Source organism: Diceros bicornis, chromosome 31, assembly GCF_020826845.1.
Source record: "Diceros bicornis minor isolate mBicDic1 chromosome 31, mDicBic1.mat.cur, whole genome shotgun sequence".
Taxonomy (NCBI): domain Eukaryota; kingdom Metazoa; phylum Chordata; class Mammalia; order Perissodactyla; family Rhinocerotidae; genus Diceros; species Diceros bicornis.
Genome location: NC_080770.1, coordinates 9,416,281 through 9,485,452, shown reverse-complemented (window position 1 = coordinate 9,485,452; position 69,172 = coordinate 9,416,281). Strand labels below are relative to the sequence as shown.

Here is a 69,172-nt window from a genome sequence, read left to right as displayed (position 1 = left end):
TAGACCCTGATCAGCAGCAGCAAGAAGGGCTGAACTTTCCAGTGTGCCTACATAATTTTCTCTGCCATCAGCAGTCCATTGCTGCATCTATTTGTACTACCTTGCCTAATTTTGATAGTAAAGGGACATGAGAATTTGTGAGGGCATAGTGTGTAGGGCCTCTGAGACCTCAGAAATTGAATCTGTGTCACTCTTCCAGGTATACTACCTAGACCAGGAGATTGAGAGATATCCTGAAGGGATTATGGAGGACAGAGATGATGAGTAACACTGCAACCTTTGAGATGAGCTATAATGGTGGGATGTGTGTCAAGATCTTCTAATCAATGCCATCCCAATCAGAATCCATGACATTCTTCACAGAACTAGAACAAAGAATCCTAAAATTTATATGGAACAACAAAATACACTGAATAGCCAAAGCAATCTTGAGAAAAACGTACAAAACTGGAGGTATCACGATCCCTGACTTCAAAATATACTACAAAGCTATAGTGATCAAAACAGCATGGTACTGGCACAAAAACAGACACACAGATCAATGGAACAGATTGAAAGCCCAGAAACAAAACTACATATCTATGGACTGCTAATCTTCAACAAAGTAGCCAATAACATACAAGAGAAAGGAAAGTCTCTTCAATAAATGGTGTGGGGAAAACTGGACAGCCACATGCAAAAGAATGAAAGTGGACCATGTGCTATCGCCATTCACAAAAATTAACTCAAAATGGATCAAAGACCTGAAGGTGAGACCTGAAACTATAAAACTCATAGAAGAAAATATAGGCAACACACTATTTGACATTGGTTTTAAAGGAATCTTTTCGGATGACATGCCTACCCAGACTAGGGAAACTAAAGAAAAAATAAACAAGTGGGACTTTATCAGATTAAAGAGCTTTTATAAGACAAATGAAACCAGAATCAAGATGAACAAACAACCAACCAGCTGGGAGAGAATATTTGCAAAACATACATCTGACAAGGGGTTGATCTCCATAATATATAAAGAACTCACACAATTGAACAACAAAAAAACAAACAACCCGATCAAAAAATGGGCAGAGGAAATGAACAGACACTTCTCCAAGGAAGATATACAGATGGCCAATAGGCACATGAAAAGATGCTCAACATCACTAATCATCAGGGAAATGCAAATCAAAACAACACTAAGATACCACCTCACGCCCGTTAGAATGGCTATAATCACCAAGACAAAAAACAACAAATGTTGGAGAGGATGTGGAGAAACAAGAACCCTCACACACAGCTGGTGGGAATGCAAATTGGTGCAGCCTCTATGGAAAACGGTATGGAGATTCCTCAAAGAATTAAAAATAGAGATGCCCTATGATCCAGCCATCCCACTACTGGGAATCTATCCAATGCACCTGAAATCAACAATCCAAAGAGGCTTATGCACCCCTATGTTCATTGCAGCATTATTCACCATAGCCAAGAAGTGGAAGCAACCTAAGTGTCCCTCGACTGACGATTGGATTAAGAAAATGTGGTATATATATACAATGGAATACTACTCAGCCATAAAAAAAGACAAAATCGTCCCATTTGCAACAACATGGATGGGCCTGGAGCGTATTATGTTAAGTGAAATAAGCCAGAAAGAGAAAGACAAACACTGTATGATCTCACTCATATGTGGAATATAAACCAACACATGGACAGAGAAAACTGGACTGTGGTTACCCGGGCAGTGGGGGTGGGGGTGGGCACAAGGGGTGAAGGGAGTCATATATGGGGTGATGGACAAACAAAAATGTACAACCCAAAATTTCACAATGTTAGAAACCATTAAAACATCAATAAAAAAAAAACTGTTGGATGGATTCCACTAAATTTGGAATTTATTTTAGGGATGGTCTGCCTTAAAATATAAACCATTCGTAGGCACAAAATTTTCTTTGGTAGACCATCGAATTACATCAAAGGCATGGGCAGTCTGTCCCTAGAGCAGTAGGATCTTAAGCCCAAAAGGAAGCCAAGGACAGAGAAAACAATTTGATTTCAAGTGTAAGTTATACAGTCATGCATCGCTTAATGATTGGGATACGTTCTGATAAATCTGGCGTTAGGCTAGTTCATCATAGTGCAAACATCACAGAGTGTACTTACACAAACCTAGTTGATATAGGCTACTACACACCTGGGCTATATGGTACTAATCTGATGGGACCATCATTGTATTTGTGGCCCTTTGTTGACTGAAACATTGTTGTGCAGCACATGACTATAATCTCAAATTGAAGGGCAGAAAAGCAAATGCTCTGAATGTCAAGTGTTGGAATTTGGAATTCAGTTGCTTTTCACAGGGCAAATCCTGGTTGGGAGCTCCAGGTTAAGTAACATCGAGGACTGATTTATTAAAGACTGGTTCATGACTTTCTTGAGCAATGCTGGGAAAGCCAGCAAATGTCTTTATAAAAGTGAGTGGAAAATGTAAAAATGAAAGTGCTGGTATGTAGTAAAAAAGAAACATAGGGTCTCAGAAAATTATTGCTGAGGAAAAGAAGAAAATCATCTGGCGTTCCTGAAAACTAGAAGTCTTTTTTGCTTACATTAGGTGATACTTTGACTTAAGCCAGACGACTCTATATTTAATGCAAAGAGAAAGAATATAACTTACAATGATACATGGAATTCTAGAACTGTGTCAACCGAGTGTATCTAAAAGGCCTGGTGTATTTAGCAATGTTATATATTATATTTTTATTTGGAACAAGAAAATATTTTTAGGTAATAACTGATATTATTTATATTTTCTCCAGCCCCAAACATACACAAAAACACACACTCTACTCTTCATTTAATTTCTTCACTTATGCACTAGGGCAATCATACATCCTGGTTTGCCCAGGATGGACCCAGCTTGCATCTGTTATATTGGCATAATTATTCAGAGAATCCTCTTTCATTACCAAAAGTGCCTCAGTTTCACTTTTATGATTGCACCTAAGGCCTTTCTTTTCCTGCCAAGTATCCGGAAATGAATCATTAAACCTAGTCACGAGTTGTCACATCATAGGAGGGAAATTGTCTGAATGAAGCAAGCAATTTGTTTACTTTCGGTTCAAAAGTCTTTGTCCAAGTGTAAGAAAGCTTTAGGAAGACATCTTATTTAGCTCGTCCTGTCCTCCTCCCAACCCTAGCACTAGCTAAAGATCTTCTGAGATGGAGAAGGAGCGTCTGAGAGGAAACAACAAGAGAGTAGGAACTGACAAAGAACTTCGGTCAGGATATATGCGCCACCATCCAAACTGGAGAGAATAAACTCTCCCACTCAGTAGGAAACCAGGGGTATAAGGAAGTGCAGTTACACAGAGAATTTGAAAACTTACTAAAAGTCTCTATTTTATTATCACCAGGCATCAGCAACATGAAACAATGTAAAACATTTTGTTGGTCTAAGTTCTACACAATTGATCTGATTACTGTTAAGTTTTAGTAATATCTCTATAGGCTTCAAATTGGCACATTTTGGTTACTTATCATTTAAGAAACATTGTATTCTACCTGGACATTGATTTGGATAACTCCCAGTTATACAGTTGGTCCCGGGCATCTGTGGACCCGACTACACACATTCGTTTCAAGAATAAGTTCATGAGGATTCAGAATCATAAAAGCTCACTTCGGGCACTGTTTTATATCCAATCCCTGTGGTACAACATATCCCTGCCTTTAAATAGTGGATTCAAAATCAACAATGAAAGCATAATGATTGGAAAAATAACGAACCTGGACTTAAATTACTTCAATTATGTCATTTTATGTGGCCACTTGGAGTTTTATCTGTGTTTAAAGTTTAAAACGCTAAAACATAAAGCAAACCGTGAGATGTAAATTTTTGTTTGGCAAGTGAACATTTCATTTTACATATGAAATACTTTACTCAATTTGAACAACATTTTTAAATTGAAATTTATGGTTTTTTAGTGATTAATTTTTTTAAACTGAAGAATAAATTAAGAAAACAAAATGTTATATCATGGTACAATTTAGTACCTCCCTATATTATAACTTTCACTGATGTTTCCATTTTTATTTTTTTATTTGCTTACTGGACAATTATTTACATAAAATATTATTATACCAGGCTGTTAACCAAAGGATCAAAGTTCAAACTACAAGGTAGAATAAAAACTATTGAGTAAATTTTGCTTTGTAATATGTATTTTATTTTATTCTATTGTTTTGCTGGTGTGGTTATCTGTATGAAGTTCAATAAAATATTTTCTGTCTATTTATTCTTCTATTATTTGTTTCATTTCATGATTATTACTGAAAATGATTTTGTTCTATAGAGGACGAAGGGCTTAAAATATGACCTAAATGGACATTTCTATGGGTGACAAGTATGCTAGGTTCTGCCCTTCTGGGGAAGGGACCTGTGCACCACTCCCAATAGGAACTTTGGTCAGTTGACAGCACTCTAGTCTAGATGCTTACCTGCCACAAAGGTAAGTAAGCAGCAGAGCAAAGATGGCTACATGCAGGAAAGGGCGTGATGACAGACCTCAGCCTCCCAAGGCCTCAAATACAACAGCTAAAGCTAAGACCTAATGGCTTGAAGGAGTTTCAGAGACTTGAGGAGGGTGCATCCTATGGAAAGTGATATGAACTGCACCTTTGGGAAATGAACCCAACACAGGTTCCTCAGCAAGATGCCAGATGGACAGTCACAGACCACGACAGGAAGAGTTCACCTGGGGGCAGAGACAAGCATAGGGGCAGGGGGTAGAGCTAGGCCAGACTTCACTCTCCTCTCATGTCACTTAGGCAAGAGAAAGAGAAGAAAGTACTCGGAAATGGCTCAATGTAAACCTGAAATGACTGAGTGTACCAATGCTGTCTGACATCAGGCAGAACTGGGACTCTAAATAGAGATGAAGTTATATCTTTTATAAGTTACATTTTTGCACAGCCGATTACTTGGCTTTAAAGGAAATTCAACCTGCATCTCCTACATTGGTGAGTAAAATCCAAACACCGCAAAATGGAAATGGTTCTCAGATTTGCCGACAGGATTGCACTGATCGCATACATGGAAACAGGCAATACTCCGGTTTTCTCTCCTGTGGATGCCTCCTCCAGAGGTTGAATTTCTCAAGGAGTCTTTTTTTTGTTTTTGCTGTTGAATCCCCTGAAACTAACAGTACCCAGAAAATTGCAGGTGTAGTGGAAACTGTTGTGCGCTGCTTACACATGTGGTGTGCTGCCTGCTCCCCGCTGTCTTCAGAACTAAATAGCAAATTCGCCCAACTCCGAAGAGCATTGATGGCTGAAAGCTCCTAACTGAGTCCCTCTCTGGGAGAGCCACCCCCTTGTCCTTGGCAGCCTGCAGCCACAGACTGATAAATGGAGAGATGTAAAGGACTGGCCCTCTTGCCTCAATGCAGGACAACTCTGTAGGGTCATCGAAGCTCCACCTCCCCATAAGCAGGCTCAGGACTTTGCTGTGACTATGTGACAGGTCAACTTCTCCCTCTACCCAATCCTGCTTCCTCCACTTCCCCCAGAAAATTTCCTGTCCCAAAAACCTCCATCTCAGAGTCTGTTTCCCAGGGAGCATGATCTGCAGGAGTAGATTCTCTACAATGCTGAATTGAACAGAAACCACAAAAACTGTAAATCCCAAAACACACATTTCCTAAGGAATGACCTAAAAGTGAAACCTAACAAGTGCTACCCATGTGTCTCACTACATATGAAGTTTTTCTAAGGAATCCCAGCCACAAATCTGGAGAGAGGGATCAGCTTTTGTGCATCAGAGCGTGTTCTGGGTCCACTAGAAGAAAAGGAGCAAGGATCTAAGAGCATAAGCTGTACTTCGGTCATGTACTATTTCTGCCCATCCAACTCCTTCACTTCCTAATCCACAATAATCGTATGATTCTGGAGAACCAGCCCATCAGGTTATTTGGAAGCTGATGTCCTGAAACCCTAAATCCAGCTGTACTCTTTTCTAATCCAGGATTTGACATCACTTAAACAAGAAAATTCCTCATTTTGCTTGAGCTATTTTCTTGAGTTTTCCATCCCTTGCAACTAAGAGAGTCATAACACAGGTCTACTTGTGGCTCTGGGAATAGCTAGAGAGAAGAGACTTCAAGAAGTCTCTAACAGGTTATTTCCCCATATTTGGAGGATGACAGATCAAACATGCCACATATACTTCTTTCCACAGTTTTCTTAATATTATACATCTGCTGGGGTCCTCATGTTCGGCATCAGGGTATACGTTCTTGATAGACAAGCATCCATGAGCCTCCCTCACGCCCCACTTCCTGAGCCCAGCCTTGCAGAGTAGTAGTCCTGAGTGTGAGCCCCCAACAGGCAGTTTCATCAACGACCTATAAGCAGTTATTAGAGCACTGTTTTCCTGTTGTCCTGCGAAGTCCCAGGGTTTTGGGGGAGGTGCCTCAGGGTTGCCCTGGACACCCCCCCCCCGACCCACAGGGTATAGAGGTATCCAAGAGCAGAACCCTCAGCATCCGCATATGAGCGAGACATACTGAAACTTCTTGCTCTACTCCTCTGAGCCAAGATGGTGGTGAAGCCTGTTCCTGCTACAGTGTGCCAGGCTGGGCTCCCTGAGACACCAAAGCTGCACTCCTGATAGGTTTCAGCATTTGAGCAAGCTCTGCCACAGCCAGGGGTTGGTGGCTAATTTGCACCAAAGAGGTTCTGACATTGCATGGCTCCCTAGTTCCTCCCCAAGCTGAGTTCTCCCCCTACCTCATCCCTACCTTCCATAAACAAGACATACCTTGTTGCTTCAGCTCTATGAGCAGATACTGGATGCAGGTAATCACAACTCAGTGTCTACACCCTGCAGAGACCTTCCATCCCAAAGGTAAAGATCATAAATCAGCTTCAAAAGTTTATCCTACTCGCTAATATCTATTACTGCTCATGTAATAGCCAAGGCCTGATATTAGGACTATATGCAATTGACTCTGCCTCTGCTGGTGAGCCCCATGGATGATGTGGATGACTCAGCCCTTTGCCCCTGCCCAAATCGTCCTTTTCATTATGCATCTTCAGCCTTAAGTAACCTCTTCCCCTTGGGGTTCATTGTAAACCAGCTCTTGATTTCAGTTTCCTTATTTCACCAGTGGAGGCAATAGTGCCATAAATACTTACACAGTTAAAGCAACAGATAAAGCTGGTTGGGTGCGGCAGCTGTTTAAGGGGCCACAGAGTCTGTAACAGAGATAATGAACACACGGAGCCACAGGGTGAGTGAAGGTCCTAAAGCATCTAAAATAGCGCCTGGAACAGCATGAACACTCCAGGAATGTTGCTATTCCTGGTGTCATTATTATTTTATTCCCATCAACTGTTGGCAAAGCATGTCCGAGAGGGCATCCAAGTTAGCAGATGCCACTCCGACTGCCTGCATGAAGCTCTGGGCCCTGCTTCATCCACAGCTGCTCCATTTTTACCCTTTTATACACCAGGGGGCTCAGTGATATTATACCTAAAGAGACGGTTCTGCTGCTAACGAAAAGTGTGGAAGCCACTGCTCTGGAAAATCAATTGAACCCACAGGTTCCTTGTCTTTCTGACTCAGAACTTCTCACTGCCACCTGATCACTGCTCGCGGGTTCAGGCAAAGGTGGGGGAAGCCATCCTTCATCAAGATGAAAAGACAAGGGCGCTCTGGCCTCAAATGATTTTTTCAAAAGTCCTTCTTTTGGAACGGAACTAGAAATACTCAAAATCACTCATTTACAAAGCATCCCCCACATTGCTGTAAACTCAGATATGCTTTAACTTTGAAGTTGAACTTTAAGCAATCTTTTCGAAAACAAACATAAAAATTAATCTTTTTACATTTAACCTAGCAAACTGAATAGTCCAAGCTACAAAAAAATATTTTTTTAAAAAAACATAATCCAGGAAAAAAGACACTTCCTCTGTACCAAGAAGCAGCCTGGGATCATAAATAATTGCCTTCTCATTAAAGAGTCTGCCTGGCTGATGGTCACCTTCAAAAGCACTGGGAACAAAAACTTGGACAGAACAGAACTTTAGTGGCTCAAAGAGCCTTCTTAGAGTTTGTATAACCATTTTTCGTTCTGCTAAAGGGATAAAAGAAATTTCAGTAGGAACAGTGTGGAGGTCAAAATGGTCTACGATCATCAGAATGCAGAGTATCCAATGCCCTCTGCCCTTATGTTGCACTTGACTATGTGTGATAAAAGCACCCAAGTCCTACAGATCCATCCTTCTTTTCAAATCTTATTTTTCAGACCAAGCTCCCCTCCTATGTGACTGCACTTCTCTCCCCAAGTATTCCAGAGGACATCGACATGGAACCTCTCTGGTCCTCTTGCTTGCTAAGGACTCCCTCTGCTAGTTCCTGAGCCTCTTCTCTCCATGGCTGTAGTCCTCTTGCGTATTACAAACCATGCACACTGGTTTTTCTTTTACTCCTGTTCTCAGTACAAGGCTTGAGGATAACACAAGGTGATTATAAGCCTAAGACAAAAACTTAAAAGTAGGAACCAGGGAGCAGTTTATTTCTACTCCTAGTGTCACAAGGGCCTCTCCTCTGTCCGTTTCTCCCCTCAGTCTCTGGCCCACTGCCCCAGTGATGGGGTTCATTCCCCTTCATTCAGTTGGCATCCCTGCCTGATGTGTTTTTTCACTCCCTATCTTCCACTCCTGGTCAGCAGAACCAGATCACTTTACGGTCATAACAATCTGCAGAGGTTATTCAGTGTTTCCTGAAGTCAGCCTTCTATCATTAAGCAAAGCATCTGGATTGTGTGCAGGACCTGCAGGCTCACGTGTCCCTAACACTGGGCCTCCCTCTCACTAGGGAACAGAGCACGCTCAAGTTCTCTGACTTTCCAAGTGACATGCCAAGTGAATCAATACCACCACTGCCCCCACCCGCCGATGGCCAAAAAGTGAAAAAGAATAAGCACTAAAAAATAAGCATACAAACAAGAGACCAGTATTTAACATCTCAGGAACATTTGCATTCAGATTACTTTCCCTCAGGATCCCCCCAGCAACAGTGGGTACGTACCTTGTATCTACAATAAACAGGCTCACAAGTGGTCCCACTCAAAGCAGAGATTTCACTTTTTACCCTAGAATGCAGAAGCTGCTACAGGTTTTTAATAACACTGTAAGAAACCCTCCTCTCCTCATCTGCAAAGTGTGGGATGTGCATTCCAGAGCTCATGGCTTGATGGACAGCTTGGAACCAGAAAGAGACTGCTGTCCAGCAGGTGATCTCTGCCCCGTGCTCCATCGTGCCTTGTGTCCTCTCAAATGACTCAGAACTTCTCACTGCCATCCCTGACCACCGCTTATGGGTTCAGGCAAAGGTGGGGGCAGCAAGGATGTAGCACTGGGTAAACACTAAAAAATGTTTGTTGGATGAATGAGTAAACATAAGCCCTGATACACTCCTAAGGGTCTCTGCCTCCCTGGGTGCAAGCCATAAAAAGCCAGGGGAGTGTCTTTCTGTCCCAAACTTAAGCAAGAGATGGATGTCATTTGTTTGGAGGTTACTATAAAACACTCCCTGGCATGCAGGAGCTGTTTGTCAATCAAACAACACCCAGTTTGTTTGATTAACGATTAATATGGCCTATGAGTTCAAAGTCATCTTCAGATCAAAAGGTTCACTAATACATGGCTGAGTTAACACAAAGTTAAACAGAATCTACTTTATAAATTCCTGGTACTTGGGTTCTACCTTAAAGGAAGTCTCAACCTAGACCAGGTAATGAATAAAGAGACTGAAGGAAGAAGTATTGAGAACTCAAGTGATTTTGGGGGGTGGGGGAGATGACTGGGGGCATCAGGGGCCGTGGCTTTTTCCTAGTCATGATTGACAGAAACGAGAGCATGCTCTACATCACAGCAACTAGAACTGTCACAGAAAGCAAAGACAGGGACCAGTGGGGAAGGGCAGGTGGAAGACAAAGACACACTCCCAGACCTCAGCGTCTAGGAAATAGGGGGAGGCAGTCAAGTTTGGAATGCTAAGAAAAGAACAGAGGGGAAAACAATTGACGAGTTTCATTGCGGATCTGTTTTCTCCAAATAGGAGAAAGGCTGGTGGGAGATCCTAACCGATCTTACGTGAAAGGTTTTGGGGATCCCATCCTGCTCTCTTCCACATTCTTCACATTTCCTAGGCATTTCAAGAGCCCTTGTCTAGTTTTCTTGGGTGGCTGCGGCTCTCAACTGACACTAACAATCCCGTCACAATCTTAGATCTTCTATCATGTCAACAGTCTTCAAAACACAGAAATCACTCCTCCCACTCCGTCATTCACACAGAAGTCCACTGATTAAATTATTTTAAGTATTCATCTGGAATCAGTGAAAATAGAAATTTTCTGGTACTTATAAGGTAGAAAAGCAAGATAAAATGGTCTTACTGATTATACTCAAAATTGGGGCTTTTGAAACAATAACGAAGAAAGCTGATGAAGAATTTAAAAAAGAGAATATTTCTTGGGAATGGTGTTCCTAGATTAAGGCATGGGTGGCCCTGAGTAGCGAGTTACAGGTTTCCATAAAGTCCTCCCCGCCTGAACTGCACTGTGGATCTAAAAGGGCATAACTGAGGTAAATGGAAACAAGCCAGAGACAGTTTAGTTCAATAAAAAGAACTTCTGAGAAGAGTTCTTCATTACTGGGAATGTTCCAGCAGAGGTTTCCAGGATGTTTCAGGTGGCATTCGAGCATCACAGACTAGGGTCAGCCTAACAAACAGGCAAGGCCCCATCCTACAAAGAGAGGAAAATGAAATAAGCGTATGAAATGCCTAGTACGGTGCCTGGCGCCTAGTAGGTGCACAACAAATATTAGGTTCTTCCCACCCTGAGAGTCCATGGGTCTGTGATCACATTTGTGGATGTATTTCTGGAGGGGTAATTGGATGCGTTCTACATTTTTCCAGAAGCTCACAAGTTTCTTACATGGGGCCATTGAGAGAGGAATGCAAGGGCAGGAGAGAGGTAGGTTCTCTTTGCTGCTGTCAGCAGCTCTTCCTCTGCTTAGAGTCTTTGGCAGTGTCAGGCAGTCACTGGTTTGGGCCTCATGCTGTCCACTACCGCCGAAATCACTGCCCCGGCAGCCTTCGCTCCTTCCATTAGGGCATGCTCCACCTGCAATGCAGATCAGTTCACAGGACACTCAGTGACGATGCCAGGCTTGCTCCCTGCCCTCCCCCCACTTCACCTCTTCCCTTCAGGAACTGGCCTGCCTGGAGTCTTCTCCTAGAAGAAGAAGCAACCTGTGCTATCCTATATTTCCAGAGACCCCAGAACTGCAAGAGACCTAGAGAAGCCAGGAAGGCCTGAGACGGACATCAGAGGCAGATGCATTCCCCTTGCCCTGGGAAGCATCCAGGGTTCCTGGTCCCTTTCTTCCCTCCGAGCCATTCAGCCCAGAGTCTGCCTCCAATGTGGACTCAGAGCAAAGGATTTCAGAGCCGCACAGCCACTGAGGCCCTCATTCTACGTATGGGGAATCTGAGAGCCAGGCAGGAGAACTCACTTGGACAAAGTCACACAGTGAATTAGTCCCCGCAAATGCTCATGGGTTGGGTAATCCCTCGTACCACAGCCCACCAAGCCCCTAGCACTGGAGCAAGGCCTCACAAGAAGGGAATGAGGCTAGGAGAAGATGCAGAGTACAAGGAGAAAGATGCAGAAAGTGAAGGGGGTGAGAGTGGGTGGAGGCCTGCCAACACTCACTGAGAGATGAGATAGTGATAGTAGAGAGATCAGTACTGGGATTTGAGCCAGTATCTTAAGAAAACATAAGACGCATGAAAAGAACATGGAAAAATTATGTCCCACCTTTCATCCTTGATTTTTTCCAACTATTAAAAATACGAAAATAAATACTTCCTCTGCTTATGAGGTTTGAGTAACTATCAAATATTAACAAAAGCAGTTCAAATTGTTACAGATACTTAGACTTTCAAAGGTCTTTCACATGTACTGCACTACATTTAATTTATCGCTGCCGTACATCATGGGAGGTCACAAACCCAAATGCAGTACAGGCCAGGCAGGTAATGTGGGTGAAGCTGGTAGGTGGCACACCTACCCCCACACACCTATCTAAAAGGGGAGCCACTACTTGGCCCCACAGTGTATCCACAAGTGGGAATGCGGGCCCAATGGCCTGATCAATCGGTTGTTCAAGAGAGGCTGGGAATCCAGATCTTTTTATATAAAATTTCTATATTTTTAGGGGGTGGGGGGAGTCAAGATGGCGGCATAGGCAGACTCTGAACTCACCTCCTCCCGTGGACACAGCCAATTTACAACTACTCGTGGAAAAATTACCCCTGAGACAGAACTGAAAACTGGATAAGAGGAACTCCTGCAACAACGGACAATCCTAACTGAGGTAGAAGAGGCAGAGACTACCTTCTGGAGAGGAAAAACGCCGCCTTCACGAGCCGCCAGCTGCCCACAGGTACACAGCCATCCCTGGAGGCGCGGGGCCCTGAGCCGGGGAGCGCCCCCGCTGGGGGCATTTTGTGGACCCGGCACAATCGAGATGAGTGGCATAATATCTGACTTTGCCTGCTACTAAAGCATTGGGGAGAACCCCCAGAAAACCCGGTTCACAAAGAAACTAAAACTGGCTCTTAAAGGGCCCGCGCACAAACTCACCCGTTTCAGAAAGCATCCTAAAATCACCAGAAAGAAAAGTGCACAGTGCTTTGGTGACAAGAGACTCACCTAATAGGCCCTGAGTGCATCTCGGTGAGGGGTGAGACCTCTCCAGGGACTGGGACATTGGCGGCGGCCATTGTTGTGGCCTGGTGTGAGCGTGCTGACACAGACGCCATTGGAGTTCTCCCTGAGGCCTGCTAGCCCAGGGTCTGCCCCACCCACTAGAGCACCGATTTAATCCAGCTCAGCCAGGGCAGGCAGCCCACCCTAGGGACTGGCCCCACCCAACAACAAGCCCTCAGGCAACTTGTGGGCATGCATAGATTGGTGACTGGATTCTCTGCAGCCTGGCAACTGAGCCGACTTGAGCTGGGCAGGGTGTGCAAAAGGAGCGGGTGGAGAGTGTGGGGCGGTGGCAGAGTGTGTGGGGCTCCCGCCGTGGAGAGACTGGGTCCGCTTGGGGAGGTCAGGGTGCTCACACGGGGCAGGACTGTGTTGACGGTGTGTGTGGACCTGTGGGCAGCAGGGCTTGTCAGCTGCAGAAGACTTGTGCTTCTCAAAGACCCACATAGGGGGTTTGCCCCACCTTCCAAAGCCTGAAACAATTGGGTGCTCCTGTGCCTGAGGCCAGCCCCACCCAGCTGCAATCCTCAGAGAGCTGACAAGAGACCTAATAGGCTGGAGGCTTACAGCAATTGTAAGGCCCTGAGCCTAACAACCTGCCACGCTGGGGGCCTACTCACTTAAAAGAAATACTGCAACACAAATGTGGTATTAGAACTTGCAGCCAACTGTGCTGGGGCTCCCCACACCTGATAAAGAGACTGAAGGGCCCACAACAACTACAAGCAGCTGAGCATTACAACAGCTGGCCAGGAGCATAACTCAGCCTCCCTGGGCGCCTACAGGGAGAGCAAACAGGCCACAACAGAAGGACACACGTAGCCCACATAGGGGTCAACCCTGGAACATTGAGAACTGAGGGAAGCACACAGGAAGCCTCCTAAGCCATCACTTACATAAGGTCACCTATCCAAGAGCAGGAGATGTAGCTGACCTACCTAATACATAGACACAAGCACAGGGAAAGACGCAAAATGAGGAGGCAAAAGAATACATTCCAAGTAAGGGAACAGTACAAAACCCCAGAAAAGGAACTAAGTGAAACAGAAATGAGCAACATACCCGACAGAGAGTTCAAACTAAGAGTGTTAAGGATGCTCACTGATCTGGGGAGAACAATAGATGAACTCAGTGAGAAGGTCAACAAAGAAATGGAAGATATAAAAAAGAACCAATCAGAAATGAAGAATACAGTACTGGAAATGAAAAATTCATTAGAGGGACTCAAAAGCAGAGTAGAGGATACAGAAGAACGGATCTGTGAGCTGGACGAAAGACTAGAAGAAATTACCCAAGGTGAACAGGTAAAAGTGAAAAGAATTAAAAAGAGTGAGGACAGTCTAAGGGACCTCTGGGACAACATCAAGCGCACTAACATCCGTGTTATAGGTGTCCCGGAAGGAGAAGAGCGAGACAAGGGGGCAGAGAATGTATTTCAAGAAATAATAGATGAAAACTTCCCTAACCTAAGGAAGGAAACAGACATCCAGGTACAGGAATCACAGAGAGCCCCAAACAAGATAAACCCAAAGAGGCCCACACCAAGACACATCATAATCAAAATGTCCAGAATTAAAGATAAAGAGAGAATCCTAAAAGCCGCAAGAGAAAGTCAAGTTACATACAAAGGAAACCCCATAAGGCTATCAGCTGACTTCTCAGCAGAAACCTTACAGGCTAGAAGAGAGTGGCATGATATATTTAAAGTGCTAAAAGGAAAAAACTTACAGCCAAGAATACTCTACCCAGCAAGGTTATCATTCAAACTGGAAGGAGATTTTCCCAGATAAGCAAAAATTAAAGGAGTTTGTCACCAAGAAGCCAGTGCTACAAGAAACGTTAAAGGGACTGATTTAAGGGGAAAAGAGAAGACCACAAATAGGAAAAATTATCTAAAATTTCTATACTTTTAAATGTTGGCAGGTAACTCAGATTTAAAAAAAAAAAATACTATTCATCCAAGCAAAACGTGTCTGTGGCGAGATGTGGCCCAAAGGCTGCTAGTTGGGAACTTGAGCAATAAAGTATCTATTTCAGTCTATCCTCATTTTGAAAAGGAGCAAATGGTCTCAGAAATAAAATGACCTGGCCAAGGAGACCACGCTAGTAAATTACGGAGGCAGGACTCCACCTAGTGGTTTTACTGTTAAGCCTTTTGCCTTTTCTACTCCTTCATGGGATAACAGAGGTGAAAATACCTCCTGAATGGTAAATCCTGCAGAAACAGAAGTCCCCACTAGTACAACAAATGATATGAAAACACTGATTGCTGTTCTGATCACCAACGAGATGACAAGCCCAAGAAAGCTCAGCGGGAAGCCGTTGTCAGAGCCAATGGCACCATACCTGCTGGCTCCTAGGCACGCCATATCGGAGGTTGTTGACAAAGTGCTCACAGTTCCCTTCAATCAGGCTGTACTGCACTATCTTGTTGATCATCTGTTTTGTACGCTGGATGATCTTGTCCACGGGCAGGGGCAGGTAGGTCCCATCCAGCTTGTTGTTGATCTTCCAGGAGCAGCCATGCAACACGTCCTCCAGGCGACTGTATTTCACGACTGCCCGGTTGCTGAAGACAGAAGTGATGCTGCCGGCCTCAAATTCCTCACCTAGCGACCAAAGACAAGCAAAAGTTGGAAAACTGCAAGAGGTAGTGGGGCAGAGGACTGGCTCACTCCAAGATGCTGGGTAAACTATTTCCCTTTGGGGCCTCCGTTTCACCATCTAGAGAAGGCACAGCAGAGGATGGGGAGTCGGGGTAAATGAACTGCAAAGAACCAACTTTCCCAAGAAGGCTTCTGCCCTGCACTGCACTGCACTCCCCGCCTTCAACCCCCACAGCAATCTCTTTCTTATAACACTCTAGAGGCTCCTTACGGTACGGCCCTGGACTCCATCCCGTGTTGTACTGACCTGACCAAGTCCTAGGACTTGAGTCTTGCTTTCCTAACCAGACTTCAGTAATCTTCACAAACGTATGACGAGCACCCTGTGTCAGCATCAGCTCCTGGGGAAGGGGCTATCATGCGGTTCTAAGACATGCCTCCCTCTGGAGCCACTGCAGGGGCACAGGTGAGGCCAAGCAGACAGGGTACCCACTCCCACCCACCAGCTTCCCCCAGAGCCACTTTGCCTTTCTCTCTACTCAAACATTGGGATTCTCATTAAGGGTTTGAAAACAGGATTCCATAGCTTTGAAAAAAGAAATGTTTGAGAGCTGCTATATTATCATACTCAGTCCTTAGAGGAGACAGAGGCTCAGAGAGGGCCAGCAACCTGCCCAAGGCCAGGTGGGTGGTAATTTAAAACCAGGACTTTTTCTGCTACAATCCTAAGGATATACGAATATGTGTACCCTCCCCCTCTGCAAGTTGTGCCTGAGCAAGAAATGTTCCCTGTTCCTTTCTTACATATTTGAAAAAAACCTGCTGGTTTTACAAAAGCTGGCAGCAGGCAATTCAGCTTTCCAGAACAGAGACAGCAGAATTCATCTTTAGAGAAAGATCTGCTGGGGAGGGTGGGGTCATAACTGTTAACAGAACTCTTTGGTTATACAAGAGGGACGCTCGGATTTAGTCTGGAAAGGAGAGGTGGCAGCGAGGTAATGTGAAGCAATTTTTCCATTCCTCGTGAAGGCTCTGAGTCGGGAAGTGGGGAAGGGTGTGAATGGATGGGGCAGGGAACAGGTGATAGGAGAAGGAAGGTCCCAGCAAGGTGAGAGGCTAGGCCAACAGAGGAGGACAAGACACTGGGATGAGAGCTGTGAACAAGGTGTAGCCACAAGCCCTGGGTACCAATGCCCTTCCGTAATTTAATCTTGAATGGGCAGAACTTGCACAGGATAGAAAATCCAAAAGGCATCAGAGAATATGCAGTGGAGCCCCCTCCCTCCCTTCTCCCAGCCCCTCCAGGTCCCATCTCCTGGGGCAACCACTGTGGCCAGTGGTGCTGGATGCCCAGTTTTAAGTTGTTTCCCATTCTACGCTGCAGTCTTCTATCATCAACAAATCTTAGTGGACATCAAATATCTGGTAAAATTTAATGAGCCACCACTTTCATCGCAGCCATGTGTTAATGCTGCCTTGAGAAATGAAAGGGGAACTGTGTCCATGCTGAGGGTAGAGTAGCCTGGGGCAGCTTGGAAGAGCAGGGAGATAAGGTGACGGTGGAGATAACAAAGGTGATCAGGAAGCCGGAAGCAGAATTTGGGGACAATAGGAAACAAATGACAATCAGAACATGTAAGCATCCCCAACCCGTCCCAGGGAATCCTCAGAAGTATGAGGAAGGATACTGAGCTGCTCTCAATACAAATGGAGACTCACATTCTTAAATCTGCATTTTAAAAGAAAGGATGGTCTAGGCAGTCAAGGAACCTGTGGACACTCTAACTTGCATCTTTCTAAGGGTTGGACACTCAGTGGTTTTTGGGGACAGAGACCAAGCTCTATCACACAGTAAATTAGGGTCCAGTGACACCCTGGAGTATTTTATGCTAAAGGGCAGCAGCTGAGGAACACAATAATTAACTGTACTTCTTTTTACTTTGCTAACTTCAATATCAATATTTCAGTAGAGTATCCACTCTTACTCGGGGGAGCCAGATGGACCACACAGTCATCTTCCACATAGATGGCCCAGTGCTCATAGCCAATTCGAAAAATCTCAATCAGGTCTCCAGGTCTGGGTTTTGGTTTACCCTATAATGGAAAAAAATATATAAAATAAAGAAATTGCACATGCCCGGGGAACTCCAGACACCCTATTTGGGGATCAGCTACAGCTCAGCCTAAAGACACTGCGTTTCATCACCTTACGGAAACCCAGGCTGCAGAAACTCTCTTCACACAAAAAGACTAAAGGGCGCCTCCCCACCCTGCTATCCCCTTCATTATTAAAGCCATCCAGGCTAACTGTGCCACTTACCACCATATTGCCTCTCACTCTGAATGCACCCTCTGAATATGCTCTGTGATAAGTGATGGAACTCCTTTAAGCCTTTCCTCTTCCTCCATGAGCACCACGTTAAGCTTTCTCAATAGAGGGCTCGGGAGGGACATTAAAAGAGGAAAGGGCTCTCCTGCAGTTTCTGGCTCCGGGTGGGGGAACGATGGTCAGCAGTGTGGGCATGAGGACATCTGGTGGAGCTCTGCCTGAGCCCAGAGCCCTCTGTCCCCATCAACCTTGCAGCCTAGGCCTGGCAATAACCTTTCTACGGCCCCCTCAACAGAGAAATCAGTGTCCAAATTCCTCCTGCCCCTGCTGGCGTCCTGATTCCCTCTGTGGGTCCTCCAATGGCCCCCCTGTGGCCCAGAGGGTCCCCCCTCCTCTGCATGCCCACCCCACTAGTTGCTGATAGCCAGCTCCCCGCCTACACTCTAAAGGGGTGCACTTGGGGGCCGGCCCAGTGGCACAGCGGTTAAGTGTGCCCGCTCCGCTGTGGTGACCCAAGGGTTCGCTGGTTCAGATCCCAGGCGCGCACCAACACACCGCTCATCAAGCCCTGCTGTGGCGGCGTCCCGTATAAAGTAGAGGAAGATGGGCACGATGTTAGCCCAGGGCCGATCTTCCTTGGCAAAAAGAGGAGAATTGGCATCGGGTGTTAGCTCAGGGCTGGTCTTTCTCACAAAAAAAAAAAGCGTGTTGCCCTTGCCCTGCAACTGCTACCAGCTCCATCCTAGCCAAACCAAACTTCTCTGCTCCCCAGTGGGTGGACTATACTCTACAGCATGATCTGAACCCCTTCAAGTCTGCCCTTGGTAAGCAATCTCCCTCAGGCCTGGGAGACAATGCTGAGTTTCTTCGTGTCTTATAGTTACTCTTCCATCGTAGTTTAATAATTCTTTATACTAAACTTCCCCTGTTTAACCTGCCATGTGGTTTCTATCTCTTGATTGAACCAGACTGCTGATACACTATCTCTTCAAAGAGCCCTGGGGGAGCGAGATTGTTCATCTAAGAGACATTGTGTGTGTGCGTGTGCACACAATACAGTTTTGTGCACTTAAAAATTTCTTAAGAGAATAGATCTCGTATTAAGTGTTCTTACCACAATAAAAAAAAAAAAGAAACCCCAGAGCTTCTGCCACCGCAAACCCAAACTAAAAAAAGAAAAAACTGAACTCTTATACCCCACATCCCATCTACTCCAGTAATGTGTACCCCTCCCAGACTATTCCTAAGTTTGTCCAGGAGTGGTCCAGGGGAGAAGCTCTGCTCATGGATTCCTCTCTGAGAAGGCATGCTAGGAAGTCAGAGCCAGCAGAGAGATATGAACCACCCCACCCATCCAACAACTTTACAATAACATTGTTTCTCATCCCAACAATTTGCCCACTTAGTCTAATTTCCTCAAGGCTGTATCTCTCCTCCTTCTTCCCAGCCCTATTTCCCTGGCTAAGGACAGCCATATGCCAGGGCAAAAATTCACAGAAGTAAAGGTTTTTCATCTATGTCTTTTAAAGCTTTTCTGAGAAATAATTTACATCCCATAAAATTCATGTGTTTTAGGTGTCTAATTCAATGACTTTAGGTAAATTTACAGAGTTTGTGCAACCATCACCACAATCCAATTTTAGAACATGTGCATTATCCCAAAAAGATTCCTCACTTCCATTTCCCACCCACAGCCCCATGCAACCTGTCCCCATTAGCAGTCTTTCTTTCCCTACCCTCTTCCCCTAGCTCCAGGCAACCACTAATCTGCTTTCTGTCTCTATAGATGTGCCTTTCTGGACATTTCATATAAATGGAATCATATATATGGTCTCTTGTGTCTGGCTTCTTTCACTTGGCATAATGTTTTTGAGATTCATCCATGTTGTAGCATATGTCAGTACTTCATTATATGGATACCCCACATTTTGCTTAAACTGCTTTGTTCTTTTTCAATATTATTTTGGCTATTCTGGGTCTTTTGACTTTCCCCTATAAATTTTAAGACCACCTTGTCAATTTATACCCAATAAAAATGTCTGCTAGCATTTCAAGAGGGATTTTGTTTAATTTATAGATCAATTTGGTAAAGCTTGCCATCTTAAAATTAGAATTTTCCAACCCATAAACATGCAATGTCTGGGGCCAGCCCGGTGGCACAAGCAGTTAAGTGCGCGCACTCTGCTGCAGCGGCCCGGGGTTCGCCGGTTCAGATCCCGGGCGCGCACCGACGCACCACTTGGCAAGCCATGCTGTGGCGGTGTCCCATATAAAGTGGAGGAAGATGGGCACGGATGTTAGCCCAGGGCCAGTCTTCCTCAGCAAAAAAAAGAGGAGGATTGGCAGATGTTAGCACAGGGCTGATCTCCTCACAAAAAAAAAAAAAAAAAACATGCAACGTCTTTTCATTTGTTTAAATCTTCTTGAATTTCCCTTGCAATGTTTTGTACTCTTGCTTTCTTGTTAAACTTATACCTAAGTATTTTTATGCTGTTATGAATGGAATTGATTTCTTAATTTCATTTTCAGGTGGTTCATTTCTAAGATATAGAAATACAATTGATTTTTGTACATTAATCTTGTATCCTGCAACCTTGCTGAACATATTTACTAATGCTAATAGTTTTTAAATAGTTTTAAATAATAATAGTTTTAATAATTTGGTTTTGGTTTTGGTTTTTGGTGAGGAAGATTGCCCCTGAGCTAACATCTGTGGCCAATCTTCTTTTTGCTTGAGGAAAATTGTCCCTGAGCTGACATCTGTGCTAATCTTCCTCTATTTTGTATGTGGGACACGCCACAGCATGGCTTGATCAGAGGTATGTGGGATCCAAACCCACAAACTCCGGGCCACTGAAATGGAGCACGTGAACTTAACCACTACACCACCGAACCAGCCCCTAGTTTTAATAGTTTTATAAATAATTGTTAATTTATATATAATGTTTTAACTTTTTAAATAATAGTTTATAAATAATTAAATAGTTTTAAAGCGTGTGTTTGTGGATTCCTGCGGATTTTCTACATACATTGAGTAGATGTGATGAGAATGGACATCTTTGCCTTACTCCTAATTTAGTCTTTCACCATCAAATATGATAGTTGTAGGTTTTTCGCGGGTGTACTTTTTCAGGTTGAAGATGTTCCCTCTCATTGCTAATTTTTTAAGAGAATTTTTATCATGTATGGCTGTTAGATTTTGTCAAATGCTTTTCTGGGTATGTGGAGATGATCATATTATTTTTGTCCCTTACTCTGTTAATATGGTATATTACATTAATTGATTTGGGGATGTGACACCAAACTTGCATTCCTGGGGTAAATCTCACTTGGTCATGGTGTATAATCCTTTTTGTATGTTGCTGAATTCAGTTTGTTAGTATTTCCTTGAAGATTTTTACATGTTATTCACAAGAGTCTGTAGTTTTTTCCTTTGTCTGATTTTAGTATCAGGGTTATATTGCCTCAGAGAATAAGTTAGGAAGCATTCCCTCCTCTATTTTCAGGAACAGTTTATGAAGGATTGGTAATTTTTCTTCTTTAAATATACAGTAGAGGGGCCGGCCCGGTGGCGCAAGCGGTTAAGTGCGCGCGCTCCGCTGCGGCGGCCCGGGGTTCGCTGGTTCGGATCCCGGGCGCGCACCGACGCACTGCTTGGTAAGCCATGCTGTGGCGGCGTCCCATATAAAGTGGAGGAAGATAGGCACAGATGTTAGCCCAGGGCCGTCTTCCTCAGCAAAAAAAAAAAGAGGAGGATTGGCGGATGTTAGCTCAGGGCTGATCTCCTCACAAAAAAAAAAAAAAAAAAAAGATTTCTAAATATACAGTAGAATTCTCAGGTGAAGCCATCTGGGCCTGAGCTTTTCCTCATGTAAAGGTTTTTATTTACTAATTCAATTTACTTGTTGTAGGTCTATTCAGATTTTCTAGTTATTCTTGATCCAGTTTTATAATTTGTGTCTTTCTAGAAATTTGTTCATTTCATCTAGGTTTTCTAATTTGTTAGCATAAAGTTCTTCATAGGATTTCTTTATTATCCTTTAATTTCTATAAGATTAGTAGTGAGCCCCCTCTTTCATTCCTGATTTTGGTAATTTGAATTCTCTCTCTTTTTTTTCTTGGTCAATGTAGCTAAGGGTTTGTCGATTTTGTTGATCTTTTCAAAGAACCAACATTTGGCTTCATGATTTTCTCTATTGATTTCTGTTTTCTAGTTCATTGATTTGTGTTCCAGTATTTATCATTTCCTTCCTTCTGCTTGCTTTGGGTCTAGTTTGATTTCCTTTTTCTAGTTTCTTAAAGTAGGAGCACAGATTATTAATTTGAAATCTTCCTTCTTTTTTAATATAGTCATTTACAGCTATACATTTTCCTCTAACCACTGCTTTAACTGCACCTCATAAAATTTGACATGTTATGTTTTCATTTTCATTCAACTCATAGTATCTTCTAATTTCTCCATTTCCTCTTTCACCCATGGGTTATTTAGAAGTATGCTGCTTAATTTCCAAATACTTGTAGATTACCCAAATTTCATTCTGTTATTAATTTCTAATTTAACTTCACGTGAACAAAGGAAATATTGTGTATGATTTCAATCCCTTTAAATTTGCTGACACTTGCTTTTTGGACTAAAATATGGTCTATCCTGGGGAATATTCATGTATGCTGAAGAAGAATATGTATTCTGCTACTGTTGAGTGGAGTATTCTGCAAATGTCAGTTAGGTCAAGTTGGTTAATACAGTTGTTCAAATCTTCTATCTGTTCACCGATTTTCTGTCTAGTTGTTCTATCCAGTATTGAGAGGGGAGTATTTAACTCCCCAAACTATTATTTCTGAATTGCCTACTTCTCCCTTCAATTCTAACAGTTTTTGCTTCATGAATTGTAGGGTTGTGTTGTTAAGTTCATATATGTTTATAATTGTTATATCTTACTGATGAATTAACATTTTTATCATTATAAAATGTTTCTCTTTGTTTCTAACAATATTTCTCTTCTTAAAGTCTATTCTGTGTGATATTAGTACAACCATTCCAGCTATGGCTACTGTTTGCATATTTTTACATACCTTTTTTTTTTTCCTGGTGTTTTTTTTGTTGTTTTTTTTTTTTGTTATTGTTGTTTTATGAGGAAGATCAGCCCTGAGCTAACATCCATGCTAATCCTCCTCTTTTTGCTGAGGAAGACCTGCTCTGAGCTAACATCTATTGCCAATCCTCCTCCTTTTTTTCCCCCCCCAAAGCCTCAGTAGATAGTTGTAGGTCATAGTTGCACATCCTTCTAGCTGCTGTATGTGAGATGCGGCCTCAGCATGGCCGGAGAAGCGGCGCCTAGGTCCACACCCGGGATCCAAACCCAGGCCACCAGTAGCGGAGCACACGCAGTTAACCGCTAAGCCACGGGGCCGGTCCTGCATCTTTTTACATCCTTTAATTACAACCGATTTATGACTTTGAATCTCAGGTGTGCCTCTTGTGGGTGGCACATAACTGGATCTTGTATTATCAAGTCAGAAGATCTCAGCCTTTCTTGGAGTGTTTAACTGATTCACATTTCTTCCTGTTGATTCAAGTTACTGTCTGGTGTCATATCTTTGATCCAATATAGCTGTTTCACCACCCTCCCTTGCACTCTTATTGTCATATTTATTATACCCTTGCATGTTAGAAGACCAACAATAGAATTTTATAATTATTGCTTCATTCAATTGTCTTTTAAATCAGTTAGAATAAAAGACAAAAATATAGTTTTATGCTCTTTTATCACAATAATCTATGTAATTACCTTTTCTGTGCTTTGTATTTCTTCATGCGGATTACAGTTATTATCTGGTGTGACTTCCTTTCAGCCTGAAGAAGTTTCTTTGCTATTTCTTTTAAGGCAAGCCTTCTAGCAACATATGCTGTCAGTTTTCATTTATGCAAGACTGCCTTTATTTCACCTTCATTTTTTTTTTTATTGATGTTTTAATGGTTTCTAACATTGTGAAATTTTGGGTTGTACATTTTTGTTTGTCCATCACCCCATATATGACTCCCTTCACCCCTTGTGCCCACCCCCCACCCCCGCTTCCCGGGTAACCACAGTCCAGTTTTCTCTGTCCATGTGTTGGTTTATATTCCACGTATGAGTGAGATCATACAGTGTTTGTCTTTCTCTTTCTGGCTTATTTCACTTAACATAATACGCTCCAGGCCCATCCATGTTGTTGCAAATGGGACGATTTTGTCTTTTTTTATGGCTGAGTAGTATTCCATTGTATATATATACCACATTTTCTTAATCCAGTCGTCAGTCGAGGGACACTTAGGTTGCTTCCACTTCTTGGCTATGGTGAATAACGCTGCAATGAACATAGGGGTGCATTGTCTTCCATCCTTTCACTCTGAGCCTGTGCTTGTCTTTAGTGCTAAGATGTGTTTCCTGAAGGCAGCATATTGTTGGGTCTTGCTTTTTAATCCATCCTGCCACTCTGTATCTTTTGATTGGAGAGTTCAATCCATTTACATTTAGGGTAATTATTGAAATATGAGGGTTGAATGTTGCTGTTTTGTCACTTATTTTCTGGTTCTTTTGCATTTCCTTTGTTTCTTGTCCCATTTGTTTTGGACTGCCAATTCAGTTTGGTTGTTCTGTCTTATGATTCTTCTAGTTTTCTCTTTGTTTATCATATGTGGTTTTAATTTGATTATTTGTTTAGTGGTTACCTTGAGGTTTGGGCGAAAAATCTTCTGTATGAGATAGTCCATTATCTGATAGCCTCCTATTTCCTTATACTAAGTCAATTCAGTCACTTTCCTCTTCCCCTTCTAAGTTGCTCTTGTTATACCTTATTCTATCTTGTGTTGTGGCTGTGTGTTTACAGTGATGAGGTTAAATTTATTTTTGGTGAATTTCTTCCTTTGATCTTTGAGTTTAGTATTTAAGTGGTTGCTAACCTATTCCGGTAAAGATCTACTATTTCTCTGATTTTGTCTACCTACTTTTCTCCTTACTCCAAGCTTTGTGTTCCCTTTCTCTTCTTGTTTTCAGGCCTGAGGGCCTTCTTGAGTATTTCTTGTAGTGGGGGTCTCATGGCCATGAACTCCCTTAGCTTTTGTTTATCTGGGAGAGTTACTATTTCTCCATCATATTTGAAGGATATTTTTGCTGGATAGAGTATTCTTGGCTGAAAGTTTTTGTCTTTTAGTATTTTGAATATATCATTCCAGTCTCTTCTAGCCTGAAAAGTTTCTGTTGAGAAATCCGCTGAGAGCCTGATGGGAGTTCCTTTGTACGTTATTTTTTGTTTTTGTCTAGCTGCCCTTAATATTGTTTCTTTGTCGTTGACCCTGGCTAGCCTTACCACTAGGTGTCGTGGTGAAGGCCTTTGTCTGTTAATATATATAGGCGTCCTGTTGGCTTCGCTTACTGGTATTTCCTGCTCCTTCCCCAGATTTGGGAAATTTTCAGCTATTATTTCCTTGAATAGGCTCTCTGTTCCTCTTTCCCTCTCCTCTCCCTCAGGAATACCTATAATTCTTATGTTACATTTTCTAATAGAGTCCGATATTTCTCGGAGTCTTTCTTCATTTCTTTTTAGTCTTAGTTCTCTCTCTTCTTCCATCTGGAGTATATCTGTATTCCTATCCTCTAAAGTACTAATTCTTTCCTCCATATTGTCAGCTCTGTTCTTTAAAGATTCCAGATTCTCCTTTATCTCCTCCATTGTGTTCTTCATCTCCATCAGCACTGATAGGTTTTTCTTTATGATTTCAATCTCTTTTGTGAAGAAACTCCTAATCTCATTGAATTGTTTGTCTGTGTTGTCTCGTATTTCGTTGAGTGTTTTTATGATAGCTATTTTGAAATCTCTGTCATTTAGTTTATGGATTTCTGTGTCTTCGGGGTTGATTTCTGGGTGCTTGTCATTTTGTTTCTGGTCTGGTGATTTCATATTTTTTGCATTGTGGTTCCTGTGTTGGTTTTGATTTTCCTCATCCTGGAAGTCTCTGGTTGCAATTTCCACCTGCCGCCACTGTCTGGTGGTAAAGGGCTGTGTAGTCTAAGCCCCCTGCGCTCTGCCCCAGTTTTTCTGCTGCGATCCACAGTTTTGTTTTGTTTTGTTTTGTTTTTTCCCCCACTGCGATCCACGGGTCCAGTCCAGTTTGTTCAGGTCTGCCTCGGATCGCTAGATCTGGTCGAGCTGCAGACTCCGGGTTGCGGGGAGGGGGGAGCTCTCTCTTTTGCCCTCTGGGTCCCTGACGTGGGAGGCTTCTCGTTTGCCCCTCTTTATCCGCTCTCTGGGGTGCTCAGATGTTGATGTTAGCCCTGTGGCTCCTCTGAGCCCTCTGTGCCGGAGTTTCCCACTGGCTGAGAGAGCCCGAAGAGCTACAGTTTCCCGCCGAGGGCCGCCCCTCCCCCCTCTCTGGGAGCCGCGCGGACCGGATCGCTGATCTGATGGGGAGGGAGCGGAGTTCTCCTTACCTCTCCCCACTTCCTCCGGGGGCCCAGCACGTTCCGCTCTCAGATGTGCGGCAGTGTGGATCCCTCCGCTCTAGCTTTTCACTGTCTGGGATTCCGTTGTTGGTCTGTGGCTGTTGCTTTTGTTGTATCTTGTGGGGGAAGAATTCACGGGAAAGCTCACTCCGCCATGATGCTCTATTTCACCTTCATTTTTGAAAGGTAGTTTATTGGATATAGGATTTTTGGTTGACAGTTTTTCTTCCTTCAGCACTTTTCACATGTCATCCCACTGCTTTATGGCCTCCATTGTTTCTGATGAAAAGTCAGCTATTAACTTTATCATGGTTCCCTTGTACATGATGAGTCTTTTTTCTCTTGCTGCTTTCAAGATTTTCTCCTCGTGTCTGGCTTTCCACAGTTTGGATTCTGACTCCCCCAGGGCTGGTGGCTGTTGCCATTTGTTTGGTTTTTTAGTGACTTGCTTGGACTAATTCTGTGACATCTGTTTCCCTCACAGCATGCAACCACTGATGTATCTGCTTAGGTCGTTTTTGGTTTTGGGGGTTTTTTTGTTTTCCTTGCTCTTATTTTTAAGCCTGGCTTCCTGCGTCAGCATAGCTTAATGGTCAGCCAGTGATTGGTAAGAAGTTGAGCCATACCTTGAACCAGTAGGGTTCACCCTTTGCCTACAGAGCTCTGTGTGGTTTGGAGAAATCATTCAAGGTTCTAAAGTTTACAAGTCTGTTCTAGCATTTACTTGCTGCATTCACAAGGCCTCAAGTTCTTCCAGGAACTAGAGACTCATGCAGGCCCCTCCAGTCTCTGCTGAATGTGTGTGCAGCCTTGTGCACCCCTTCTAGACCACTGGGTTCATGTGGCAGCCCTTTAAGATCCTCTTTAGCTGTCTCATTACCTGGATTTGCATGTTAAATTTCTAGCTGGTCTGTTAGTCTATTGCTTGTCTCAACCAATATTGCAACCTCAGGCTAATTGTAATTTTGGCCTTCCATGATTCTCGTCGCTGAGGTTACTATTGTTTTCCACAACATCCCTGGGCATGGAATTTTCCATATTCTGCTCCAAAGAAAGTCAGCTGCCCTCTGCTGCCACTGCCAGTCCTCCTGGCAGGCCCTACCCACCCGGGTACAACTTCCCCACATGAGAGCTGGGAGGTGCTAGTGGTGGTGAAACACTACAGACTTCCACCATTCTGAGATTTCAAGATTTTGTAGGCTTTATTGAATTAACATTCTTCAATTTATTGTATGCCTTTGGTCCATTCCAGAGTCTTTAAACTGTTGTCTTTGACAATTTTGTCCAGCTTTATCTTTGCTTTTTGGGGAGATTTTCTGAGATCCTCATTTAGCCATCCAGAAGTCCTGCCCACTCGAGAGAATGAGTTTTTATGACCGTGAAGCAGACCACCTACACTACAATATTACGTGGAAGGAACTGAGGCCAAGAGAGACAAAGTGCTTTGCCCAAGGTCTCACAGCAAGTCAGTGGCAGAGCTACAACCAGAACCAGGTTTCCACCCCCAAGACCACACCAACTCTGTCTTCTTCTGCCTTAAAGAGAAAATACAATGGCAATCAAGTACCCACTAGAGGGCGTGCCACACCGGGCTTCTCATCCAAAAAGAGGAGTTATATCGTAGGAGACTTAAAACTGGACTTCATTTTCTTTTACCATAGGCCCAGGGAAAGAGATGTGGATGTCCCTCCCTAAAATATAGAGGGTGGTAGTATATCAAGGAGGGTGGGAGCTAAGGGTTGAGAAGACAGCTTGTAAACGATGGCACAGATCAGAAGTGATGTGATGATGGTAGATGGTTATGCGGGACCAGGAGTAGTAGGGGGTGCAGATAAGAGAGCAAGCAAAGGGAGGGAAGAATAGAGAGAGGAGGGGATCATTCTCATCCTATGAAGTAGATTAAAAAGAAACAATTAGCAAATTAATAGGATCCTCTTTGTGATTCAAGCACTAAGAAGAATACAGCATTTTAAGCAAATGCCTCTGTCTTGATAAATGGCAAAAAAGGGACGACAGCCATGTTTTAAAATGTCCCTAAGGAAGTTTGAATTTCAAATATTTTGAAACTCATTTTTAAAACCTAAGTCTAGTTCAATATTTACATGTACTGACACAGGTAAACAGTTAAATTACCTTTCATTTAAATTTAGGAATATAGAGATCTTTGATTCACAGATTTTCTAGTTGTTTTTCTCTTCTGAACATATGTAAGTGAGAGGGGAAGAGAACTTATTAAATCTAATGTCTTTACAGAGATAAATGCACCAAGTGAGGCTGTTTGTGCTCTTCGCTACATATGACACAGGAAAGCCCACACTCACTGACACAGTAGCCTAGAGATCATTAATATCTAAGTCCTGACACTAGGCAGGAAAAAAAGAAAGGACTAGGGACAAAGGAGGAACAATAACAATGAGTTCCTGCAGCTGCAGGAACTCAAATCAATCAAACTGTATTTCAGGCTATTTCTGACATTGATCAGGGCGGAGAGGGTGGTGGTGATGGTGATGTCACAGGGCAGGTTTTGCTGAGTCAGTCCCGAGGGACACCCAGATGAGACTTCACGTTACACTTGAACCAACCTCTGACTCCTCACTCTATTGAGCACAAACTCCAACACCTGCAAGTCCCGACCAATGACACTTAGCCTCCAGACAGAGTATCTCACGGAAGGCAGGCCTCTCAGAGTCTGCCGAGCCAGGTAGATAATCACATATGTGCATGCAGTCCCCCTATGGATCCACTCCCCACCAACCAAAGAGTCAATCACATCTCACTCCACCCAGCTGGGTCATTCCCACCAATGACAACAACCATCCGTCAATCAATATCCTTGCTGTTATTTACTGGAATAACTGCCAGTGGGAGGACAGGACGTTTCATTGTGATGCTAGTCCAAGCCAGAAAAAAATCGAAAGAAGTCCATGTGCTGGTCATTGAGGGTGTTGAACAAGCTTGTGGTACAGGAAGCAGAAAGCTCTGGGATTGAGGGAGCGAGGAACAGGAGGCAATTTTAGAATTTTAAAGAGTTGTCTTTTGTTCTTTAGTACTCTTCACCTGAAATGTTGCCACTGGATGATGGAGTAGTGCTTTGAAAAACTGAATTGGATTCACAACAGACTTAATAGTCACCTTGAGTCACCCACTGTCTTGCTAAATTTCCTCTGACTGTAAATTGATTATATTGAGCCTTGGGTCCCAACCTTGGCTGCACATGCAAATGACCTGGGGAGCTTTAAAAAATTAAGACTGATCTGGAGTATGGCCTGGGAGCCAGTTTTAAGGGCTCCCAGGTAACTCTAATGGCAGCCAAGGTTGCAGCCATAATGGAGGCTTTTCCAAGATCCCATTCTTCCTTTTTCCTTTACCCTCTCCCCAGCATTCCATGAACCTCAAGGAACCGGTCTGTATCCTCCAGGGCAAACTCCAGTCCCAACTGATGCTCCAATCTCCAATTCCAGATTAAAGTTTCTCTGCCCTTTTTCTCTTTGTAATAAGATGTTACTTCAAAACCTTCCATTGTCTGCTGTTTATTTCCTTTGCACAGTCAGGCAGCCCAGCTCTGGCCCTTCTCCCAAAAACAGGCACCCACTTAGAAAAACTGGTCTTTCACAAGGCCCCTGGATAATAAGAATTCCAGAAAGTCTTACTAATCTGATAGGTATGGTGCAGGGAAGCAGGTGGAGGGTTTGTTCCTGCCCGTGACATGTGGCAGGGAGGCAGGAGCAAAATCACAAAGAGCACTCCTTTGAACTCCTGGGAGTAAAAATGTGAAGCCCCTAAACTGTTTCTAGGACACAGTGACTATTGGGTCAATCCCTGATGAGGCGTAGAGCAGATATGGCAATCTAGGAGCAGAAGAAAAATCATCAAGACACAGGAATTAGGAATTTCACTTTTGGCTCTGATCCTAACCCAGATGATATCTCAGAAATAAAACCCAGAGCCTCAAATGTTGACATGACACAAGAGAGAGAATACAAGTTAGAATACTAGACAGCTACAGAGTCATAGAAAGAAGACAGGGTTTGTTGTTAGGAGACCTGGTTCAAGTCCCAACTCTGCCACTTGCTAGCTGTTCAACACATCTTTAGTAGAACTTCTGAGACAGCAGGGATATTGTTCTTTACAATTTCAATGTCAAAAGGTCATTATATGCCCTAACGGAATGAATCACTCCTAATTATTCTGTTATGAATCTGTCACCATGAATCTATTTCTAATCCTTTGGAGTGAATATGATGGTTTTATTCACCCCCAGAAATTCTCCCTTTATGTACTCAATAAACAAATATTTATCAAGCACCTGCTATTTTAAGTATTGGGAATATAGCAGTGAATAAGGTTGACAGGTATTCTGCCCTCTGGTTGGAAGAAGACAGATAATCAATAAGCAAAATGACTATATGATATGATAAGCACTATTAAGGCAATAGATGGGGTGATATGATGGAGAGTATGCTGCTGGGTTGGGAAAGACTACTTTAGATAGTATGTATACATTGTAGCCATGGTAGATGCTTTGGATTCTTCTGATAATAGCCCTCTCATTTTCTTTTGGGTAATTTCGCCCTTCCCCTCATCCATGTGATTCTAATGGGGATGCCAATCATGGCACCCTTGTCAACCTGGACCAATTGAAGTCTTTCCCTTGGATTTTTACATATAAAGCAAGGGAAGAGATGCTCTCTCTATTTTCTCTGGGGTTGCTAAGCTGGGCCTCCCTTCCCCAAACCCCGTGGAGGAAGCTGTTTGATGTAGAGGCAAATGAGGCCATCAACCTGGAAGAGGCCAACAGGAGAAGTGGGCAGACAGAGAGAGTCTCCCGATGATGTCAGGGCCCAGATCCTGGTCCCAGTCTCTAAAGAACCCAGAGCTGCCCAGGTTCCTATAGTGAGTCCTCCCTGAGCCTCAGTTATCCCAGTAACCTTCCAACAAAAATATGTCTTTTGACTTATAGTAGTTAAAGCTGGTTTTCTATTAATTATGACAAAAATTGTTTGTTCACGTACTCGTTTCTTCAACAAATATTTACTGCATGTGTACTATTTGCCAAGTACTGTTATAGACAACTGGGATCAGTCAACAAAGAAGAAACGTGCCTCCTCTCATATATTTTAGATTCTAATGAGAGGAAACAGACAAACAAATGAACAAGAATTCATCAGGTCGTAAAAAAGTGCTATCACCCAACTAAAACAGTGGTGTGGCGGAGGGTGACTGTGAAGTGACTCTGGGTCACATGGTCAGGAGAGAGCTCTAGGAAGAAGGCAGACTTAGGCTGAGAACTTAGAATCAAGAAGAAGAAAATTATGTGAAGATCTGGAGGATCATTCCAGGCAGGGGGCAGCACAAAGACGCTTGAGTGGGAGAGTTTAGTGTGGCTGAAGGACACTGAGTGGGGATGAAGCTATAGAAGAAGAAAGGGACCATATCATGGTGGAGGTGGAGGCCTTTCTGGCGTAAGTCAGATAGGAAATGAGAAGTGAGAAGCTGGAGATAATGAGGGCAGACAACTCTTTCAAGATGCTGGTTGTGAAAGGGAGGAGAGGCATAAAGTGGGAAATGCAGAGAAGCAAGGGGTTAAAGGAGGGCATTTTCAAGCCAGGAAAGACAACAGTGAGCATAAGTGAGTCCATCTTGTTATGCTAAATGGCCCCAGCTCCTCCTCTGTGTGACTACTCGCTGCTCTGCACATACTCCAAAAAAATTCACATGCTCTCCTGATTTATGGTCTCCACTTAAGTGTGTACTCCCTGATAGCTTGATAAATTAAAACTTTGTTTTTTATGAGTTTCTCTCCAGGAAGAGGGTGACCACAGGCAGGAAACACACCTACAAGGTATCCATCACAGCTGACAGAAGAATGGAACAATGTGATGCCTGGAGCCTGTAATGCCTGGAGACCAACCTCCCTGGATCTCCTAATCACTGCCCATTTTTGCTATGTAACTGCTTCAAGGTAATGTAATCCTTGAAGATGGTTTTTTTTTTTTTTGAGACAGTAGTCTGCCATCTTCCCAGTTTTGCCAGCTAATCGAATTAAAACTTCCTTCCTTGATCCCTAACTCATTGTAATTAATTGGCTCAGATTGCAGTAAGCAGAGCGAGCCCATTGCTTGGCATCAGCAGCATGTGTAAATTCTAGGGGTGGGGCTCCAGCAGAGGGGAGATGTCAGAGATGGCAGACAAAGAGGATTAATCAGCAACAAAGGGGTCTAGGAAAAGTAGGAGAGGCCAAGATCAAGAGCACTGAAGAGGAGTCAATCTTCGGATAGAGAGGTCAGAGTGGGCCTTTCCCAAGAGAAGATGTGTATTAGTCTGCTGGGCCTGCCATACAAAATACTACAGACTGGGTGCCTTAATAGAAATTTATTTTCTCACAGTTCTGGATGCTGGAGGTCCAAGATAAAGGAGTCTGCTCAGTAGGTTTCATTCTGAGGCCTCCTCTTGGCTTGTAGGCAGCCGCCATCTCACTGTATGCTCATGTGACTATTTCTTCGTGTGTGGAGAGAGAGAGAGCAAGCTCTCTGGTGTCTCTTCCTATAAGGGCAATAATCCAATTCTGTTGAATCAGGGCTCCACCCTTATGATCTCAATTAAACTTAATTACTACTTACTCCAAATACAGACATACTGGGGATTCGGGCTTCAACATATCAATTGGGGGTGGGGAGGAACACACATACACTCAGTCCATAACAACACAAAAGGGGTGGATTTGAAAAACCAGGAAGAGCAGTCTTAGCAATCTGGTAAGTGCAAAGGGCCTGAGGAAGGAAAGACTGGGGTTCATCAGATGTACAGAAAGGAGGCTGGGATGGCTGGTACAGAGTGAGCAGGGGGAGGGGATGATACGAGGTGAATTTGGAAATGATATACGGATGCAGAGAATACAAATAAAAAAGGAGAGAATGTGGGCAGGCTGAGGGGGGATCTGTGTCCATGGCCAGCAATCTCTAAGGCCTCTTTTGAGGAAAAGAGCTGGCATTCCTCATGCACTGGGACCTCAAGATGCATTTATTTCATCTGTACTATCTTGGCATTAATTCGCCTCTGTAACACAAAGCAGTAAGTAATTCTATGTACTTTAAAGGGTACGTACATGGCTTGGTGAAAGCAGCAGCAGGAGGAATCAAATGATAGAAGGAATGCATCCAGAACCTCAAAACAGCATGGGAGAACAGGCAACATTAGAGAGGTGAAAAGTAAATGAGTTCATCAAAGATACACGCACAGACCTGGATCAGGTTAAGATGAAAAAGAACAGCTCGAAGTGAGACATCATGGCAGGTTTTTGTCTAACTCTCTAAAGCAGGGAAAAGCGAAGGAAACCATGTATTAATGTTATACAAAGTTTCATAGGGGCAGTTGGTGATGATCAAGCTTATCACATTGTAATGTAAATTCTTATCTTCTTCCTATTTCCCCAAATTTTCTGTGAGGACCTTGAGGGCAAGGACAAGAACATCCTCCCAGATCTCTGCTGGACAAAAATCTGTAGAGAAACAATGCCATATACTTCTTATTCTGCTGTATTAAGTGAAATTCGGTACCTGAGAGTTACTGTAAATATTCAATAAGAACATGATTACCCTTCCACCTTGTTCCCAACACAGACACAGATTAAAAGAAGTTAATCTTGTTGATTTGTTGTTTTCTTGTTTAACCCGGGGGATGACTCAAAGTTCACAAGGATTTATGAGCTTGTTTTGCAGAAGAAAAAGAATGCCTTTAAGGAAATTATGACCACCAGATAACCAGCCCCCAGCTACTGCTGACGCCCAGAAGTCTGATTGCCCAAGGGCTTATCTGGAGTGAAAGAAACGTAGATTTCCCCTTGTTTCTCTGAAACTCCTCCTCCCAAGCCCCTTGGCTCTATAAAGACCCCCTGCTTTCTTCTTTCATTGAGGTGGATTTGAGAGAACCTACCCTCCCTCCTTCTCCTTTTGGCCAATTTGAATAAAACTTTCTCCATCTTCAAGCACTGGTGTCTCAGTGACTAGCTTGTTGCACATCAGGCACATGAATTTGAGATTAAGAGGTTCGGGTATCATGAGTAAAATCTTATTCATCTCTTACTATATTTTTGCCAGTAACATTAAGTCCTACAGACCTGCTTTTTGCTTATAACGTCATCAAATGTGATTCCAGAGCCTAATCTTAAAATGCAAGTCTTTTTTGTTGTTGTTGTTCTTTTGTGTGTGTGTGTGTGAGGAGGACCAACCCAGAACTAACATCCAATGCCAATCCTCCTCTTTTTTGCTGAGGAAGACTGGCCCTGGGCTAACATCTGTGCCCATCTTCCTCTACTTTATATGGGACGCCGCCACAGCATGGCTTAACAAGCGGTGAGTCGGTGCACGCCGGGGATCTGAACCAGCGAACCCCGGGCCGCCACAGCAGAGCGCACACACTTAACCACTTGCGCCACCGGGCCGGCCCCTTAAAGTGCAAGTCTTTATAAATTTCTGTTTAAAAGGAGTCTCCTAGGGGCCGGCCCGGTGGCGCAAGCGGTTAAGTGCGCGTGCTCCGCTGCGGCGGCCCGGGGTTCGCTGGTTCGGATCCCGGGCGCGCACCGACGCACCGCTTGGTAAGCCATGCTGTGGCGGCGTCCCATATAAAGTGGAGGAAGATAGGCACGGATGTTGGCCCAGGGCCGTCTTCCTCAGCAAAAAAAAAAAAAAAAGAGGAGGATTGGTGGATGTTAGCTCAGGGCTGATCTCCTCACAAAAAAAAAAAAAAAAAAAGGAGTCTCCTAAAGTGTTGAAAGCAATGGCCACCCGGCAGCTACAGAGACAGCAGTAACTTTCTGCATCATGAAGCTTGCTAAAGAATTTGACTTGATAAAGTATTAAATTGAAAACATTTACAAGAATATCATCCTTGTTACATTGTGCATCATGGAGGCTCCCTGAATATTCGTAAGTGTTACCAACTTGTTCTGTTCTCTGTCAATATAAATCAGTCAGGATATCATTTTAACAAAACTGTCTGGAAACATTCTAGAAATTACTGTAGAGTCCTGTGAAAATGCCCTTCAAGGAAAAGCTGAAATTGTTATCGGTGTTTGGGCTTGATAATTCATTGGCCGGTAATAATGTTGTAATCATTGACACCTCCATATTCCTGAACAATACAGTTGAGACCAACTCAGTTGGCACGTTACTCTTCTATCATGTAATGAGAAATAAAAACCTTTGACTGTCAGGATTATTGTTTTACTAAAGAGATCAAGAGACTTGCCTCCTTTAAATGAGTACAAGGCAGAAAGTCACAGTGAACCCAGCAGTAACTGGGATCGTCAAGTTCTCCAGCAGACCCTGAGCACCTAGAATCATACCGCACTAAAACCACTCCTAGAAGACACCTTCAACAACACTGAGTCCAATCTCTTCATTTCAGTATCTGGGGATGGGGGCGGGATGGGAAGAGGGAGGAATTTACAAAGGGGAGCAAAGAAAGTTTGGGGAGTGATGGAGATGTGCATTGTCTTGATTGTGGGGTGGCTTCACAGGTGTAGACATATGTCGAAACATATCCAATTGTGTAAACATGTGCAGTTCATTGTATGTTAGTTAACAGGTATGTCAGCTATACCTCAATAAAGCTCAATAAACAGCACAATAAAGCTGTTTTTAAAAAATTAAAAAGGCATAACCAACAACCTAAGTCAGCATGCAGTTCAACCTGCCACACAGTCTCAATAAAGTAACACACAGCATGTACACAGAGAAGAAGTCGCCACGCTAAGAATTCTCCTGATACCCACCTCAGCTGCCTGCTTTGTCAATTTGCCTGCACTCCCAGGCTTCGGAGTTGAATTCGACTCTGCCCTCTTCTGGTTGGGTGTTGTCTCCAACTTAACTATGAGCTTCTCCCTAAGTGAATTTTGTGGTCATATAGTTAGCAAATAACACTATTTCACAATTATTTGAAATTCTGTATTCCTTCATACTTGTGATTTTAAGATATCTTTCAGTTTTGAGATTCTAGGAAGCAATTCCCCTGAAGCTTGTCCCTATGATGCCATTAGCTGTCATACAAAACAGTTGCTGTTTACTGCTTTCCAGACAATTGTTTAAAATGCTAATGATAGCAATGAGTAGCTTTCGGAGGGGTTTGGGGGGCTTTTGTTTTTGCTAATAATCTTTTCTAAATGTTTATCAAAGTGATACTTGCACATAGCTTTAAAAAAATGGTAACTATGCAGAAATAGAAGTATAATGATGTACACCTGAAATTTATACAATGTTATAAATCAATGTTACTGCAATAAACAAAACAAAACAAAAAATGGTAACAGTACGTAATAGCCTATAATGAAATGCAAGCTTCCCACTCCAGTAGGCCAGAGGCAAGCCCCCTGAACACTTGAGCTGCTTCTTCTAATAATTAGCTCCATATTTCTGAGAAATCTTGTTGAGTCACAAAACTGTAACTGTAAGTAATGTGAAATAAATCAGTCTACTTTGTCCCTTGAAACAAAATGTTACAGGAGAGGGCTGAAACTAAAGATAAGAATATGCTTTTGGGGTAGTATAGTAAAGTGAAATATATTGAAGCCAAAAAGACCTACGTTTGAATCCTGGTTCTGATACTGGCTGCCCAACCTTGAGCTAGTAAATTAATCTGTCTGAACCTCAGTTTGATTGTCTATAAAATAGAGACTATATTTGTCTCACAGAGTTGTTAAGAGGGGTAAATGAGAAAGCATCTGTACACACCTTTTACATTACTAACCCCAAATGACATTTTCTTTACCTTTCTCCACTTTTTAAGTTTCTCCAAAAGTATAGTGGGAGAGGGGGTACTCCTGGTTTTCACTATAGCTCTTCTCAAAACTTGCAGCCCCCCAGAATTTTACAAAGAGGCAAACATCACATTTTTAATGAAAGTGAATTGGGGAAATTTGCAAACAGGTTGCATCATGCATTAGTTAGTGAGGCCAAGTGGCAATATTGTAAGCGTCCCTCTAAAGCAATTCAATTCTCAGGGGTCTGGAGAAGCCCCATGGCTAGAAATTGCTTCAAGGCAGCCTCCTGCCAGTGAGTCCCAGGCCTGGTCCCAATCTGTTATTACCAGGAGCACACCAGCCTTCTGCTCACTGGTCAGTGGTTCGCACAGAAACCACCTCAGGGTTTGTTTTACAGAAATACCATCAAAGTCAGTTCTTCAAAAGGCTTTTACCAGCCAAAGACCCAGTCCTTCCGTACAAAGAATCTTACCCCTGCTGGACGCTTCTGCTCTGTTCCAACACGCCCTGCTGCGGCTGCTTGGGCAAGAGCTGGACCAAGGCTTGAGATCCCACGGATTCTTCTAATTCAAGAAAAAAAATTCTATTTAAACCACAATTGCCTTCTACGGGGGTGAAACCTGTGAAACAAGAGTTGGAGCCATCACCTTGACAGCTAAGCAAAGGTGGGCTCAGAGCTCTAGTCTAGAACCCTGCGTGGTTCCTGGTTAGCCCTCAACACATTTTTGGATGAATGAAGGGAATTGTGGGACTATGCTGGAGAGGGCTCAGTTCCTCTGGAAAAGAGAAACTTTGGAATTCTCGGGGACAGGATGAAGTCAGAGTTGCCTCTAACCCAGATGGCAGACAGAAACCTTGGGTCTAAGCCTGAGGGCAGAAGCTTCTACGGAGCTAGAGCGTTCTTAACTCTACCTGCCGGGTAGCTGCCACCTCTGTCTCGCTTCCACCTGAAATACAGTAGGATAGATACCCGAGAGTCACTGAGTGCCTGGTTCGCTTTGATTAAATTAATAATAAACGATCAATCCGAAATATGCACTCATTACGGTTAACAGGCATATCGCACAATCAACAAGTATCTAGGAGAAGGAGCCTTGAAGGCAACTATGGTGATTTTTCTGGGGGTCCTATGGCCCGCTGGGACGTGGAGAACGACGTCGGAGGACTTCCAAGCAGCTCGGTGGGGAGGGTCCCCATTCCTGGGGCACAGCTGAATGGCCAGAAGCAGGTTGATTGTCTTTTGGTCCCACACCTGCAGTTCTCGAAGCGGGTTTGGAGCGGGACCGGGGGAACTTAGAGACGCGGAGCCCGCACTCCCCCGCGGCGGCGGGGCTCAGGCCCATCTCGCCGCTGAGGCCCCGCCGGTCCCGCGAGGGGCGACGCGCCCGGCCAGTGCCCAGTCAGCGCGGCCGGAGTTAGCAGACTGCGGGCTCCAGGGCACCGGGGGCAGCGCAGTGAGGAACCGCGGAAAGAGAGGGCGGAGGGCCGAGGAGGCGGCAACGGAGCGCGCAGCAAACGGCGGGGCGCGCGGCCAGAGGCGCGCGGGGCGACGGGTGCGCGCGGGAAGGGCCACCCGCGCGGGCTCGGCGAGCACGTCCCCAAACCCAGAGGGGGCAAGTCGGGGCGCTTGAGGCCCAGGAATCTGAGGGACTTTGAGAGGAAAGGCAGGGAAAGGCGGCGTAGATTATTCGTGGGATGGAAGGTAAGACGGAACAGCATGTGCAAAGGCTCAGAGGCGGCACCTGATGTGGCTGGAAAAGCTGAATGTCATGAAGTAGACGGAGGAGCGACATATAGAGAGAGCGGTTGAAGGCCTTGGGAGGCACGTTCGGGAGTTAAAATCTTGAAGGATTCAGTTTTTATTTAAAATATATATTATACAATTAATTATATGTAATATGCATCTACATATAATATGTAATATATACAAAAGAATACGTGGGATACATGTAGTTATGACACATGATAATAAAATTACCTCCCATGAATACACCATCCTACTTAAGAACAAGAACATACCTAGCACAGATGCTCATCACACCTGTGTGTTCTCTTTTCCCATCTCCCTGCCTCTCTGCCAGAGGTACCTCTCTCCTGAGTTTTGTTTCTATCATGTCCTTGCTTTTTAAAAGTTTTTTAAAATCACGTCTTTGTATCCCTAATATATAGTTTCGTGTTACTTATTTGAAGCTTTATAAAAACGGTATCATGCCGTATGTGATCTTCTGCAACTTGCTTCTTTCAAAATTGTTTCTGTACTGCATACATATTGCTGTATAGATCTGTAATTCGTTTTCCCTGCTGTAAAATATTCCCTTATGTGAATATACTATTTATTTACTGATCGGGTGATAAAACCACTTGGTTTTTTCTAATTTGGAATTAGAAACTATTGAAAAGAACCCAATTGTGTCCTAGTGTATGCATGCAAGAGATTCTATAGGATTTAATACCTAGGAAGGTATGCAAAAGTTCAGCTTAACTATAGAACACTAAAATGTTTTCCCAATTGCTGGTACCAATTTCGCTTCTACCCGCAATGGGTAAGAATTCTTGTTGATTTACATCTTCACCAACACTTAGCTGTGTCATACTTAATTTTTCTGTGTGCGTGGATGTAAAATAGTATTTCACTGAAGTTTTAATTTGCATTTCACTGGTCACTAATAAGGTTGAGAACTTTGTATATATTTATTAGCCATTTCCTCTTTTAAAAAGTGCCTTCTCCAGCTGGTCCCCGTGGTGCAAGCAGTTAAGTGCATGCGGTGGGCTACAGCGGCCCTGGGTTCCCCGGGTTCAGGGCTGGTCTTCCTCACAAAAAAAAAGTGCCTTTTCGTGTCTTTTGCCCATTTTTCTTTGGAGTTGTCTTCTTAGTGATTTGTGGGAGCTGTTTATATATTCTTGGTACTCATCTTTAGTCAGCTATATTTGTTTACACGTATTTTCTTCCCATTCATGGCTTGTCTTTTCACTTTCTGCATGATGCCTTTTGTTGAAGAGAGTTATTAACTTTAATGAAGTAGAATTTCAGTCATTTTTTTTGTGGTTAGTTCTCTGTATCTTTTCATGAAGTTCTTTCTTGCCCTGAAGTGTGAAAAATATTCTCCTATATTTTCTTGTAAGAGTTTTTAAATTGTGTCTTTTTCGTTTGATCTATCTGGGATTGATTTTTGTGTATGTGTCAGGCAGAGATCCAATTTCATTTTCTCCCGTGTGAATAATTATTTATCTCAGCATCACTTATTGATAGTTTCTCTTTCCCCCAGTGATGAGCAAGGCCTCCTCTGTCACTTGTCAGGCTTTCACGAATGAGCAGGAATATCATTGGCTCTGTTCTATTCCACTGGTAAATGTATCTCTTTGTGCTACTGTCACATGATCTTAATTACTATAGCTTTATGATAAGTCTTTTCATATGGATATCTTGAGATTCCCCCCTCCTTACTCTTCCTCAGGAGTTTGACTACTCTTGAGCTTTGTCCTTCCATTTATATTTCAGAATTAGCTTGTCAAGTTGCTCAAAATACTCTATTGGCATCTTGATTGAAATTGCATTGAATCCAAAAATCAACTCAGCAATGTTGACATCTTTGCAAAATTGAGTCTTCCAATCCATTACACATTATCTCTGTCTGTTTGTTAGGTCTTCTTTAATGTCTTTCAATGAAGTTTTATATTCTTCATAAAGGTCTGATCTGAGGTATGTTACATTTTTCCCTCTATTTGTTTGAAGTTTACACTCTATTCTCGTATTTATCACCCTCAAAATTTTACCATGCGTGCTGGAAGTCTAAAAGTCAGATCCTAAACACCCCTATGAAACAATGCAAGGACCTTAGAACACTTTCACTCCAATCTTCCCCTCCCATGCTATTTTAGTTCTGCCCTTTTTTTTTTAACCCTGAATTCACATTATTGTTATTATCATCATTTTTGTAATATACAGACATTAATTTAGATTGGCCTGTATGTTGCCACTCTCTTTGCTCATCATTCCGTCTTGCAGCACTAACCTTCCCTCTGAGGTCATCTTTCTTCTTCCTAAAGTATAGCCCTTTGAAGCTCCTACAGTGAAGATCTGCTGGTGATTACCTCCTGGCTCTCATGTGCCCAGATGAGGACCTCAGAGTTTCCAGTGGTATCAGGTAAAGGAGAGGAGGAGGAGGAGGAGGAAGAGATGTTCAGGCGTCCAGGCTGGGCTGGAGGGCTGGGCAAAGAAGGACTCCTACTTGTGCAAGACCCAAAGGGAGACCCAATGCCTCTCAGGGGGTCCTCAGTGGCCAAGTGTGTTGGAGTAAAAGAACTTTGCCTGCACACTCTCCCTACCAAGACCACATACACAGAGGCCCCCAGCACTAGGGTTAGAACTGCACAGAGCCAGAGGGAGTCCCTGACTGCCCCATGGCTTGTCTAGTGTCTGTCAATCCTCTTCCTCCTCCCTGCCCCCAACTGCAGTAGTTCCCGCCTCCTCTTCCACTCCTGGGCACTGTGGTGGGAGGGTGCCCAAAGGAGCAAATTGGGCTCACTCACTTCCAGCTCATTAAGCCATGCATCTCCCCCCAGGCAAATAGGAGATGAGATGAAAAGCTGTATCCTGGGGGCCGGTCCAGTGGTATAGTGGTTAAGTTCACGTGCTCCACTTTAGCTGCCCAGGGTTCACAGATTCAGATCCCAGACATGGACCTATGCACCACTCATCAAACCATGCTGTGGCAGAGTCCCACATATAAAGTAGAGGAAGATGGGCACAGTTGTTAGCCCAGGGCCAATCTTCCTCAGCAAAAAGAGGAGGATTGGCAACAGATGTTAGCTCAGGGCTAATCTTCCTCACACACACACACCAAAAAAAGCCGTACACTGATTGAGTTGTGGCTTTGGGTTTGGGGTTGTTTGGTTGTTTTGTTTTGTTTTACTTATTATTATGCAAATTCTCACACAAAAATGGATCCCCATTTACCTTTAACTGAGCTTCTCTAGTTGTCAGTATATGAGCAATCTGGCATCATCTATATCCCCCACTCCCTTCCTCTACACCTGGATTATTTTGAAGCACATGCCAGATGACACATCATTTCATCTGTAAATATTTTAGTATGTATCTCTAAAAGATAAAGAATATTTTAAAAATAAAGATGACTTCAATACTGTTAACACATTTAAAAATATTTTAGCAGTTTATAATGTCGTCAAATAGTGAATCAACGTTCATGTCTCTGATTCCTTATACTTTTTTTTAACTGTTTTTTTGTTTGAACCAAAATCCAAATAGAGTCCATAAGTTACGATTGGTGATGTGGTTCTTAATTTCTTTTAATTAAAGCAGGAGGCAGCAAACTACATCCCACGAACTACCACCCACTGTCTGTTTTTATGTGGCCCAAGAGCTAGGATTGGGTTTATACATTGTTCGATGGTTTTAAAAATAAAAGAATAATATTTGCGTGATGGGGAAATTATATGAAATTCAACTTTCAGTTTCATGAAGTTTTATTTGAACATAACCACATCCTTCATTTACATATTGTCTAAGGCGACTTTCAGAGCACAAGGGCAGGGTTGACTAGTTGCTGTGGCATCTAAGACTTCATGACCTCCAAAGCCTAAAATATTTACCATCTGGTCCTTTACAGAAAAAGTTTGTGAATCTCTGATCTATAGGTTTCTCCTCCACCTTTTTTTTTTTTCTTGAATTTTTTAATTGAAGATACTGGGTCATTTGTCCTGTAAAGTCTCCCAGGGTCTGAGTTTTGCTGCTGTTCTTCAATGTGCTCATTTGTGCTCTGTATTCCTATAAACTGGTAGTTAAGTCTAGAGAGTCAATCAAATTCAGATTCGATGACTTTTTCTTCAAGAGGATTTCATTAGTAGCGATGTCTTCTTCCATCAGGAAGTAAATGTGTCTGCTTCTCTTTCTCTTTATGACGTCAACAACCATTGACGACCAGTGCTAAACTGGATTGAGTTTCAGTAACCAAGTGCTTGGAAAGTGATAGGAGCTGCCTGAAAAATGATGGAGTCTGCGACCTCTCAGGGAAGAGAGAGTCAACAGATACAGTCAAGAGCAGTGGTTGGGAAACATTCAAGCTGCTTCAGGTTTTGAGTTGAGATTCCTTATAAACCTATGATCCACGGGTATGAGAAGAAGTTTGGTAGGACATACATCAAAGTCATGAGAAGAGTTGTGTTCTACCTTCTGAGGTTATGGATGATTCTTGGGTTTTTTTCACCAGTTTTACAATATTTCTGTCCAAATGGTTCTATCTCTTTGGGGAAAAAAGATAAATAAAAAGGAGCTGGCTTTGTCCTGTTGGTTCTCCGCTCGAAGTGTATGCTGTCTCTCTGCATTTAGACTGGAAGCTCCTTGAGAGCAAGACGGATGGCTGCTCTCTTTAATCGTCACAGCACCCGGGTATGAAAACTGGCTGCAGCCACTAAAACGCACTTACCGGGCAGAATAGCACCTGCAGAAATTGAACCCGTTTTCTCAAGAGTATATTAACACACTTTCAGGCAATGCCACCTTCATTCTTTCCACACCCATTGAACATTCCCTGTGTCCAGGCTCCATCCAGACTGGTTCCTGCATCCCGCCTCCTCCACAGTGGTCTCCACAGGAATTAGCCAGCTTGCTTCCTTCAGGATTATACACGCAGCTGCCCTGTTTTTTGTTAATGCCTCCAAAATCTTCCCAATCGTTTGGTTCAAGATGCTGGAGTCACTTTTTTTGGCCTCTTTTCCTAGTCTCCCTTATCCAGCCAGCCGTCAGGTTCTGTCAACTCTTCTTGCCTAGTATTTCTCCTAATTATCCCACCCTCTGTTCCAGGATGACGCAAAACTGGCCCCTCGAGAAAGAGGATCCATGAGAGTTTCCAGTGACCTGGAATAGAATCAGATAGAAGAAAGGGGTAGAGATGTAGACCAAAGTAGGTTAATACATGCATTAGTCCCTCCCTAGGCCCAGAGAGTTACACCCGTTCAGGATCAGGGATTGTGAAAGAGGCTGCTGGATCAAAATATGGAGAAGAACAGAGCACCTTGAGATCCCTGACCACAGATATATTTCCCAAGCTATTAACTGGTAATTGATCGATATAGGTAAAATTATCTCAGTTACAATCTGAGGCCAGGGGAAGAGTATGTGACCAGTTTGTGCTTGGGCCACAGTTCCACATCTGCTGGGAGAGAGACAGAGAAGGAGGCAGAGACCAGACAGGAGCCATAAACCACGACTTGATCCAATAATTCATTCTTTAAGTATATCTGGAGCACTTGCTCTGTGTCTGGCATTTGCTTGGTACTCAGCATATAAGAATAAATCTGCCCTTGTGGAACTTACAGGTGGGGAGTAGGGAAATGGGAGACAAGCATTAAAAAAGTCTTCAGCAGATAATGACCAGTTAGGATAAGCGCTCTGAGGGGGAAGTACAGGGTGTAGTGAGCTGGGATGGGAGTGGGGGCCTGAGGCAGGGGGATCTTGCCGTTCCCGACCCCGGACAGACCAACAGACACTAAGACCCTCTCTTATCCTGGAACCTCTAATATTCAACAAGTTCTTGAGGTGCTTTAAGCCCAATCAGGTCCCTCCCAGCTGTCAAAAACTGGGGTCACCTGAAAAGAGTAATGAAATGGGCTATCTTCCCCCTTCTGCTGCCTCCCCCACTGCAGGCCCTCATCAGCTCCCCACACCTGAACAGTTGCAATAGCCTTGAGGTTTCAGAAAGAAAACAGTTAACAGCTAATCTTCCGGTACAGGCAGAGTTGTGTTCCCCAACCTCACCCCCCAAAATGCATGTTGAAGTCCTAACGCCAGTAACTAGAATGAGACTGCATCTGGAAATAAGGCCTTTAAAAGGATAATTCAGGTAAAATGAGGTCACACGGGTGGGCCCTAATCCAATATGACTGGTCTTCTTATAAGAATTTAGGACACAAACGCACAGACCCAGGGGCGGCCATCTGCAAGCCAAGGAGAGAGGCCTCGGAAAAAAACAAGCCTGTTGACACCTTGATCTTGGGCTTCTAGCCTCCAGAACCGTGAGAAATTAAATTTCTGTTGTTTAAGCCACCCAGACTATGATACTTTGCTAGGTGTCCCTAGCAAACTAATACATTCTCTTTCCTCAATGCATAGACCAGGAACTGAGGCTCCGATGGGCAGAGGGAGATGGTGCATTTCACTTAAGATTGGTGCTGTGAGGCTGAGACCAGGACCCAGATCTGACCCCCAGGGGTGGGGCTCCATGTTGCTGCCCTACTGGCTTCTCCACATTTGGTTTCTCCTTCCTGCTGTGTATATAGATTAGTCTTCCTCAACACACCTCTGATGGAATTTCCCCCACACAATGCACCTTCAGCAGCCCAGCTCCACCTACTCAGCAAGATCTGAACAAATTCCTTGCCTCCATACCCCAAGCCCTGCCAGTGAGCACCTAAGTCGGTGCTTCTCAAACAGTAACAAGCATCAGAATCACCTGGAGGGTGCACTAAAATGCAGATCCCTGGGCCCTGCACCCAGAGATCCCTCTTCAGTAGGTCTGGGGGGGCAACAGTTCGCATTCCTAACAAGCTCCCAGGCAATGCTGCTGCTGCCCTTGAGAAGCACCTAAGATGCCTTTCCCGAGGCCCGCCTTACACTCACCCCTCCCTCAGAGCAGCGGCATACTCTTCCCTCGGCAACCCTGCAATGGAGACTTTGCCCAGCCTTGTCCTGCCAGGAATTCCCTGTTGCCAAGTCAGACACTGTGGTCAGATCCCGGGGCCTCCCAACCCAGGATAAAGGTGAGAAGTTGTGCTGCTTTTTAAAGGGAAAGCCTTTTGGAATTTAAACCAGAACTGCAATGACTCTAGTCCAAAGGATCATGGGGGAGCTTGATGAAAACGCAGCTATCTGGGCCCACCCCCAGGCACAGACCTCCCTTGGAGATACGCTGCTGTAGTCACCCTCTCTATACAAAGACGATCAAAGGGAGTCCCAAAGACGGCAGGCGACTTGTCCCAAGGCACACAGCATGTTAGAGCAGAGGCTGAGCAAGAACCAAGGTCTCCTTGGTTGCAGCTGTGTGATCCCACTGCACGTGCCGCCTTCTCTCAGCCTAAAGGGGCTCTCCTCACTCCATGACCTTTTCTCACCTCCCCCCCAGCCCCACTTTCTTGTGACCCCAGCTGGGCCCTGGCATTGCCAGCTGATGCTGAAATGGAGCCACAGGGGACTATCAAACTTGCCAAAGGGGGAAGAGTGGGGAAAGGGCAGGGAAATGAGAGAAAGAGAGGAAAACTTTTTGTGGGGAGAAGGGCAGGGGAAGGGAGGGGAGAAGGCAAGGGAAGAGGAGAGGGAAAGGAGAGGGGGAGGGGAGGGAGGGGAATAGAGCAGGAGTGAGGAGGGAAAGAGGAGGGGAGGAGGTGTGGGAGGGGAGGGGGCAAAAGGGGAAGCCACTCAATGCCGTCCAGGAAGCCGGGGGTGGGGCTTCTCCAGGAACCTGCCCACAAGTACCACCACACCTGCCTGTGACCTGGGAGGGCTCAGAAGGCCTCCCCAAAACCACAAACCCTCCCTGGCCGCAAAGCCTTCTGGCCTTCCTCTGCAGCAGCCACGTGCTTCAGCCCCAGAGGGGCTAGTTAGTTAGCTGGCTAGTTAGTGTGGGCTTCCTGCCCCTGGACGTGGATTTCTGCTGACAGCCCCATTTCAGCTGTTGGGGCTGGAGCTGGGGTGTGGCACTAGGGGTGGACCACTGCCCTCCCAGACCTGCCTGACCCTGCAGAGAGCTGCCCCAGGCACTTAGGGTCCTGGCTGGGAAAGGTGAGTTGATCCAGTGGGGGCTCCTGGAATCAGGATCAGCAGCCTGAATAGGAGGCGCCCCACCCCTCATGTCATCTGGAGAAAAACTGGACCCGCTCCCTGCAGCCTTCATCCTGCAGCCGCCAGTCTTCCACCCGGTGAGCATTCCCTGGGATCTGGAACCTCCTGGGTCTCAGGCTCCTCCCTTCCAGCTGGGCCCAGACTCCCAGGTGGTGGGTGGAGAGGGCTTCAGTCTTGGGCCCTGCTTCCCCCTGCACCTGCCCATGGGCTCTGGAAGGCCCTCTGAGCTTAGCAAAGTGGCTGACCAGCGAATTCCCACTAATGAGCACTGATTTTCACTCTCTCTCTCCTCGGCCCTCTCCTCCCAGGAGCACTACATGGGCTCAGTTAATTACAGGCCAGGCCTGGAGCCTGGGAAGTGGGAGGGACTGAACTGCTGAGCCCTGCTAAGCTGTGGGCTCTCTCACAGCCCAGGAGCTCCCCATCTCCCCTGGTGCCTGAATAATGGGGGAAGCACTGCCCAGGTTACAACTGTTTCTTGCTTTGCAGGCTGTGAGCTCCCACCTGGATGGCCCGCTGTTGGGTCTCGGCTCTTTGTAGATGGTTTGGGCTTCTGAAGGCTACTGATGGTTGGAGAACACCTCATGAAGGGCAGTCTTGTGATCCTGCCGGGTGTTACCTGCTGCATGTTCACATTCGTTCTGTAAAGACCTATTGAGCCCACGCTGTGCCAGGCGGGGCGCTGAGCACAGAAGGGAAAGACAGGGCTTCAGCTTTGAGGGGCTTGTGCCTCCCAGAGTAAACAGCCAGTCAAAGGCCAAGCCATGGAGTGAAGTGTTCTGGGGACACAGGGGAAGGAAGGAATAATTCAGGCACCAAAGTGGACGATGCTGGGAGAAGGTGTCAGAGAAGATGTTAGGATGCTTGAAAGTCAAGTCCAATATCACAGAGAGCAGGGAGAGCAGAGGAAACAGCCCTGAAAAGGTAGGGAGTTGTAAAAGTGTGTGTTGTGTTTCAGGAGTGCCAGGCAGCTTCTATCCTTAGTTATCTCTCCAGGCGTCCACATCACGGTCAGCTCTCAGGTCCCAACTGGTCCATCCTTCTGACTCCCAGTCCCGGGCTCCAGAGAATAAACGGTCCTCAGGAAGCCTCAATACCAGGCTTCTAGAGGCCATGGTGCCATCCAGTGGACAGCAAGCCTCACTGGGGACACTACTGTGTCCTAGGAACTGGGGAGAGGGGCTGGGCTGGTGCTCCAAGGGGGTAGTAAAGCTGAACTTGGCTTCTCCGGTGCAATGTGTTGACGTGTGAAGGTCCAGGAAAGGGGAGTACATGGAAGAGAACATTTCAGAGAAAACTAATTTTTCCTCTAAGGGCATTTTCTGTTTGGGATGAGAGAGTTGAATTTTCTTTTTCCTCTTCCCTCCCCAGCCCCCTGTCACAGGGGTCCCTAGGCCCTTTCTCCAACCCTGTATGATGGGTTTCTCTCCTTGTTCAGGTGGTTCCTTATGTCACGACAATTTTTGGTGGCCTGCGTGCAGGCAAGATGGTCATGCTACAGGGAGTAGTCACTCGCGATGCACGCAAGTAAGGGGAGTGCTCTGCGGGGTGCTGGAGCTCAGCCCCAGAGGCATCGAGCTGGGGCTTCCTCTCTCCCTTCGGGGTCTCTGGGGGTCTCTGACCACAAGGGTCCTTTGAGAGCCCCACCACTCCCCAGGTTCCAGGTGGACTTCCAGTGCGGCTGCAGCCTGCATCCCCGGCCGGATATCGCCATCCACTTCAACCCTCGCTTCCACACCACCAACCCCCACGTGATCTGCAACACCCTGCACCATGGGCGCTGGCAAGCAGAGGCCCGGTGGCCCCGCCTGGCCCTGGAGAGAGGTGACAGCTTCCTCATCCTCTTTCTCTTTGGAAATGAGGAGATGAAGGTGAGTGGAAGGGATGGGCATCGAGTGTCTAGAGCTTGTGTCCTTCCACTCCTCCTTCCTTCAGCTGAATTCCCCATGTCACTGTGTTAAGGGGTGCCGGGAGGAGGGATTGAGTACCGAAAGGACCAAGGAGCTGCCAAGCCTGGTTCAAAGCTGCCCTGGGCCCACATGGCCTGGTGCGCATGGCAGCAGGAAGGCTCTATGGTGCCCGGCCCTGGAGAAGGCACCACTGCCATGGTCACAGCAAGCACTTGGAGAGCCCCTGCCATGTGCCGTGCACTGTTCTAAGCCCTTAAATATCAGCTCATTGAATCCCCACAACAACCCATGAGGAAGGTACTTTCAATCTCCCCATCTCACAGCTGAGGGGACAGGGGCAGGGAGAAAGAACTTGACCTCAAGGCTGTCACCACCAACGTGATCTCCTGCCAGAAAGATGGTGGGATCTTCAGACTTCTCCAGGGGTGACAGGAGTTGGTAGGGAGCCAGCAGTGGAGGGCAGGACCTCCTGAGCCTCTGTTTCCTCCCCTGGGGATGAGGATGCTGCTGGTAGGTCTGCTGTGAGGGGAAGTGAGGGGCAGCGTGGGGAAGTGCTGTGTCAGGGCCAGAGAGGGGCATTGAGAGGTGTCTTGGTTCCAAGGCCAGCTCTGCCATCTGCCAGCTCTGCAACCTTGGGAAGGTCACTTAAGCTCCCCAAGCCCGGAGCACCTCGTCTGTAAAAGTACCTGCCTCATGGAGGTGATGTGAAGTTAAATGAGGAAAATTCCAGGTGAGAGTGCTCACTGACACCTGGCACGTTAGTAAGAACTCAGTGAGCCAGCCTCTGTCTGTCTCTAGGTGAGCGTAAATGGGCAGCACTTTCTCCACTACCGCTACCGGCTCCCGCTGTCTCGGGTAGACACCCTGGGCATATTTGGGGACATCTTGGTGAATGCCCTTGGATTCCTGAACATCAACGTAAGTTCCCTTGGAGCTAAGGCCTGGGTGGCAGCGGCCCCTGACTTCCCCCGATGCCTAGACAGGCCCAGAACCCCCTCCTGCCCCAGACAACCCATGTCACACCAATTGTAGCCAAGGTGGAGGAGATCCATCAAGGTGTCAGATATGAGTGGGGTGAGAGGAAGTGAAAGTGACCACAGAAGGGGGACCCCAGAGCCTCGGGCAGAAGTCTGTACTGGGTGTGGGGTCTGGTTAACGCGGAGGAGCAATGGCCAGGAGGTGAAAGTCTTGGAGACTTGGAGGGGTAGGGCCCAAACTTAGCAGCTGGCTATATCACTCCCTCCTGAGGAGCTTATTAAAAATGCAGATTTCTAGGACCAGTAAGTCTGGGTGGGGTCTACGAATCAGCATGTTCAAAATGCCAGGTGTGAGAACCACTGATGAGCCCTATGGGGAGAATGAGGGAGCTAGCAAGGCCTAAGTCAGCCTCTGCCCCCCTCCCAAGCATAGGCAGGGCAGGCAGGGGCCAAAAAACAGCATTTGGGGCTTGCAGTGGCCTGAATCCAGACTGCTGCTTTTTCTCTTTCTGAACAGCCATTTGTGGAGGGTGGCAGCGAGTATCCAGTTGGACACGTGAGTCTCTTGGGAGCAAGGTTGGCCCTTGTGGTCCCAGCCACACTAGCTGAGCCGCTGGTTCTCCCTCCTCCCCAGCACGACCTGCCCCTCCCTGGGCTTCTGCTCACATGGCAAAGGGCCAGCTGCCCCTTCCCTGCCTGTGCAGTTGCCAGGGATACAAGCCATTGCCATGGATACAATCTGCTCCTCCTCAGTCCCTGCAGAGCCTGGATTTGCCTTTCCCAGCCCAGCTTGGGAAGATGGATGGGGGTGGGCTGGCTGTCAGAAATGGGCAGGACCCCGGTATTCCTATCAGAAGATCCCTTTAGATTGGAGCTTTCAATTCCCAGAGCAACCCTTCGAGGTAGCTGGGGTCGGCCTGCAGGGCAGAAGGGGAGATGAGGCCCATGTACTTCTCCAAGGCCACACAGACCCTCCATCCAGGTCTTCTCCATTATTCCAGAGCCGGTGTCCCTCTGAATTCAAGAGGACCCCACTGGGGCTCCAGTGACTCACTTGCATTGTGTTTGAGAGAGAAAAACACCAAATACCCCCAATTTTCAATAATAATAACAAGAGGTTCCCTCACTGAGCAATCACCACGTGGCCTCCATGTCTCCTCTTTCTTTCCTTGGCAGCCTTTCCTGCTGAAGAGCCCCCAGCTGGTGAGTGACCTCGCTGGGAGGTGTAGTCCCTCCCCTGCTCCCCGGGGTGGGAGGGCACCACCACCTGGTGGAAATGCCCTCAGGGTTCTTCCTACCTTTGTACAAAACTGCAGGCTGCGGGTGGGCTGGCAGCTTCATTGTACCTTTTGTCCATTTATTCTGCACACAATTAACTGATACCGTGCCAGGCCCAGGGCTGGGCTCTAGGATAGAGGGCTGAGCCAGTCCCAGCCCTCCAGTTGCTCACAGGCTGGTGGGGAGGCAGACCAATGAACCAGCCAGTACATTTCCATTGGGCTGCAGCGATGGGGGCCATACGTGGTGCTCACAGCACGGAGGGGCCCGGAGCTCAGCCTAGAGAGGCCAGGGAGAGCGGAGTACAGGAGGCCTGGCCTGCAGTAGGTGTTTAATAAATGAGCAGAGCAGAGTCTCCTCCTGGCTGCAGGCCTAGAGGCAGAGACTCACCTGCTCCAGGGCTCCCGGCCCCCAAGGGCAGCCCTGGAAGCCACTCCCGGGGATGGGAGCCCCCCCAGCCCCCAGCCCCTCTGTGAGTGCCTTCTCAGTCATCTCCCTGTTCCTTCAGGAGGTGCCCTGCTCGCGTGCCCTTCCCCGGGGTCTCTGGCCCGGACAGGTCATCATAGTGCGGGGGCTGGTCTTGCCAGAGCCAAAGGAGTAAGTATGCAGGTGGAGGGAGGGGGAAGCCTCCCTGTGCCGGGCGCCAGTCTTGTAAGCATTTCCTCCTTATCTCCAACACCACCACTTAATCCCCATCCTATAGATGAGGACAGAATAGAGGTAAGGTACCCAGGGTCACAGAGCCCCTGACAGTCAGACTGGGATTGGGATCAGGGCTCAGGCTGCCTCCCTGACCCCAGCAGCCCCATTTGTGGGAGTGTCTTCCCTGCCTGTGCATCTGGTCAGGCCAGCCAGCCTCTGGTCGCAGGTCCCCGCTGGGGCCTCAGGAAAGGCCCTTTGCAGGCACAGGCTGAGACCCAGTGAGAGGATGCGACCTGCATCCGTGACACAATGTCTGGTTGAGGAAACACAGCCAGGGGGCCCCAGAGAGAGGGCTGGTGCCGGGAAGCGGAGATTCGAAGGGACGCAATAACCAACATCTCCACCAGGGGGCGCTCCCGCTCCCTTTCCCAAGCCTGGGAGCGCCAAGCCAATTAGAGGAGGATCTTTTTCTTTTTTCTTTTTTTTTTCTTTCTTTTTGTCTTTCACTCTTTCTTTCTTTCCTTCCTTCCCTCCTTGGTTCTTTCCTTCCCTCTGGAAATGCATTGGATTTCTGGGCCAGATTGCCTGGGTCTGACTTCTGCTGAGGACACTTAACTACCCGAGCACCTTCACGGCAGTTACTTTCCTTTCTGTGCCTCAGTTTCCCTGTCTGTAAGAGGGATGACAATAGTGCCAGCCTCAGAGGTGGTGTAAAGGCTTAGAATTGTGTCAGGCGCACAGCAAGTGCTCCACAAACGTGGTGGTACCAAATTCTCTCAGTGGAGGGGCTGGGGAGGGGCGGGCGGGAGGTGGCACCCTGTGCACTACCCCCCAATCCTCTTTTGTTTTGTTTTTGTGTTTGAAGTCACTGCCCTCACTAAACCCTGGCCCCACATTGCTCCTGATCAGGCCTGTGAACTCGGCAGGCTGCTGTCCAACCTAGGACAGCATGACCTCCAAAGCCAGGCACACTGGGGTGGATTCCTGATTTTGCCTCTGATAAACTGTGTCGCAGGCACGTCCCTATACCTCTCTGAGTCTGGAGTCCTGAGGTTCCCCACTGGAAAAAAAGGAGAAAGATAATCCCAACTTTATAGGGAAAATGAAAAAGTTCCCAGTGATAGAAAACACCTCCCCCTCCCAGAACTTGGAGACGCCTGACTAGGTTCCTGTCTTAGCTGCAAGTCACATGGTTATTATTAGTGACACAGCAGGTAACTTTTTTTTTTATTTTATTGAGATCATATTGGCTTTTAACATTGTGAAATTTACAGTGTACATTATTATATTTCAGTTTCTGTACAGACTGCATTGTGTTCACCACCGATAGTCTAGTTTTTATGTGTCACTGTACCTATGTACCCCTTTTGCCCTCCCCCTACCTCCTTTTCCTCTGGTAACCACTAATCTGTTCTCCTTATCTATGTGTTTGTATGGAGTGAAATTGAGTGAAATATGAGTGAAATCATATGGTATTTGTCTTTCTGTGTCTAACTTATTTCATTTAACATAATCTCAAGGTCCATCTATGTTGTCGCAAATGGCACAATTCTGTCTTTTTTTATGGCTGAGTAGTATTCCATTGTATATATATACCACTTCTTCTTTGTCCATTCATCTGTTGAGGGGCACTTGGGTTGCTTCCACATCCTGGCTGTTGTGAATAATGCTGCAATGAACATAGGGATGCATAAATCGTTTTGAATCGTGATTTCATATTCTTTGGATAAATACCCAGTAGTGGAATATCTGGATCATATGGTATTTCTATTGTTAATTTTTTGGGAAATCTCCATACTGTTTTCCACAGTGGCTGCACCACTTTGCATTCCCGCCAGTAGTGTGTGAGGGTTCCCTTTTCTCCACATCCTCTCCAACACCTGTGATTTATTGTCTTGTTAATTATAGCCATTGTGATGGGTGTGAAGTGATATCTCATTGTAGTTTTGATTTGCATTTTCCTAGCAATTAGTGATGTTGAGTGTCTTTCATGCACCTGTTAGCCATCTGTATATCTTCTTTGGAAAAATGTCTGTTTGTGTCCTCTGCCCATTTTCTGATCAAGTTGTTCACTTTGTTGTTGTTGAGTTGTATGAATTATTTATATATTTTAGCAATTGATCCTTTGTCAGATATATGATTTGCAAATATTTTCTTCCAGTTGGTGGGTTGTCTTTTTGTCTTCTTTATAGTTTTCTTTGCTCAACAGAAGCTTTTTTGTCTAATGTAGTCCCATTTGTTTATTTTTTCTTTTGTTTCCTTGCCTGAATAGACATAGTATTCAAAAAGATTCTGCTAAGACTGATGTCAAAGAGTGTTTGACATATTTTCTTCTAAGAGTTTTATGGTGTCGGGTCTTACATTCAAGTCTATGATCCATTTTGAGTTAATTTTTGTCTATGGTGTAAGAGAATGGTCTACTTTCATTCTTTTGCATGTGGCTGTCCAGTTTTCCCAACACCATTTATTGAGGAGATAGTCCTTTCTCCATTGTATGTTCTTGGCTCCTTTGTCAAAGGTTAGCTGTCCATAGATGTGTGGGTTTATTTCTGGGCTCTTAGTTCTGTTCCATTGATCTGTGTGTCTGTTTTTCTGCCAGTACCATGCTGTTTTGATTACTATAGCTTTGTAGCATATTTTGACTTCAAGGAATGTGATACCTCCAACTTTGTTCTTTTTTCTCAGGATTGTTTTCGCTATTTGGGGTGTTTTGTTGTTCCATATTAATTTTAGGATTCTTTGTTCTATTTTCATGAAGAATGTCATTGTCATTCTGATTGGGATTGCATTGAATCTGTAGATTGCTTAGGTAATAGGGATATTTTTACTATGTTTATTCTTCCAATCCATGAGCATGGAATATCTTTCCATTTTTTTATGTCTTCTTTGATTTCTTTCAATAATGTCTTACAGTTTTCAATGTATAGGTCTTTCACCTTCTTGGTTAAATTTATTCCTAGATATTTTATTCTTTTTATGGCAATTTTAAATGAGTATAGAGATGCAACTGATTTTTGTATGTTGATTTTTTCTCCTGCAACTTTACTGTATTTGTTGATTATTTCTAATGGTTTTTTGGTGGGTCTATAGGGCTTTCTATATATATGAATATTTCATCTGCAAATAGGGACAGTTTCACTTCTTCCTTTCCAATTTGGATCAATTTTATTTCTTTTTCTTGCCTAATTGCTCTGGCTAAAACCTCTAGTACTGTGTTGAATAAGAGTTGCAAGATTGGACATCCTTGTCTTCTTCCTGTTCTCAGAGGAATGATTTTCAGTTTTTCTCCATTGAGTATGATGTTTGCTGTGGGTTTGTCATATATGGCCTTTATTATGTTGAAGTACTTTCCTTCTATACCGATTTTATTGAGAGTTTTTATCATAAATGGATGTTGTATCTTGTCAAATGCTTTCTCTGCATCTATTGAGAGGATCATGTGATTTTTATTCCTCATGTTTTTAATGCAGTGTATCACATTGATTAATTTGTGGATATTGAACCATTCCTGCATCCCTGAAATAACTCCCACTATCCTTTAATGTATTGTTGTATTTGATTTGCTAGTATTTTGTTGAGGATTTTTGCATGTATGTTCATCAGCAATATTGGCCTGTAATTTTCCTTTTTTGTGTTGTCCTTGTCTGGTTTTGGTATCAGGTAATGTTGGCATTGTAAAAGCATACTGTCCTCTTCAATTTTTTGGAATAGTTTGAGAAGGATAGGAAGTCTTCTTTGAATGTTTGGTAAAATTTTCCAGAGAAGCCCTCTGGTCCTGGACTGTTGTTTTTTGAGGTTTTTGATTACTGTTTCAATCTCTTTGCTTGTGATTGCTCTATTCAGATTCTCTAGTCTTCTTGATTCAATTTTGGTAGGTTGTATGATTCTAAGAATTTATCCATTTCTTCTAAGTTATCCAGTTTGTTGGTGTATAGCTTTTCATAGTATTCTCTTATAATCCTTTTTATTTCTGTGGTGTCCAGAGAAATTTCTCTTTTTATTTCTGATTATATTTATTTGAGTCTTATCTCCTTTTTTCATCATGACTCTGGTTGAGGGTTTGTCAGTTTTGTTTACCTTCTCAAAGAACCAGCTGTTAGTTTCATTGATCCTTTCTATTGTTTTTTGAGTCTCCATTTCATTTATTTATGCTCTGATATTTATTATTTGCTTCCTTTTACTGACTTCAGGCTTTGTTCTTTTTTTCTAGTTCTTTAGGGTATAGGTTAAGCTTGTTTATTTGAGATTTTTCTTGTTTCTTGAGGTAGGCCTATATTGCTATAAATTTCCCCCTTAATACCACTTTTGCTGCATCCCATACATTTTGGTATGTTGTGTTTTCATTTTCATTTATTTCTAGGTATTTTCTTATTTATCCTTTGATTTCTTCATTGATACAATTGTTGTTCAGTAGCATGTTGTCTAATCTCCACATATTTGTGACTTTCCCAGCTTTTTTCTTGTAGTTGATTTCTAGTTTCATAGCATTATGGTCAAAAAAGATGCTTGCTATGATTTCAATCTTCTTAAATTTATTGAAGCTTCTTTTTGTGACAGCATATGGTCTATCTTTGAGAATGTTCCATGTGCAGTTGAGAAGAATGTGTGTTCTGCTGTTTTTGGATTGAGTGTTGTATATATATCTATGAAGTCCACCTGCTCTAGTGTTTCATGTAAGGCTACTATTTCCTTGTTGACCTTCTGTCTGGATGATCTATCCATTGACGTAAGTAGGGTGTTACAGTCCCCTTATTGAGCTTCTGTCAATTTCACCCCTTAGGTCTGTTAGTAGTTGCTTTATATACTTTGGTGCTCCTGTGTTAGGTACGTATATATTTATAAGTGTCATGTCTTCTTGGTGGAATGTCCCCTTTACCATTATATAACAGCCATCTTTGTCTCTCCTTATATTTTTTAACTTGAAGTCTGCTTTGTCTGATATAAGTATGGCTACACCCACATTATTTTGCTTGCCATTTGCCTGGAGTATCATCTTCCATCCCTTCACTCTGAGCCTATATTTGTCTTTAGAGCTGACATGTGTTTCCTGGAGGCAGCATATTGTTGGATGTTGTTGTTTAATCCATCCAGCCACTCTGTGCCTTTTGGTTGGTAAATTCAATTCACTTACATTTAGAGTGATTATTGATATATTAAGGCTTAATACTGCCACTTTATCTTTTGTTTTCTGGTTGTTCTATATTTCCGTTGTTTCTTTTCCCTTGTATTTCTGTCTGCCATTTTAATTTGGTGGTTTTCTCTTATGGTTTTCTCAGTTTTCTGTTTATTTATGATTTTTTGACTCTGCTCTGATTTTTCATTTTGTGATTACAATGAGAGTTAAAAAAGATCACATAGATGAGATAGTCCTTTTTCTGATAGCCTCTTATCATCATTAGCCTATGCAGCTTCCATTCTTTTCCTCTTCCCCTTGTATGTTCTTTTTGTCACAAATTATTCTTTTTTGTTTTGTGAGTTTGTGACAAACTGAAGTGTTTACAGCTATTTTTGGTGCTTTCTTTCCGTTTATCCTTTATATTATAATTAAGTGTTTCCTCACCTATTCTTATATAGAGCTGCAATTTACTGATTTTGTCTGTCTATTTATCTCCTTGCTCAAAGCTTTGTAAACCTTTGCCTTTTTGTTTCAGGTCGGAGGGCTCCCTCCATAATTTCTTGTAAGATCTAGTGACCAACTCCCTCAGCTTTTGTTTGTCTGGGAAACTTTTATTTTTCTGTCCTATCTGAAGAATATTTTTTCTGGATAGAGTATTCTTTGAGGATAGTATTTTCTTTCAGTATTTTTAATATATCATTCCACTCTCTTATAGCCTGTAAGTTTTTTGCTGAGAAAGCAACTGAAAGCATGATGGGGGTTCCTATGTAGGTTATTTTCTTCTGTCTTGTGGACCTTAATATTTTTTCTTTGTCATTGACTTTAGACAGTTTTAGTATTATATGCCTTGGAGAAGGTCTTTATAACACTGAGTAAATTATGAATTCTATTAGCTTTATGTAGTTATGTGTCCAGTTACATTCCCCAAGTTTGGGAAGTTCTCAACTATTATTTCTTTGAATAAGCTCTCTACTCCTTTCTCCCCCTGTTCTCCCTCTGGGATGCCTATAATCCTTATGTTACCTTCCTAATTGAGTCAGATATTTCTTGAAGAATTTCTTCACTTTTTAAAATCTTAATTCTCTCTCCTCCTCCACTCGAATCATTTCTAGATTTCTATCTTCGAGTTTGCTGATTCTCTCCTCCACAAGGTCTGCTCTATTTTTTCTGCTTTCTACATTATTTTTTATCTCATTAATTGTGTTCTTCACCCCTAGAATTTCTGTTTTTGTTTTTGTTTTTGTTTTGTTTTGTTTTTACAGCTTCATTTTCTTTGGTAAAGTATTCCTTCCATTCATTAATTTTATTCCTGAGCTCATTGAACTCTTTCTGAGTTTCCTTGTAACTCGTTGAGTTTCCTTGTGACAGCTATTTTGAACTCTCTGTCATTCAGATTGTAATCTGTGACTTCAAGTTTGGTTTCTGAAAAGCTGCCATTCTCCTGTTCTGCCATGTTACTCTAGTTCTTCATGGTGTTTGATGAAATCATTCTGCACCAGCATATTTGTGGTAATAACCACCTTTCTTATTTGGGTAAGGCTTTGGTTACTTTGCTTCTGAGCTGCTTCTGGTTGTATTTGAGAACCTGCACTTTTCACCATCCACTGCCTCTGCCAGAGGTGTTCTCAATGCCCTCCTTGTGTGCTTGTGCCTCTGAGGTTGCTGGTGCCTTGCTGTTTATGATGTTGCTGCCATCGCAGGTGTTGCCACTGGGGCCACCAGGCTGTGAGCACTTCCACTGCTTCCGGGCTCACCTGCATCTTGTGTTCCCCTACTTGCTCTCCACAGGTGCTGCTGCCCTGTGAACCACCTGCACTGCTGCTCCTGGGTTATCTGGGGGTGTTGGCAGCACACCTGCCAAGGACCCTGGGTTCAACGGTGTCACACTTCCTGTTGGGGGCCCAGGTTCTTGTATGCAGTCCTGACTGCTGATAGAGCCAGTGTCAGGGGTTGCAACCACTGGGGGCTGGCTCTCAGGTTCTGCTGTGATTCCTGAAACCTCAGGTCACAGGTGCCACCTGCCACTCACAGCAAGTAATTTAACTGCTCTTTCTTGAGAGCCATGAATTCACATGCCCTCAGAGGCCTGAAAGGTCACATAAATAGTGAAGCACCAGGTTGTGAAGGTGGTGAGATGGAAAGAATATTTCCATAGACCCACGAATGCCAGATCTTATTATTGATTTAAAAGAGAAGCTGGAGGCAATCTTTTATATAAACTCTCTCAATTTTTTAATATGGTGTGACTTAAAGTTGGGGAATATGAAGGACCAGCCAGAACCTTTCTACAGGCACATTCAGCCATGGGCCACCAGCATTAAGACTTCGCACAGTGCCTGGCACTTAGCAAGCCTGACATAAATGCTGCTGCTGCTGTGATTACTGTTGTTTCTGAGAGCAAGAGTGGCTTGAGTAGGACAGAAGGAGTGAGAGTTGGAGAGCATGGGGTTCATTTGCATTAAAAATTTGTCCTTCTCTCTCTATCCTCTCCCCCCAAGTAGTGAGGATATGGGGATATGGCTGCAGCCTCGAAGAACTTCACTGGGCAACTGGAGGGAGTCCATTTCCCAGCTGAGCTCTGTGCAGATGGGGCTGAGGTGGGGGGGATTCTGAGGCCTCCAAGAGTTCTCAGGCCAATGGGAAGACAAAGCCTTTCCAGGGGAGGGGAAGGGGTTTGGGGCTGGAAGCTCTATAAGTCCGCTTTCCTGGGTCCCTGCCTTCCAAGCTTCTTCCCAGTGTTGAGCTCTTGCCATCTCCTTCCCAAAGCTGGAAATGTACGGAGTGTCCTCCTGGGACAGATCCACCAGGAGTCCCTGAGAGGCCCGCCCAGGTCAGGCCCTTTCTGCACTTTGCCCCACCATCTGCATCCTGTGTCTCCTCTCAACTCTCAACCACTTCCTGCCGAGGAGTCAGTCAACAACAGCTTCGGGGCTGTTGTTTCAAAGAAGATGACGTCAGAAGCTCCCAAGACATGAAACAGAATCTGGCTGCCCTATTTGAGAGGCAGGTGCCAGGCAGCAGAAAGACCCCACCCAAACCTGGAGTCCTGAATTCTGGTTCACATCCCAGCCCGAATCCCCACAGCTATTACTAGTTATGGAGCAAATCGTTTAACTTCTTGTCCTCATCAGTTAAGTGAGCTGAAAACCTCATGACACAGGATTTCTGTGAGGATTCCAGAAAAACAAACACTAGCATAGTAAAACACCTACTCTGTGCCAGGTACTTGCAAGATCACATACGTTATCTCCTTTGTTCCTCTGAATGACCCAATGAGGTAGGTAGTGTGAACTTAAGAAGCAAGTTTGCCTGTTATTTTACCTCAAAATGAGTTTATTTGGGAATAACCAAAAGAATTGTAATCCATGACGTGCATGCTATGGCAAACCATAGGCAAATCCAGCAAACAAAGGAGGGGAGCTGCTTTTACAGAGAAAAGGGGGGAGTAGGGAGGGGCTGTTCTAAACCAAACTCCATTGGGGGAAAATAACAGTTCAGGGCAGAAATAGCTTCTAATTGGCTGAGCTGCACGTTTCTCACTGGCTGGGCTGTTGCCAGGCTGGGAGAGAAGTCTTCCTTCAGCCGTAAAGTAGTTTTACTTCTGTCCAAGATGGAAGTCTCCCTCTCTTCCTGTTTGGTGTAATTGATGATGTGTGATAGGGTGTGGCAGCTCTGCCTACAGGCCTTCCCAAGGCTTATTTAGTTAAGATTTCTTTCACTAGTTTCCACAGTAGCATATTATATGATAATATATTTTTTAAAATAAGTGTGATTTGAGTGAGTATTATATACCAGGTGCTATTCTAAGCCCTTTACTCATGTTGACACATTTAATTCTGACAATAACCCACAAGATAGGCACAGCACTGTTGTTATCCCCACATTACAGATGAGGAAACCGAGGCACAGAGACAGTAGGTCACAGGTCTAGAAAGTAGCAGAGCAAGGTTGAACCCAGGCAGCCTCACTCTAATCCCTATGCTATTAGCAAAACCCTTAAGATAATACGTGGCACACAGTTAGCACTTAACAAATGTTAGCTACTACTATTATCATAATTATCCCCATTTTGACGAGGGGAAGCTGAGGCTCAGGCAAGGTAATTTGCTCCCCCGTGGTCCTCCAGCCCACAGGTGGCAATGTAGAGATTCAATCTCAGGTCATCTCAGGTGTGCCTAAAACCCCATCGGGGGTTTCCACCCCTCTGAGCTGGTAGATGTCCAAGGGCTTGTTTTTTGGGGAGAATCTGCCAAATCTTCCAGCTGCTTTCCCATCTCCATCCTCCCCTCAGGGCCCAGCAGCCACAGCCCAGAGGAGTCAGGGAGCCATAGCCTGGAGGTTACGGAAGCTGAGACCCTTCTCTACCTTTCTGCAGCTTCACACTGAGCCTGAGAGATGAGGCTGCCCATGTTCCAGTGACACTCAGGGCTTCCTTCGCAGACAGAACTCTGGCCTGGGTCTCGTCCTGGGGACGGAAGAAGCTAATCTCAGCCCCCTTCCTCTTCTACCCCCAGCGATTCTTCGAGGTTGGTCAAAGACAAGTTGCCTCGTCCCTCTGTCCCTCAGGCGTGGAGCATAGAGCTGCATTCCCATCCTGGAGACTGGGAGTCACTGGGGGTTTGGGGGAGCCAGAGCCTGCTGGGGTAGAGAACACCCATGCCATGGCTCTCAACCCTCCACATTGGCACCAAGGATCCCACAACCAGAAACCTAGATTTAATTAATCGGGCGGGCCCTGGCAACAGCATTATTAAAAAAAAAAAAACCCTAATGACTCTCCAATGTGCAGCCAGGGCTGAGAACCACTCCTCCAGGGGAAGCAACCCCTGTTAGAGTTGGTGAAACTGAGGCCTAGGGCTGGGAAGATCCTTGTGGAAGGTCAGAGTGGGCTGGTGACAAGCAGGGCCCCTAGTCCTGTTCTTTTCCACCACGTTCCTCTAGTGTTTGTGTCCTCTGAGGGGAGGAGAGGCTCACTGGGTGGGGCATCAGGCAGGTGGTGGAGGGTCTATCTGGAAGGCTGCAGCACCTCATCCCTTCTTTTCCAGGTGCTGCTCCTGTGCCAGGTGGGAGGGCTGAAGCTGGCACTCAATGGGCAGGGCCTGGGAGCCACTAGCCTGGACCAGGAGGCCCTGGAGCGGCTGAGGGAGCTCCGGATCAGTGGTAGTGTCCAGCTCTACTGTGTCCACCACTGAGGAGGGATCCAGGATCTCGGCCAGAGAAGAGGAGGGCCAGCCTATGCCTGAGACCCCACAGTATGGCCTCGCTCTCCTCCTCTCCTTAGACTGTCCACTTGTCACCACTGTGTCAGGCCTGGCTCACTTCTTGGGCCATGAGCCTGTGTCTGCAGGGGCTTTGGGCCCCACTGCAGAGGGAAGGCACCAGAGTGTGAAGGATCTTCAAACTCTGCACCTCCCTCCACCAGGAGCCTGGGATCTGGCTCATCTTCCTTCAGGACCTAGACCAGGAGGCAGGTGTTGTAGCCTAACAAAGACACTCAAAAATACAGTGGCTTAAAGAATTGAGGCATTTATTTCTCGAGGTCAGGAGAAAATGGTCCAGGTCAGCGAGGTGGCTCTGCTCCCCGAGGACCTTCAGGATCATCCTAGTCATCGTCCCACCACTCCCAGGGCATCAGCATCATCTGTGTGGCTGAAACTCAGTCGCCACCATGGCTAGGTTTCAGCCACTAAGAAAGCAAAGAGAGAATGTGGACAAGGCACCTGGTTTCACAAGCCCCAGCCTGGGATTGGAACACACTGTTCACACTCACATCTCATGGGCAAGCACTCAGTCACAGGGCCACGCTGTCAGCAAGGGAGGCTGGACATGATCTCTGGCGGGAGGGCCGTGTGCCCAGCCACGGTTCTATTACCGTGATTTCTGGCATGTTTGGTTTTATTTACACCATCCTGTTTTGTGTTTTCTCTTTACCATGCTACTTTTCCTTATATTTTCAACTTTCTTGCTTGCTGTTGGATTGACAAAGTCTTCTTTATCATCCTCCCTTTTTTTTTCTTATACTGATTTGGAAGTTATAAATTCCATTAGACATTAATCTAAGTTGCTGTATGTATCAGTGACCCATTCCTGTTTATTACTGAGTGGTATTCCATTGTACCGCAATTTGTTTATCTGTTGACCCACTGGAGAACATTGAATTAGTTTTCAGTTTTCGTCAATTATGAATAGAGCTATGATAAACCTTTGCGTACAAGTCTTTGTGTGAACATAACTTTTCACTTCTCTAGGGTTAGTACCTATGAGTAGGATTGATTGATTAGATGGTAAATGCATGTTTAACTTTATGAGAAACTGCCAAACCAATCCCGGAATTGTTTCAGAGTGGCTGAACCATTTTGCATCCCCACCAACAATGTATGTGATTTCCAGTTGTTCTGCATCCTCATCAGTACTTGTTATTGTCAGTGTTTGTTATTTTGTCCATCTCATTGGTGTGTAGGGGTGTCTCATTGTGGTTTTTATTTATATTTCCCTAATGGCTAACAATGCTGAGCATCTTTTCATGTGCTAATCTGCCATTCATGTATTTTCTCTGGTGCAGCACTTGTTCAGATTTTTCTCCCTTTCTTAATTGAGTTGTTTTCTTATCATTGGTTTTTAAGAGTTCTTTATATATGCTGGATAAAAGTCATTTATCAAATATGTAATTTGTAAATAATTTCTCTCAGTCTAAGCATGTCTTTTCTTTCTCTAATCAGATTCTTTCAGAGAGAAAAAATTTTAACTTTTGATGAAGTCCAATTCATCGATTTTTTTTCTTTTATGGATTGTACATTTGGTGTCATATTAAGACTTCTTTGCCTAATGAAGATTTTATCCTTTGTTTTCTTCTAATTTTTTTATACTTTATAGTTCACATTTAGATCTATGATCCATTTTGTGCTAATTGTTAATTATGATGTGCAGTTTAGGTTGAAGTTTTTTTGTTTTATTTGTTTTTTGTTTTTGTATATGGATGTCCAATTCTTCCAATAACATTTTTGAAAAGACTATCTGTCTTTCTTCATTGAAGTACTTTTGCAACTTTGTCAAAAATCAATTGGCCATATTCGTGCAGCCATATTTCTGGACTCTCTATTCTGTTCTGTTAATCTGTGTATCCATCTCTTTGCCAATACCACACTGACTTGACTTCTGTATCTTTATAGTAAATCTTGATATTGGGTAATGTAATCCCTTCAACCTTATTCTTCTTTTCCAAATTATTTTAGTTATTCATGTTTCTTTGCCTTTTCATATACATTGTAGAGTCAGCTTGTCCATACCTATGAAATATCCTGCAGGATTTTGACTGGAATTGCATTAAATTTAAAGAACAACTTGGGTAGAATTGACCTCTTTTTATGTTGAATCTTTCAATCCATTAGCACAATATGTCTTTCCATTTACTTGTATCTCTTATTTATTTCATCAACATCTTCTAGTTTTTGTATACAGACCCTGTACATGTGTTGTTAGATTTATAACTAAGTATCTGATAGTTTTGGGTTATTATGGTATTTTTTAACTTCAGTTTGGAATTGTTTATTGCAGTTATATAGAAATATGACTGCTTTATTTGTGCTGACGTTGTATCCTCTCACCTTGTGCATACCAAGGGCTGGAGGGAGAGTGGAGAATGTGCCTCTTGTGACGTCTGAGCCTCAGTTCCCTCCACGGTAGAACAGAGATGATAAGTCATTCTCTGATCCCCCCACAGGGCTGTGGGGATGACACACCATTCATAACAGTGGCTCACATTTGAGCAGCACTCTCAGTTTTCCGGCACTTTCCCATACACTTCATTCTTGTGAGAACCCTGGGATGTAGATGGGATAGAAAGATAAAGAAGGGCAGACTGGCTAATAGCTTGTCAGGAGTCACACAGCTGGTCCATGGGCACCAGAGTGAGAACCAGCTCTTCTGTCTTAGTCAGTGTGTGCCCTCTGGGCTCTCCACTGACCATCCTCGTGAACACAGTTCCCAAAGGAAACAGTGCTGTACCGGGAGGAAAACATGTCCCAGTGTTCAAATCCTGATGCCTCAATAAGCTTAGATTTCATGGGTTTGGGCGAATTCAGGGTGCTCATATGGAAAAGTATGAAACGACATCAACCTAGCAGGATGGCTGTGAGAATTTATGAGTCCAAATTACTTAAAACGTCTCATACCAAGTTGGAACTCAATAAATGGTGGCTCTCACTCATATTGTGACAAATAACGTGTTGGCCCCACTGATGTTGCCAACGCCCCTCACCCCCAGCACGAGCAGAACCCTAGAAAATGAGGCATCATGCCAAAGGTGTCTCACCTGTGGGGACCTATCGCAGATCAGTGATGGAGTGCTCACCTTGCTTTCCAGACAGGGTGTACTCCATCCGTTCAGCAGCTTTCGCCTTTGCAGAACTGATGATCATATCCGTGGGCCGGGGTCTGTATTCTACATAGTCCAGGAGTTGTTGACCCTGTTGCTTAAGGACGTGAAGAACTTACCTGTGAATCACAGACAGACTCTCAACTCTGGAGGGTATGAGGGTGCAGTGCAGAAAGAGGAGGGGAAGGAGCCGGACAGGGAGCTCCATGCTCACCTTTCAGGGTGCTCCACCACCACACGTTCTCTTTCTGTCTCACTATGTGTAGGATTCAGTGATTCAATGGATCCTGCTCTTCATTTGATTATTCAGAAGGAGACAGCTTTTCTTAACTACCTCCTTTGTGCCAGGCCCCATGCTGGTGTTTGACATGTTATCTCATTTCATCCCTTCCCCACCCCTAAGGGGTAAGTGTTAACATCCTCCCTTTATGAAACCATCTTTTGGGCCTCAGGGAGATTGAGTAGCACACCCAGGTCTCTGCTGAGATGTTTTGGAGCCAGGATTTGGAACCAGGACTCACAAACTCTGAAGGGCCACTCTCCCCATGGAGCCAGGTTGACCTGTGGACCTTTTGCAAACAAGTTCTGTTTGGGACATGCGAGAGGGTTTACCAAAAAATGCAACACAATTGATGTAGAACAAATTCCATCCTACAGAGATTAAAGGTCCAGAGTCATTTATTTCCAAAGAATCCAAAGTTTTCTTAGGAAACCACAGTATTACAATTCTGTGTGCACACGTTCATGCTTCTAAAATCAAGGGCTGATATGGTAAACTGAAAATCCTTACCTGTTTGGAGGGACCAGATAAACCACACTCTTGTCTCCCTCGTAGATGGCCCTGTGCTCATAGCCACTCCAAAAAGTTTCCGCCAGTTCTCCAGGTATGGCGTTTGGACTGCCTGTGATAGAACCACCAGATGTACATGAACTGGAGTCCCCGCCCCCCCAAGGGAGTGGTTTCTTTTGGGGAAGGGGCTATGCTGCAGCTTCATCTCATGGGAAACCAGGGAGGGAGGCCAGGCCCTGCTGTCACTCTCCCAGGATCCCCTTTATGCAGGCTCTGGAGGCCAGAACCTGGGAAACATGCCCCCCAACTCCCTAAGACGTGGAAAGGAGGGAGGGTCCGGGGAGTGTGTCTGCTGAGTACACATTCATTCAGATGCCCGTTCACCTGCACGTGCCTGTGTGGATGTGTTGATTGTTATCGCATTGAATTTCTAGAATATCAGCTAAAATAGTAATCAAGACCAAAATCATTAGTAAGAATAACCAAGGATATTTCGTGATCGTAAAAGGTTACCTTGGTGTCCCCCTTTTAATCTCTCAGCTTCCAAAACCTATGTAACCAATTCCTGTATTAAATTCCACTATTTAAAATACCCTATGTGTTCCTGAGTGGACAGTGACATGTAAAGCTGGTTCTGCCCTACGTGAATAAGGAACACAGACCACATTCTCGTTTCCCACACACATGACGCAGTGCTCTTCGTCAGAACATAAAATTTCAATCAGCTTTCTGGAATTTGGCTCTGGTATGCTGTCTGTTACAGGAAAAAAATGGATATAGATAAATCTGCGGAGTCTCTGGAAATGCCAGCTCCCCTGGCTGGGGCGGATCCGTAGCTCAGTAACAGGAAGGAGAAAGCCCTCCTCACAGATGAGGTCCCTTCCCTGCCATCCCTGCCAGTGCCTTCCAATGGCTGACAGTGCTGAGACTGGAAAAGATCCCCTTGGAGACACAAGGAGTGGAGAGTGTATCTGAATGTGTGACCCATTTGGTCCCTGGGATGAGCATGTGTCTAGAGCATGTGTTTTGAGTGACTGTGTCCATGTGCTTCTGAGGGGATATGCACATCTACCTGTACAGACGTGCGCAGCCACTGTAGAGAGTGTCACCGAGCTCCTTGTCAGTCCCACCTGGATGAGCTAGAACTTATTTGACCAATTGGCAATTCTAGCATTTAGGTTGTCTCCAAATTTTCATTATTATTAAAATGATGTTTTGAGTACCTTTGTACCTCTGTCTGATAGGCAAAGAGAACACCACATTCTGAGTATTTCCTTTCTGCCAGGCACTTATGCTGGTTGCTTTTTGATATATTATCTCACTTAATCACCTCCATCACCTCACAGGGTAAGTATTATTATCCCCATTTTATCAAACTCTCCATTGAGCCTCAAAGAGATTAAGCAGCATATTCAAGGTCTCTGCTGAGCTGTGGTGCAGCCAGGATTTGGAACCAGGCTCACACTCTCTGAAGGCCCAGACCTCTCTGCGGACAGGCCAACACAGTGAGGGTCATTTACAAACAGGTTCTGCTCCTGACATTTCTCTTACATCCTGTCACCTGACACTTTTGAGACACATGAGGGTGTTTACGAAAAAATACAACTCTATTGATGCAGAATAAGTTTCATTCGACAGTGAAGAAAGGTCTCTAGGATTTTATTTCCTCAAGGACCAGCTGATGGACTCATCAGAGCAATTACTGACCTTAGTTTACCAAAGGTTACTACTACTAAACTCAAGGCTGATGTTTAAACAGAAAACTGTGTCCCTACCTGGAGAAGCCACATGGACCAATGACTGTCCTCCAGTGATCACAGCTGGGGTCAAAATTGCAATCACGTGTCCAGGCTCTGGGGCTGTCTGCCATAGACAACCCAGGAGATGAAGAGAGAGGAAGGTGTGTAGACTAAGCCTCATCTTCCCCACCAGGCTCTGGTATTCCTGGGTGGATCCAGCCAAGTGCGAGCTCCTGTCATGCATAGGGTGCCCCAGCCTTGCTGTGACTCATGGGGGTGCTGCCCTTTGTGGGGGTGCCAGGGACTGGAGCCCAGGGAAATGCCTGCTGAGAGATGTGGAAGAGGCGAGTTTGTCCAGCTGTGTGTGTGTGTGTGTGCACGTGAGAATATTGTGTGTGCTCTGTAGACTGAGTACATGTGCAAATTGCTTTCTGTGTTTGTGCATGTGGACACATGTGCCTCATGAACAAGCATATTCAGTGTGTCAGAGCACCAGGCACAACCCAGGAGAACTTGGAGTTAGCTGTTTCCCCTTCCCTTTTTTCAGCCTGACCCTGAGGTCCTGACCGTGTTCCTCCTGCCCACTCTGTCCATGGCCATGTGACACAAGGATTCCCTTCTCAGATTCCCTCTCCAGCCCCAGGACACCAATTCCTGGGAGCTGACACCCAGATAGACACAAATTAATGGGACCTTCATGCTGTCTCCCACAACCACCCCCAGAAGGAGCCTCTCTTCCTCTCTCCATCAGGGAACTGCAAATCCAAGTATCTGTTGGGCAGTAGGGAAAGGGGTGCAGATTGGAGGGACCCTGCCTCCCGAGAGGAAAATCCTGTCGGTGGGGTGTGTGACACTGCTTTAGAGAGAAAGGCTCAATGTCCCCATAAGAATATTTTTGGCTCCAAGATACAGAACTAAATCAGATGTTCCTTAAATCTTCTGATTTTAGTTTCTACATACCGCTATCCATTGAAAGGAACCAGGCTCCTTGGACAAATGACTAACTCCAGGGTAGGGACAGGGAAAACACAAGACAAACGTGGATTATTGCTATGCCAAAAAGTAAGTGTTATAGGTTGAATTGTATTCTCCACAAATTTATATGTTGAAGTCCTAACCCCTAGTGCCTCAGAATGTGACTGTATTTGGAGATAGTGTCTCCAAGAGGTAATTAAGTTAAAATAAGGTCAATTGGGTGGGTCCTAATCCACCCGGTGTCTTTATAGGAAGAAGAGATTAGGACACAGACATGCACAGATGGCCAACCATGTGAAGACACAGGGGGAAGGCGGCCATCTACAAGCCAAGGAGAGAGACCTCAGAAGAACCCAACCCTGCTGACACCTTGATCTTGGATTGCTAGCCTGCAGAATCACAAGAAAATAAAATTCTCTTTTTAAGTCAATAGTATTTGTTACAGCAGCCCTAGCAAACTAATACACCCTATCTTCAAAATATATCAAGAATCGAATCACTTCTTGCTGCTCTGTTGCCTGGA

General features: G+C 44.7%; 2 protein-coding genes across 4 annotated transcripts; one reads left to right on the top strand and one right to left on the bottom strand.

The window, feature by feature from the left end:
* Positions 1–11,011: 11,011 nt before the first annotated feature.
* Positions 11,012–38,335, bottom strand: PLAAT5 (phospholipase A and acyltransferase 5). 3 transcript variants are annotated; one of them, XM_058526610.1, is made up of 6 exons: positions 38,190–38,335; positions 37,465–37,557; positions 36,009–36,117; positions 17,410–17,518; positions 15,165–15,427; positions 11,012–11,168 (listed from the first exon to the last, which is right to left on the bottom strand). In XM_058526610.1, exons 1-6 carry the CDS (start codon positions 38,333–38,335, stop codon positions 11,076–11,078), a joined length of 813 nt encoding a protein of 270 aa, XP_058382593.1. In that variant the 3' UTR covers positions 11,012–11,075. The 3 variants fall into 3 exon arrangements, 2 of the variants coding, with proteins under 2 accessions (XP_058382593.1, XP_058382592.1); XM_058526609.1 differs by having other exon boundaries at positions 37,465–37,591; positions 38,194–38,335; XR_009216243.1 differs by lacking the exons at positions 15,165–15,427; positions 17,410–17,518; positions 36,009–36,117; positions 37,465–37,557; positions 38,190–38,335 and adding an exon at positions 12,762–12,909 and having other exon boundaries at positions 11,104–11,168.
* An 8,183-nt stretch (positions 38,336–46,518) lies between these two features.
* LGALS12 (galectin 12) lies at positions 46,519–64,216 on the top strand. Its single transcript, XM_058526608.1, has 9 exons — positions 46,519–46,925; positions 48,287–48,375; positions 48,506–48,719; positions 49,557–49,676; positions 50,253–50,291; positions 50,912–50,938; positions 51,522–51,610; positions 61,147–61,297; positions 61,817–64,216. Exons 1-9 carry the CDS (start codon positions 46,857–46,859, stop codon positions 61,961–61,963), a joined length of 945 nt encoding a protein of 314 aa, XP_058382591.1. The 5' UTR covers positions 46,519–46,856; the 3' UTR covers positions 61,964–64,216.
* The last annotated feature ends 4,956 nt before the right edge of the window (positions 64,217–69,172 follow it).

Bases quoted from the DNA above. Each gene is read 5' to 3' on its own strand.
- LGALS12 (XM_058526608.1), top strand. From the start codon at position 46,857: ATGTCATCTGGAGAAAAACTGGACCCGCTCCCTGCAGCCTTCATCCTG. The intron at 46,926-48,286 runs GTGAGCATTCCC...CTCCTTGTTCAG, and splicing joins AGCCGCCAGTCTTCCACCCG to GTGGTTCCTTATGTCACGAC. The intron at 49,677-50,252 runs GTAAGTTCCCTT...CTTTCTGAACAG, and splicing joins TTGGATTCCTGAACATCAAC to CCATTTGTGGAGGGTGGCAG.
- PLAAT5 (XM_058526609.1), bottom strand. From the start codon at position 38,335: ATGGGCCTGAGCCCCGCCGCCGCGGGGGAGTGCGGGCTCCGCGTCTCT. The intron at 37,592-38,193 runs AGGAATGGGGAC...CCGTAGAAGGCA, and splicing joins TGGCCATTCAGCTGTGCCCC to ATTGTGGTTTAAATAGAATT. The intron at 17,519-36,008 runs GTGGGTATCAGG...TTTCCATTATAG, and splicing joins TGACAAAGCAGGCAGCTGAG to GGTAAACCAAAACCCAGACC.